The sequence below is a fragment of the Leopardus geoffroyi genome, chromosome C1 (assembly GCF_018350155.1).
Source record: "Leopardus geoffroyi isolate Oge1 chromosome C1, O.geoffroyi_Oge1_pat1.0, whole genome shotgun sequence".
In the NCBI taxonomy this organism is placed as follows: domain Eukaryota; kingdom Metazoa; phylum Chordata; class Mammalia; order Carnivora; family Felidae; genus Leopardus; species Leopardus geoffroyi.
Window position 1 is genome coordinate 61,321,304 of NC_059328.1, and position 72,089 is coordinate 61,393,392.

General features: G+C 35.3%; 1 long non-coding RNA gene across 1 annotated transcript; it reads right to left on the bottom strand.

Moving 5' to 3' along the window:
• Positions 1-2,671: 2,671 nt before the first annotated feature.
• Positions 2,672-33,134, bottom strand: LOC123598068. Its single transcript, XR_006712380.1, has 3 exons — positions 32,928-33,134; positions 3,331-3,479; positions 2,672-2,749 (listed from the first exon to the last, which is right to left on the bottom strand). It is a non-coding gene; the product is annotated as an uncharacterized LOC123598068 (long non-coding RNA).
• Positions 33,135-72,089: the final 38,955 nt, after the last annotated feature.

Sequence of the window (72,089 nt, forward strand, 5' to 3'; positions counted from 1 at the left end):
CAGAGTAATTAAATGTCATTTCAAATTTTATATAAAGAGTTGGCTCTGGCCTGCTATCACAAAACCTGGAAGTAATGAATAAGTCACTATTTACCTATGAAAGAGACTTTAGCACAGTCTTTCAAGTTGTTTTCAATACTTTCTATTTCTGAATGTTTCCTTTTAGAATAAAATCAACAAAGGAGATTTTATAAGCAAAAAAAAAAAACAAAAAAAACAAAAAAACAAAAACCCAACCAGGTATTTTTGTTTAATGTAATATACCAAATAATATATTTAGGTTTATGAGCTATATCTCAAATGAATTAAAAAGGATCATTCTAAGGCTTTTTCTGAAAGTCCTGAACGTTTCTGTTAGCTTTGCATATGGCACCTTCTTCAAAGCCTGCAATTCTTTAAAATCTCTACCTTTAGAGTTGAATAATAAAAGCAGGATGATTTATACTTCATTTAAAATTAATCTCTGGCCACTGATATTAAAAATAGTGTGGTCATGACCTCTTCTCCAGTTTGAGGGAGAGGTTTTCTCAAGGCTTCTGATGGGTGTGTCTCTGCTGAGGAGAGGCTGTGGCTCTCCTGAGTGATGAAACCCACCGGAGTCTCCAGGGCCTGCACCTGATGACTGGATATCAGACACAAACTAAGCGACACAAATCAACTGGCACTGTCTGAAATTAAAAAAAAAAAAAAAAAAAAAAAGGCCAAGGTCAAGGCTGTTACCTTTTCAATGTTTCTAACTCATTCTTATGAGCTCTCTTTGATGCTGCACTTCCATGGCCCTGTGCATGCCAGTCTTGTCTGATGGACCCATTAGTTTAATCATCGACTGTCTGGCTTAGAATGTGCAGACCTTACTATCATCAAATACATTTCACAAAGTTTGGCTCGAAAGCCATCTGAGTCGGCATCACCCGAGATCCTTGTTAAAAATACAGATGACTACAGACCTACAGGCTGAAGATGGAGCTCAGAAATCTTTAATTTCATCCAATACTTCTAGTGATATTTTCCAAGCTGAAGTTGGAGAACCAGGGACTTATAATATGAGAAATACTTATTATTCTTGAACTTGGTATCATGTCTTTATCACAAAACAGGGGCCAATACTTTAATTTTTTAATGCTCATTTATTTAGGGGCCAATACTTTAATGAACTCTTGGCTTATGGATGAGTTTCTCTATTTTCCTTTTTAAGATGCAGGAATGGCATAACTATGAAAAGCTTGGTCTTTAAAACGAGGAAAACCTAAGTTCAATCTGCCTCAGTCTCCTCACCTATAGATCAGAAAACCTAGTGGTACCTAATGTGATTGGTTATTGTCTGTCTACTCTAGAATATAAACTCATGAAAGAAGGGTCCTACGGCAAAGTCCTATGGCACTTTGTATTGTCAGCACTTTGGACTGCACATAGTATTGCACATATAATTGTTCAAAATATATCAATTCAGAATTTGTTGCAGAAGCTAATTTGATGAAAATATATAAAAAATTGTAATGGGACCTGCAAAGTAAACTATGCCATTGTTGTTGTTATTTTTATTACTATTATGATTTTAAAATATGAGAATATTCAAAATAAGAGAAAATAGTAATGACAGACATGTGGACTATAGTTTTCTGAGGAAGAAAAATAAAGTAAGGTTAAATTTTCGTCAATAAAGTATACGTCAATTCAGCAAGGTAGAAGGTGATTCTGATTCAGAGAAAAAAAGCCCATCATGTTGAAGAAATCACACAAACTTCACCTTTTCTTAAAGTTATGAGTGCTTAGAGAAAATACTTGAAATTGAGAAATCCTTCTTTTTAAGAATTGCTGAAGTTTAGATTTAGAATTCCACTGAATGAACATGGTACCAATTAGCATTTTGTTAATAATTTAGTATATCCTTAAAGAGGATAAAGGTATTTATAAATTTCCAGATAAGTGAACTTGAACCATAAAAATAGCCATGTACTTGTACTGCTAGGGATTCTCAAAAAGAGCCTAATGGTAGTCTTAAAAAAATGAATGGCTCACCCAAAGTTACCATGAGGCCCACCTAAACTACTGCTACCTGTTACCGGTAATTCACTTATGAACCTCTGATATGTGTCTGTCCAAATAGCACCTAAATTACACAAGCCATTTCTGGCTTCCTTACCTGAAATAGTAATTTGTCTCTTACTCTTTTTTACAGCTTACCTTTCTTTATTTTTTTCTTCATGGCACTGATCACCATTCAGCATACCATTCTTTCCTATTCATGTGTTGTCTGTCTCCTCACCCAACATAATATAACCAGAAGACCTCCATCAGTGGGCCACTTAAACTACAGACTATTGGTCCAAGGTTAGGCAAGGTTGGAGAAAAGGCAAAATTTGGGCCAAGACAGTATTGGACATTGAACAGTCAGTACTGGTCTTGGGCAGTGATAGATTTGGTGATGCTGTATCTAACAGGATGCTAATAGATACAGAGAGCCACATGAAAAAAATCTATTTGAATATCAGAGGCTAAGTTAGCATTTCCTAAAGCATGTTCTATGATATAATTTGGAAAAAAAAAAAACACAGATTAATTAGCAAAATAAAATCAGGAAGTATTTCTCCAAATCATACCCTTTCTTTGAGGTTTGCATTGGGTATTAAGATACCAAAAACTATGAGAAATATTGGAACAAAAACACTTCCTTACTTGAATATCCTGTTTCCCACACTTATTTCACCAAGGACTATTTCTTCTTCCCCCCATCACATGCATTAAATATCTGAAATGAGTGATTAAGGAGAATTAAGAATACAATGTTAGCCGTTTAAGAAAGGAATTAAACCTCCAGAAGAACTCCAGTGAAAACTCCTCTGATCCCCACAAACTCAAGTTAGGGAGATGTGAACTCATCCTGAGATACTCATTTCTCTCATAGAATTCAATAGATACTTTATCTTGCTGGGTCTGACTCTGGGTTCTGGATAGGGATATATAATACCCAATAACACCCTTATATGTATGATTTCTTTATTCCCATGTGATTCAATGAAAGACTAAGGTCACAACATTCAAACTGAACCTAAACGTACAGTGGGGTCCCTGAAGTAATGATGTTTATTTCATTGATATGTAAAACAGATCATTTTGATTCATGTTTAATCTAAAACCTGAGTGAAACCTGGGAAATCAAATAACATTTTTTTTCCCAGTATCTGTCCAAAGGGCATTTTGGAAAATATCAAATTTAAATGACCTTTCTTTTGCTAGGTCCTGCAACTGAGAAAAGGGAATTTTAGTATGCTAGGAGAGACCTGAGCCTGGGCCAGTAAATCTCTGCTGTGTCCCTTCCCAGATCCTTACCATCAACCTTGATGGGTCTTTGAAGTCAGAGTAGAGATGGAAATGGTGCCGTGTTGGAAGCAGCAGCAACATGAGCTCCAGATGTGCTGACAGGTGGCCTCCAGGAAGGCTTCACTATAAGGGCAATTAATATGGATGTGACCTTCATCCTGAAATGAGCCAAAGAGACTTTTTGATATTTTCCACGTGTCAGGTCTGAGACTATTTCACAGCAGTCAGGATCAGATAGAACAAGCCTATTAAGGCTCCCCGGGTTCAAATTTGCAGTGTGTTTAGAGGAAAGAACATTTATCACGGAGGGTCCAAACTATTTTAAGTTTTTTGCCCTCCATAAATGATAAAACTGTATATTAAGAGCCTCTATTCCCACCCTAATTCACACCACACACATACATGCACACACACACACACCTCTACAAATCTACGAATACGCATGCATGTACACACAGATGTACATTTTATACTATCATAACAAATATAATACATAAATGGAATATAAATTCCATTTGGAATTATATAGCACAATCTGCATCATTCTTTACCTTTTAGAGTTCACATAGAATATATTTATCCACTTCTAATGTGAAATATCCTACTCTTATTGCAAATTTTAACTTACTCCTCTAAAACTCTTCCCTTACTTCAGAATGAGTTAAGTGGTATTCTGTCTGGGTTTCCATAGCATCCTAAAACATCTATGTCTCTTGGAACCCTTGTTGTATTACATCGAAATATGAATAAGCATCTTATGAACTGAAGATTTCTCAAAGGGCAAGACCTGGTATTGTATTTCCAGAACCAAACAGTGTCTGACACACACTATATCACCAATACTGCTTGTAGAATTTATCCGTATCTAAGCCTCTGTACACAGTTAAATAGTGACTTATCCAGAGAATTTGGTCTAATGACTAAGACAGGCATATGAAAATATAATGGGTCAATGCACTAACTATAATTCTGTGTGTATGAGAGACCTTTCTGAAACCCATATTTGACTGATATTTTTGGCAATCACCTGATTAAGTATGCTTAAAAACAATAAACATAGTTTATAATTGTGGTGCTAAATTCTTTTCAGAGTTTTATTTCATGGTAGAAAGTCCATAATTTTTTTAATCTAATAATTTAATTTTAGTTTGAATTAGGTATTCTTTGGTCGAACATTGAGGACAATAGGAAAAAAAATGATTCCTCCCATTGTTTTGAACATAATATCTCAATCAAGGATGCTTGCTATCACTAAATAAATATGATATTTACAAATGGTTTATATTTGGCTTGCAACCATCTTTAGCATTATATGTTCCTCTTGAAACACCTACTCTCTCTGGCTCTTTCAATGGGAATAATCACAAGCAAAGAAGGGCATTCCTTTTGAGAAGTGAGATCATGGGATCATGGCAGCTGTCACAAGGATTATGAATTTCTAACAAAGTACTTTTATTTCCCATTATTGTCACACTTTAAACACCTATTTGTCTCTAGCCCCCACAGGGATTGGTTGAACTGTCACAAGGTTAAAAATGTGTACATACAGAGCTGAGGCTATTTTTAACGACATACGCTATTTTAGGCTTGTCTGATATTTTCTGAAAGCATACTGTCTAATACTCCCTCTGGAGTTTCTCACCATCATCTGAACTACTTATTCTCAGAGAAACTTATAATGGGTAAACTTTACCAACTTCATATCTACTTCATCTTCCAAATCATTAATAAATACAGCACAGAAACCATCTAATCGACTGTTGTTAAAGAGTCTGAGGCTGATTCTATTTTCCAAAGTTATTTCAATTGCCCTTCCTGCCAGTGTTCACTATTTCTCTAAGTGCAGTCTCATTTTAAGTCCCATTGTTCATCACTAGTTATAAGAAAATGACGCCTCCACTTGCCCAAGGATAGAGCACTCCATTGAGGGAACAATCTCACCCTTTCATGATCACCGTGAAAACCGCTTTCATCAACTACTCAATGTCACACATCACAAAACTAACTAAATGCTTCCATTCTCCTTTCTAGGCACCAAACAATCTATTCAAAGCAGCAATTTATTTATGACAGCAGGAAATTGGTTCCCCCTACTATCTTTCCAATGTGTTGCTGAAGTGGGTATTCTTCAAAAATTAAGTTCATCCCTTATTATTCTCAATGTGAAATGATTTACACTCTATTGTTCTTTATAGCTTTGCCTTTCAACCACAGTGAGAATTAACCACATTTTATGAGTTTCTCCTCTCCTTTTTGAGAGAAACACAGACACACACACACACACACACACACACACACTAGCAAAGGGCAAGCTTCAACATAGATACATCTTAGATAACCCAGAACAATGCCACTTTTCCTAAGATGGTAACTACAAGGTTAAAAATTAAACCACTGGATGATTTCTTTAAAGACACTTTGGTCATTTCCTTTGTTTATTAGAACAATGTGTTTACAAAGAATAAGGCATAAGGTCAAAAGATCTAAGTTTGCCTGCTCTTTTTCAATAAGTATGTGACTTTTGGAAAGTCCAGCTAACTCTTAAATTTCATTTCTCCTTCTGTAATATGGATGATGGTGACTGACCTGTTTACCTTACCAGGCCATTATAAGACTCAAATCAGCTAATATATGAAGGAACTTTATAAATGCAGAGCAGAATACAAAAGTGATGCAATATTACCAGTCTTCCCCCAAAATTAATAACATTGAAGAAGATTAAAAATTAAGGCAATATCATGATTTTTTAAACAAGCATGTGAGAACATATTTTTAAAAAATTTCCCAAATGTTAAAAGATAATTTTAAAAACCAAGCCTAGCACACTTAAGCTGAAGTAGTGTTCAAGAGGTGTGATTATAGCAAAGCTGTACTTCTCTTTAATGGAAATAAACATCAAGCAATAAAAAATGAGACAGGCACAGGCAAGTAATTTTCCCACAAAATAGAATCAAACTATTCTTCCTAACAAGACAATGTATAAGGGTGGTCCTCCACTAGAAGGGGTAAGAGAACCAAAGAATAAACTAGAAATTTGAATGGGAGTCCTTAAAAATGTAATCGAGAATTGATGTATCTTTATGTCTTTGGCTTCAAAGCAGCTAGAGAAATAGAGGACTCAGGTACAAGTAATATCAATAAACTTTGCTTAAAGAGAAACAGTCCAATGCCTTACCTGAGCAGTTTAATTGTTTCAAGGAGAATTGCTGGGAACTGGGTTACTAGGAGCTGACCATGGTTGAGAGGAAGAATTGACACATTTAAGAAAAAAAAAACCACCTGGGTGGCTCAGTCAGTTAAGCATCTAATGTCAGCTCAGGTCATGATCTCATGGTTTGTGGGTTCTAGCCCCATGTAAGGCTCTGTGCTGACAGCCCACAGCCTGAAGCCTGCTTTGGATTCTGTGTCTCCGTCTCTCTCTGCCCTTCCCCCACTTGTTCTCTGTCTCCCCAAAATAAATAAATGTTTAAATTTTTTTTTAATTTTTTTTTTAACGTTTTTATTTTATTTTTGGGACAGAGAGAGACAGAGCATGAACGGGGGAGGGGCAGAGAGAGAGGGAGACACAGAATCGGAAACAGGCTCCAGGCGCTGAGCCATCAGCCCAGAGCCCGACGCAGGGCTCGAACTCACGGACCGCGAGATCGTGACCTGGCTGAAGTCGGACGCTTAACCGACTACGCCACCCAGGTGCCCCAAAAATTTTTTTTTTAAAAAAAAGAAAAACAAAGCCTAGTGAAGGACATTTTGGATAGTCAGTCCATGGTGATTATTCTGTTAATCTCTTGTGCATTTCTTTCCCTCTCTCTAATTTGATAAGACTATACGTAATAAAAAAGAACTTAGAACTAGTTAATCCCCCACTAGTAAACCAGGTTGGCAGCTTTACACAGAACCTTGAAGTGGGACTCTGTTACTTGATCTGTAAAATGGGAGAGTCAAAATGGGGATTGGGAGTCTTCCAAATTTTGACTATATTTTCTAAAAATCCTTTTTCCCTGAAGTGTTCTTCATGTATGTGCTGCTAAAGCTATTTTTTTTATTGGTTTGCTTGTTTCCAGGATAGGAATTGAGACTTATATTGGTAACTAGTGACTAATATTGGTTACACTCCACTCTGTGTCCTACATGGCTCCACATTGCTACTTCTCCCACCCCACTCCCATCTGTTTTCAAGCATCCATTTCTGTCTTTTTAAAATTTTTTTTTTAACATTTATTTATTTTTGAGACAGAGAGAGACAGCATGAACGGGGGAGGGTCAGAGAGAGAGGGAGACACAGAATCCGAAACAGGCTCCAGGCTCTGAGTGGTCAGCACAGAGCCCAATGCGGGGCTTGAACTCACGGACCGCGAGATCATGACCCGAGCTGAAGTCGGACGCTTAACCGACTGAGCCACCCAGGTGCCCCCCATTTCTGTCTTAAGAGGCTTCTTTGATGTTTTAAAGTTCTGAAAGTTTCACCAGTCTAGAAATCTTGGCAGACAGGAGTGACTTTAGATTTTGGAAAGCTAAGAAAGCTCTGTCCAATAATTGTCTCCATGAAAATCAGTGTAGAGATAGTTAAATGCTCATGGGCAACAGCCAGAACTGAGTGGAAGGAAGGAGGACATCTTCCAATGACCTCCTAAGCAGACAACATCTTGACTCCCAGACCAGGTATTTCAGAAATTCTTGGTTCAGAATGAAAACACATTGGCACCAATGTCCCAGAGAAATGAGTCCAACCATGGTACTAGTCGTTAACTTTGGCTCTAAGAGAAGATATGATAGCTGTAAGGAACAGATTCTCAACCTTCCACCATGTTATCTGTCTATCAGTTAATTAAGTAGGTAAATTTATGAGAGTATTATGAAAGGTAAATTTATGAGAGTCCCTTTAGTGTGTTCTAGGTCTACACTGTATGCAAATAAACTAACCAGTTCATATATTTATATTTATTATTCTTATATACAGTATATTTGTTCATCATTGATACAGTTCAGCAAAGCCTATACTGTTGTTTTTGGTCTGTTTGTTGTTGACAGTGATTGTAGTTTGAGGTACTCAGTTTAATGATGAATTAGCATTCTTCAGTTGGGTTCAATGGTTTATTCCCAACCATGTTCAACACTCTCGACTTTAATAAAAGAAGAAAAAGGGGAAACAAACAAACAAAAACTTGGCACTCAGCAAAGTGGTAAAAGCTTGAATGACAAATATGTTACACCTCTCACACAAAAGTCACTTTTGAGTTTAGAATCTGAAATGCTCTCCTGAGATAACCTCATCCTAAGAAGACAGGGAGAAGGAACAGGCAAACATACTGGCATGAAATATGGCCAAAATGAAAAGTAAAGAAGACACCGGCGCTCACCAGTGTGTGCCTAATATGCATTGAGTGCTTCAAATACAATAGGTGTTTCCTTCATTCTTCAAACCCTGAAGGCAAAGAAAGGGGCAAGCGTGGCTTAATAACCTTTCCAAAGTCATGCAACTAAAAAGAAATAAAGTCAAAGATTTGATACAAGATTGATCTGAGCACAGGTTTCATGTCCAGGATTTTTTCAGGTACATGAAGGATAGAAAAAGCAGTGATAGCCCACATTACAGAGCATGTACCACTTTCCAGGCACTGATCTAAGAACTTTGCATATGTTACCTCATTTATTCTACAACAAATTTTTTTTTAAATAGATATATTAAAATCCGTTATTTAAATAAAGAATGAACATAGAGTTTAATTAACTTGCTCAGTGTTGCCCACCTTGTCAGGGGCAAAAACCCAGGTGTGAACAGTGTAATTTTGACCTTAAAGCCAATGTTTAGTCACTATTCTTAGTATACAACAGCTGAACTCTAAAACATTGTCCAATCTTTTATGGACCAGAACTCCATACTCCTAGTACTCAGTGCATTCATTCAAAGGCTATTAAGTGCTGACTATATGATACACTCTATTAGAAACTGGGGATCCAAAGAAAAGTAAACCAATGACTCCTGCCTCTGCTACCTTGTAACAGTAATAGCAGCAAAAACCAAACCCGGTCACAGAAGGCCGTCTATACTTATATGATCACCAATGATAAAAACCACAAATCCTAGCCTGGGTAGAAATAGGAAAGAAATAGAATATTAAAACCAAGATGAAAATGATGGGAGGATCTGTTTCAGATATGTGTTGGGTCATGTTATATGTCTAATTAATTAAAGTAAACCCTCAACAAACTTCCTGTACCAGGCCTCTTTTAGATGCTCAGGGAGCTGCTAGTAAAGGAAAAAGAAAAAATTCCCTATCTTAATGGAGCTCACATTTGCTACAGCCCGTTTTCTTTACTGTATTACCTTTATCACATCACCTTTATCAGTAGAAGCACTATTAGTCTAATTAAAATGTAAATGGAAGACATTTGCTATTGATTTTGTATATTTCAAGATATATACGGAAAGATAGGAGAATATCTGATTTTATAAATAACTATTATTCAGATCCATTGATTAAAAAATATTTAACATTAAATAACTCTGATCATTATATCTCCTGGTTAGTTTGAATATCATTTTCCTCTAGTAGATAGTGAAATAATGCCTACTTCTACTTTTAAGCCCCTTTGTTGAGCTGTTGATTTCAATCCTGGCAGTGTTTATGCATATGGAACTACATGTCAATCAAGCTCTCTTTCTCACTACCTGGGACTCCACCTCCCCCACCCCATGCCACAGCTCTTTTTCATCAGCTAATATGAAGTATAAAATGGGATACTGCACCTCTACCTTAAGTCCACACTATCTTATACTTTATCCTAAAATATTCCTTTTGTCTTGGCATCTTTGATATATATATGTATGTGTGTGTGTATGTGTGTGTGTGTGTGTGTATACGCGTATATATATATATACACGTATATACGTGTATATATATATATACGCATATATATATAACCAAATGTATTGTGCCTTTGACTTTATGGCAAATAGACAAATTAAACATGAAGAAATAAAGGCACTGCCCAATCTGGCTTAAGTGCAGAAGTCCATTTAATTCTACTGCTCTTCCCAAGTAGTTCCCAGGGTCCACACTGAATGGATATAATTTTGCAGCTACTAATTTTCTTAGGGATTCTAAAGAAGTCATGAGAAAATATGTATGTGGCCAAAAAAGAGCTTTTTAATGCATTTTGCAATTTATGCAAATCTATACCTACTATAGCTTGCCATTTAGGAAATTACCTTAAACCATTTTCCATTCACCCACCATTAACCTAGCTTGACGGATGTCCACTAACTTCCCTACAGTTAAGGCACTATAAAATCTCCATTTATCCCACCAGCTAGATTTTATTTTGCTCAAAAGACTCCTGCCATCCCCAATGGTTGTTAGCCACCATGCAGAGCCTTCCCACTTTTGTTTTAGTGAAAACCTTTCAAACCAGTACTCAGAAGCATTTACCTCAAAACCCCCTTCACCATGTCTTGCTGAAAACAAAGCTCAAAGATATTTTCTTTTTACTTTAAAAAAAAAATTAATACAATTTTACCTAAAGGGCTGTTCAGTTTGGGAAAAGACTGATACAAATCATTTCTGATGTGCAGGCATCCCTGAGTAATGCATATGCTGTTACCTGTTGGCATTTTTCTCTACCTGCTTGAGTGTACCTGTCAACTTTGAAAGAGGCATTAGCTGATTTTCAATGCAAGCTCATCTGCAAGCAGAGGCTTAGAAAGAAACTCTCAAACAGAGCTTTTACATAATGCCTTGTTCCTACGGAAACCATTTTTGTTTTGTTTGAGCAAGAACTGACCCGTTTCTATCATATGAAAGAGTGTATGTGCATGTGTGTTGTATTTTGCATTTTGATCCTCAGACTGTAATTATAAAGCCTGATCCACTCATGTTGAAAGGACATGATCTTGTATATTTTCTCTGTTTATTCTTTATACAGGGGGAGGGTTTCAATTTGAACTGAAGAAATCAGACACAACCTTTGATATTAGAAGCATTTTAATTGTTTATTAATACAAATCACCATGAATTTATTGAGGTCAGACAAATAAATACAATAATGTCACTGTGTTAATTTATTGATAAAGTTATCTTAATGAGAAGGTACTTATTCTAGGCTTCATAGAAAGAAGAAGCGTACTTTTTATAAATTGTTCACAAGATGTATTTCTCTGTGTTTAGGAAAAGATGTTGACATTCATACGGAAAAGATGTTGACATTCATACGACTTCAAGTCCATTTAGTCAAAGTTATTATTTATCTTCTATATATTGTGTAATGCAAGGATCACTGTGCAAATCAGACTGTTTTGATCCTAAAACTTCATTTTTCTTTCTACCCTCGGGGGAAAAAAAAACCCTGTTCAATTTTCAATGACTTTCAATAGCAATGCTAGTTATTCCAGATTGTTCATATCCCTGAATAAGGGAATCGGCCTCAAATGGGAAAGTTCTTTTTCTATCTGTAATAGAATATGTTTTTAAAAATTGGTGGCTCCAATGTCAACGTATCATGGGAAATAATACATATAATCAGTAATTTCTTTGTTTCTGAGATGTATTCCAAAATGCAGAGTATATCTCAGGGGCAAATCTGGATTTATTTTTCTCCTTGATTACAAAACCCATGGAATTAGGAATCAGAAAATCATAAAGTAACTGTGTATTATAGTCACGACATTCCTTCTTTACTGTCCCACTTCCTACAGATAAGCATGAAATAATTACCTCCTTTTTCCTTATAAATAACACCTTACAGCCTGAGAAGCACGGTTCATACTATTCATGCTCAGGACTGTATCTCCTGCAGTTGATGCTGTGGGTACATGAGGAGAGGGAGGTTCGTTCATCATTCAACTTTGATGCCTTTATAGTATGGCCATCACTCACCAGAGCATTGCATAAATAATGAAAGCATTGTGTTCTCTGAAGGGACAAGAGAACACAACATGAGTAAAGTTCCCACTATGGATTTGGTTTTTCCAAGACTCTTCTGTCTCTGTTGTTATTTTTTAATCATCACTCCCACCAGGCATTGTTTGCCTATTGCAACAGTAACTAAATGAGTTGAGAATTCTGTCAGGTTTTTATCCACAGCGGTTACTGCAGACATTACTAACTCATTAAAAAAAGAAATTCAGAAGAAACAAAGAACTTTTACTCTCCTTTTCAGATATCACTATTTAACAATAACTATTCCTGGTTCCAAAGGTATAGATGCAAACTACGGCTCCACAGTAGGCCAACTTGTTGTTTTTGTTTAAAATAACATTGATAAATGCTTAAGAAAATGTTGCCTTATATGGGGCACCTGGGAGGTTCAGTCAGTTAAGTGTCCTACTTCGGCTCAGGTTATGATCTTGTGGTTCATGGGTTCAAGCCCCGAATCAGGCTCTGTGCTGACAGCTCAGAGCCCAGAGCCTGCTTCAGATTCTGTGTCTCCCTCTCTTTCTGTCCTTTCCCTGCTCCCACTCTGTCTCTCTTTCTCTCTCTTTCTCTCAAAAATAAACATTAAAAAATTATAAATAAAAAAAATGTTGCCTGATAAAGTTCATTCTTTGCTTCATTACAGCTATGTACATTATATGCCCTAAAGAGTTTGTTGTTGTTTGTTTGTTTGCTTTTTCCTAAATAGTTTAAATGGCCAGACATTAGCACATCTTTTGATAGATAGTAAGACCTCGGTAAATATAAACTATTACATGTGAAACAATGACACTTTTGAAAACAAATCCTACCCTGAAAGGACATTACCGATGTTCCATCATCAAAGAAAATTAAAACTATGAACTGGAGGCTTAGAATTCTAAATAAGGAGATACAAAATTGATTTAAAAAAAAAAAAGACTTCATCTTTGAAATTTAAATGTATTGGATTCTTAAGGTGAAAATGGTCATAAATGATTAAATGTCCAACTTTGGACATGTTTGTGAAAGCTTAGCCCTTTTGCTCTCAAAGAGTATTTTTAAATCTTTGTTTCCAGAGCCCTGGGTTTCCGTAGTGTTGCCAGGGTGCCTGCTTCCAGGAACCAGGGAACAGGGGTTGGAAAGGTGATGCTTTATCTGTAGGGAGCTAAAGTACAGAAAGGAGAAAAGAAAATGTGGAGAAGAATCTTGAAGTGGAATATGGGGCAGGATTTTTCCAAAGCATATTGTATTATTAGAAGATAATATATCATGATAACACAAAATGAAAGGCAGTTGGTAGGATAAGGTTGAAACAACACTGACTTCAAGACAAAGAGACTGGGTTTGATTACTGTGATTATCATTTAAAAATGTTGCAGTCCTAGGAAAGTTATTAAACCTGTGAGATTGCTTATTCATGAGCAAAATAGTGAATTCCAGTAAGAACCAATGTAATGAGTATACGAACTAACATATGTGAAACTTCCCATACAATGTGTGGACCTTGTAAATCCTGCACTTTCTAAGACAGGCTTGTGAGTATGCTCAGCTGAGGTGAATATAGCAAGATAACAATGTAGGTGCAATTTATGAATGTATAGAGAAAATGAAGACTAGATTTAAGTTATAAGAAAATATCTAAGATAAGATTAATAATAGTCTAGTCCAACAATACAATAGTTCGACATAGGATTTTTCTACTTTATGGTGGTGAGAAAGTGATACCCATTCAGTAGAAACCATACTTTGAATTTTGAATTTTGATCTTTTCCCAGGCCTGTGATATGAGGTATAACACTCCTGTGATCTGAACTGTGTCAGTGAGCTATGGCCCCTGGTCAGCCACGTGATCACAAGGGTAAAGAAGTGACCATCTTCTGTAAACTTACGTAAACTTACAATCACTCTGTACCCAGACAACCATTCTGTTTGCCACTCTCAGTACAGTATTCAACAAATTACATGAGATAGTCAACACTTTATTATCAAATAGGCTTTGTGTTAGATGATTGTGGGCTTAATGTGAGGGTTCTAAACATGTTTAAGGTCACCTAGTCTAAGCTCTGATGTTAAATAGGTTAAGTAAGTATACTGATTGCATTTCAACTTACAATATTTTCAGCTTATGATGGGTTTATCAGGACATAGCCCCATTGTAAGTCATCAGACTAAAATGTTTAAATGAAAGTAATTTCCCTCTTTAATGTGTGAATATCAATGAAAATATATAAAAAAGATATTTTGGTATTGTCATTTGGAAGACAGGGGGTAACAGCATGCTTACTTGCTGCTGTCCTGGGGCATGTGAACGTTTTAACATCTCATGATTTGGGTCAGTAGAAGGTATGTGTAATCCCTCAGATACTGTGATGTTTCTGTAGCATTGAACATTATTAACAATTTCCATAAATTATCTTCTCACGTTTAAAAAAATGTTTATTTATTTATTTTGAGATCAAGAGAGAGAGAGAGAGCACAAGCAGGGGAGGAGGGATAGAGAGAGAGGAGAGAGAGAATCCTAAGCAGGCTCCTTGCTCAGTGTGGAGCTTGGCAGGGGGCTCCATCCCACAATTCTGAGATCATGACCTGAGCTGAAATCAAAAGTCCGACACTTAGCCAACTGAGCCACCCAGGCATCCCTATTTCTCACATTTTAATTCCTTCTCCAATGTTCCCTGCAAAAATTGAAACCCTTTATCATCCCAAATGCTTATTTTCTCTCCTTTCACTTAGTGTCAGGAACATTAATTGAGGAAAAACTAAAAGCCAATGAGCAGATTAATATCACTACAGGACTGTAGTTCCCAACTTCCTTTGGGACCTTGTTATGACCATGAATTCTGTAACATGCCTGTTTTGCTTTCTTCTGCAATTCCAGAATTTCCCCAGTCTGATTAAGACATCTACATCTGACATTCACTTTTAGCAGATGCCCTTAACATTTACTTGAGAGTAAAAAGGAGACTTTTCTGTCACCTGGGATGACAAGAATCTCATGAACTTTTTCTTTCGCCACCCACAAGTATATATCCACATCAAAAAAAATCTTATTTTATTTTTCTTATTTTAGTAGGAAAGTGTTTTCTTTTGTGTTCTGTGCTCTGAATATACCTCTTCAGAGACCTGTCTCCCTATTTCCTTATATTCTTCCTGTCTCTTAATTCTTGAGGACATGAACACTTTTAAAAATAACAGCAATAAAAAACAAGTAACCATTACCAAATTTATTATGATGTGAGATGAGAAAGTCATTGTTACCCATTTTATCACCGTTCATTTACTCTTCATTTCACTGTTATCTGGATGCTTTTCCTCACCCACCACTGAAACTGCTGTGGCTGGGGTTAAAAGTTCCTTAGGGAAATGATACAGATAGCTGGAAAACCCAGGCCTATGTAAAAGAACCTTTGTTTCAGAAATAATAAACAGAAAAGCCTATTTTTTCCTGTTTCTTCATTTGATTAAAAGAAAATTGACTAATGCTTCCAGGAAGATGGAGTAGATATACTTTTCCCTATTTCTTCCTATTAAAAAACACAAACAAAGAAAAAACTAAACTAATAACCTTGAACATAATGTATTAAATAAACACAAAAGGTCTATAAAGATAGAGTGCAGATAGGCTGTGGAGCTTAGCACCCAAGGAATGATATGATGGTGATGTTTGGAGTTTATTTTTGCCTTAGAGATCTTGGACCAGGAGCTGACTAAGCTAGCAACTTGGAAAGACAAACAGCAGCAGAAAAGAAAATCCCCAACAAAAACTATTCTCTGTAGCCAAAGAACTCATTAAGAGGAGACTTAGCAAGTCAGAGGTGCTTTAGACATAATCACTCTAGTCTAGCCAATTACATAGAAGAAACTGTGCTTCCATCCAAGCATTATTAGCAAAGGACAAGAGAAGAGCCTGGACTTCCACTACTGCGAATTTCTAGTAAGGTGACCCAATATCCCTACTAGGCTGGGGTCAGAGAAGGCCAAGTAGAGAGCCAGAATTTTCTTGCCAACCAGTAGCATACTCCTCCCCACTGAGGGGTAATGGACACTTAAGGTATCACTATATTCCAGGTGCCTGGATGACGCGGTCGGTTAAACGTCTATGTTCGGCTCAGGTCTGTGATCTCCTGGTTGGTGGGTTTGAGTCCTGTGTCCAGCTCTGTGCTGACAACTCAGAGCCTAGAACCTGCTTCAGATTCTGTGTCTCCCTCTCTCTCTGCCCCTCCCCTACTCACTCTCTCTCTCTCTTAAAAAATGAATAAACATTTAAAATTTTTCTAAAAGATATCACTGTATTCCAAGGAGAATGACTAAAGTAAAAAATAAAAAACACATATATGTAGACACACACACACACACACACACACATATGGCAACACCCAATGCTGGATGCTGGAGGATGCAGAGAAAATGAATCACTCATAAAATGCTAGTGAGAACATAAAACAGTGCTGCTATTCTGGAAAACAATTTGGCATAAAGAGCTAAACAAGTAACTACTGTATGATCCAAAAATTGCACTCCTAGGATTTATTCCAAAGAAATTATGACCTATGCTCAGACACAAAGCCATACACAAATATTTATAGCAGCTTTATTTGTAATAGCCCCAAAGGTTTCCCTCAAAGTGTGAAATTTTGGAGCAACCATTCCATGGAATACTACATAGCAATAAAAAGCAAAAAAAAAAAAAAAAATACTGATCCAGGCAACCACCTGGGTGGATCTCCAAAGAAGCGCACTCTGTGAGAACTGGTTGAGGTAAAGAAAGCCAATCCCAAAAGATAAATTACTGTATAATTGCACTTAAGTAACTTTCTCGAAGTGACAAAATTATAGAAATGGGAAGCATATAATGACTCCCAGGTGTTAATGCAGGGGTGGGGTAGGAAGGAAGTTGCTGTAACTGAAAAAAAAGGCAGAATGAGAGCTCCATGTACTGAGGAGACATTCTGTGTATGAATTAATGTGCATGTCAAAATCCTGGTTGTGATATATACTATAATTTTGGAAAATCTTTTCCTTGGGGGACAACTGGATAAAGGGTACGTGGAATCTCTCTGTACTATTCCAACTGCAAACAAATTTCTATCTTGAAAGAAAAAGTTTAATTGAATAAAGTAAAAAGAGATAAATAGGAAAATATAATTGAACATTGAATGCAAATACAAGAATAACAAGTTGAATGGTTTGTTGTTTATGACAGATTTAAAGCTTAAATGAAATGGATACATTATTTGAAAGCTAAAATCTACTCAAACCGAAACAAGGAGAAATAGAAATTCTATCAGCCCTAACTCTGCTGAAGAAAATGAATTTATAATTTAAATATTGCTCTAAAGTAAACTCCTGTTCCAGATGACTTTATTGGTGAATTTTCTTTCAAATATAAAGAAGATATGAAATCAGTTTTGCATAAGAAATAGAAAGACAAGACTTCCCAACTCACTTTATGTCAATAAACTCTGATACCAAGCTACACATGAATATTATAAGAAAGAATTGGGGCGCCTGGGTGGCGCAGTCGGTTAAGCGTCCGACTTCAGCCAGGTCACGATCTCGCGGTCCGTGAGTTCGAGCCCCGCGTCGGGCTCTGGGCTGATGGCTCAGAGCCTGGAGCCTGTTTCCGATTCTGTGTGTCCCTCTCTCTCTGCCCCTCCCCCGTTCATGCTCTGTCTCTCTCTGTCCCAAAAATAAATAAACATTGGAAAAAAAAAATTAAAAAAAAAAAAAAAAAAAGAAAGAAAACAACATGTCAGAACAACATATTATATACAAAGACACAAAAATTTTAACAAAATGTTAGCAAAAAAAACCCCAAACGAGCAGTATATAAAAAGGATAGATTAACATGATTAAAGTGGGATTTACCTCATGAATGCAAGTTTAGTTTTGTTTTGCAAAACCAATTAAAGTGGCTAGATTATTAAATAAAGATAATATGACTATTGCAATAAATGCAGAAATCATTTAACAAAAATCTTTTTGTTTCCAAATTTTCAGGAAAGAAACTTTTAGCAAACTAAAAACAAATAAAAACATCATTCAGTGTGGTAGAGTATAATTAAATTTATATATGTGTATATAAGTATATACATGTGTATGTGTGCACACATACACACAGCCACGGCTGCTAACATAATTAATGGAGAAATCCAGAGCAGATTTTTTTTCCATTCTATAATAGGTGAGAGGTCCTATCCAGCATAAAGAGGCAGGAAGAAAAAAAGAATAAACTTTAAAGAGAGAAAGGCATGATTATACATGCAGAAAATCTAAACAAAAAAAAAAAATCTGCACACACACAAACTGCACTGATTACAATAACATTTTTAGCAAGATCAGTGGATAGAAGGTCAACATAAAAATTAATTGTGTTTTTTATACCAGCAAAAATTTGGAGAAAATAAAACAACTTTAAAATATATATCATTTAGGATATATAAAAATATAAAATACCATTGCATAAATTTAACAAATGATGAGAGACACACCTACCCTGAAAACTGACATGAAATGCTAATTTTAGTTACAGCAGTCTTGCATAAATGGAGAGATACACTATACTGATGAGTTGGAAGGCCCCTAATTGTTAAAAATTAAATTCACCCCAACCTGATCCATAGAATTAATGTAGAATTAATGCCTTCCCGACTGAAGTCCTAGCAAGGTGGGTTTTGTTTTTTGTGTTTGTTTTTTGGAATTGACAACTGATTCTAAAATGCATATGGAAATTTTATGGATCTAGAATAGCCAAACAAATATCAAAAGAACAAAGTTGGAGAATTTCTATTGCCAGATAGTCTAACCATATAGCTACAGTATTTAAGACAGTGGGATAGTCACGAGGATATATAACTTGATCATAGATAACTAGAACAATGGGATAGAATAAGGAGTCTAGAAATAACCCATACTTTTACTTTTAATTGATTTTCAAAAGAGGTACTGAAGCAGTTCAGTGGAGGAAGGAAAGTATTTTTAACACGTGCTGCTGGAACAGCCACAAGAAACCTTCGACCCTATTTCATATTTAGACAAAAAATACTTTGACAAGATTCACAGCCCTGGATGTAAAACAGGAGAATATTTTTTTACACAGATGTCATGATTTCTTAACACCCAAAATACTAACAATAAAAGGGAAAAAAATAGTAAATTTGACTTTCGCAAAATTTTAAAATAAACTCTTATTTTTCGAAAGAACCACTAAGAAAATAAAAAGATATGTGACAGATGGGGAAAAAATATTCACTAATATCCTATCCTTGTTTTCAGAATATATAAATATATACATAACTCGATATAAATGTAATATTTAGACTTATACAGACACTTCACAATGCATGTGATGGGCTGAACTATACCCCCTCAAAATTTACATATTGAAGCCCTAACTCCAAAATGTGACTGTATTTGATTATAGCATCTTTTAAAAGGTGATTTATGAAATCATTGAAATGGGCCCGAGTCCAATAAGACAACAGGAAAAAATTGGACACACAGATAACAGGAATGCCCTTACATGGAGGAAAGACCATGAGAGGAAGCAGCAATGTGTAAGCCAAGGAGAGAAGACTCAGAAAAACCAAACATACTAACACCTTCATCCTGGACTTCTAGCTCCCAGAACTGTAAGAAGATAAATTTCTATTGTTTTAGCCACCCAGTCTGTGGTGTTTTGTTATGGCAACTCTAGCAAACTACTGCAATGTAGCTATAAGAGTAACCAGTAGCACTGCAATAAATGTTTGATATTACCAGTCACCAGATAAATGCAATATTAAACCACAATGGGATACTACTTTACATCAACTAGAGTTACTGAAATTAAAAGCCTGACAACAGGGGCACCTGGGTGGCTCAGTTGGTTAAGTGTCCGACTCTTGGTTTCAGCTTAAATCATGATCTCACAGTTTTGTGGGTTTGAGCCCCACACTGGGCTCTGACCTGGCAGTGTGGAGCCTGCTTGGGATTCTCTCTCTCTGTCCTTCCCCCAATTGTGTTGCCTCTGTCTGTCTCAAAATAAGTAAATAAACTTTAAAAAAAAAAAAAAAAAAGAAAAGCCTGACAACACCAAGTATTGGTGAGGTTATAGAGCAATTAGTCCTTCCATGTATTGGTAGTAGGAGAATAAAATAAAATAGTGCAACCAAGGGAAAATTTTGTCAATTTCATACATCAAACATACATGTATCCTATGATCAAGAAGTTCCACTGATGAGGCTCCATCTAAAAGAAATTAAAATATATGTCCACAAAAACATTTATAGGAATATATGATCCAACTTTAATATAATAGACTAAAGCTGATAACAACAGAATTATATATTGATCTATAGAATGAACACACAGAAATTTATGAAGTGTTGTATATTTGGAGAGTATAATACTACTTAACAATAAAATAGAACTACTGATACATGAAACAACATGGATGAATCTCAACATTACGTTTAGTAAGAAAAAGAAGAACAAATATACATTGTACTTGTTAAAAATACGTAGTCAAAATAATTAATTAGGATATAGTACATCCAGATGTAGTCCTAAGTAATAATAATTAATAACAAAGACCAAATTATAGGATTCAGAGTCCCCAAAGATGAGGATCACATTTGAAGAGCAGAAGTGTACCTTTAAATCTTTTCATGGCAACTTTAGGAATTGGCTGAACCAGCTAGCTTCACAAGACTTCTTGGACTCACTTTGGTTCAATGAATCAGGGGAGGTAAATTCAGAACCACACAAACAAACCATATTTGCGAGAGGCAGTCTGCTTGTCTGGCAGCAGAGCAGAAGGGACCTTGGAGTTAGAAGAGCCAACTAGGCTGGAATACTACTCTGGCTCCTTCCCATCCTGTCATCCCTTTCCAAACCCCACCATAAATTTCCTTCCAGTTAATTTCCTGCCATGAAAACCCAATTCATTCAATGATGATTAATAAAGAAGGATCAAACACAAATATAATACCTAAAATAAGAAACAGAAAGGCAAAAAGACTAGGGGTAAACACTGATCGTATTTGACTCTTCAACTCAAGAGTAAAACCAACGTATCAGAGTGATAGAATATAAAATATTATGTGCCCTAATAAGTAAAAATAATGTAGAAATTATATAACAAGTGAAAATGGAGAAGAGAAGAGAAAGTGGGAGATAGAATAAGATAACTGGTTACATTATCTGATAAAACTGAGCATCAAAATATCATTTGCAGCTGAAAAATCAAGTAAAGGAGTTCTACTATGTCCTGAAATAAAGAATGGCCCTTATTTTCAATTGTCTATGTAGTAGTTACTAAAATATTTCACTTAGTAGATACCAAAGAAAACCTTCCAAAAAAGAAATAGTGTGTGTACACACACACACACACACACACAACATATTATCTGAACAAAATGGGATAAAACTAGAAATGAACTATTAAACCATAAAATAAAAAATTTCTACCAACTAGAAATTTAAAACTGTTTCATAAGCATCTCTTCTTTAAAATAGTGAAATCTTGGGGTGTCCGGGTGGCTCAGTTGGTTAAGCGTCCAACTTCGGCTCAGGTCATCATCTCACAGTTCATGAGTTTGAGACCCTGGTAGGGCTCTGTGCTGACAGCTCAGAGCCTAGAACCTGCTTCAGATTTTGTGTCTCCCTCTCTCTCTGCTTCTCCCCCACTTGTGTTCTCTCTCTCTCTCTCTCTCTTTCTCTCAAATAATTAAAAACATTAAAACCAAATAGTGAAACCAAACACAAGAGACAAAATTCTTAGAAAATAATGTAAATAGCTATACTACATACGAACTCTATGGGATGAAAAACAAATCTGGATAGCCCTGCAGCCTGATTTCTCATGTCTGTTTGGGGGATAGCTTAACAGAGAGCTAGCACAGCCAAAATGAGTCCTCTGCAGAGAAGGACCATCACCTCCACTGATGTCATCATTCCTGACTGACAAGGCAGCTCTCAGGGTCCCTTGTATGCATCATCTTGCTCTTGGTTTGCCTTCGTTCCAATGATGTCCCTAAATGCAGCGATCTTTCGATGCATTTCATTTTACTTAGAAGAGGGTGATGAGGGTGGTGTTCCCTAGCCTCTCTTATACTTACCAATAAATATGAATCACAGTGTAGATATATGATTTGTTCTTGTTCATGTGGTGCTTCTGATTCCAGTCTTGTCTGCTAGCAGAGACAGATGCTTCTCTGCAGTTAAATTGGCCATGGAGCAGGCAGAACATTTATGGTGTAGAATAACAAGATTTTAGGGACGTTGTGTGCTCTGTTACTTCCCTACTGATGTTATCTTCCTGATAAGACCTCTGATATATCTGTAGGAGAGCTTGCACACCATGTAGATTTCATATTTATGGAATTAGAGAGTTTAACTGGACCACCCCAGGCCTTGGAAGCTTTTCCACCTAGGGACAACACGAGGCCACAAGTCAGCCTAATAAATAGGTGCCTAGTAACTCAAGAAGGACAGCGTCACCAAACTGCCCATTATCCCAGTATCCTCTAGAGTGGCTACTGAGGCATCACTTGTTGAGATCAAAAGGGAACTAAGCAGCCATGGTAGTCCAATCGTACAGGATGCAGCAAGGTGTTGTAGATAACTATTTTGGGCTCCTGGAGACAATAAGAGAATAAGGCCCCCCAACAAGCAGATGAGCTAAGACATAAGGATAGGCCACAAAAGGAAAATTCCAGATGGTAGCTCTTGTAGTAGCCAGAAAATAGGAAGCCATATTCTTTGAGGAGATACTAAAACACATGCATTATTTCTGAAGGCTGGGAAAGTGATGAAATTACAAAGACAAGGGACAAGCTGAGATGAAATGGCTACTCTCATAGCAATAACATAGACAGGCCAATTCCAAAACTCATACTAGACTTCAGAACATTAAGATGGAAAGAACAGGTACAGGAATTAGGTCTGGGACCTGCTCCTGCACTCTTCTCTCAGGTGAACAATCCAAACATTCTTGAACTTGTTGGATGCTGAAGTACACATGCCTAGTATTTGAGTTCCTTTTTTTTTTTTTCCTTTCTGAAATATACTTGCTAGTTTTTTGCCACCCTGTTCTCTTGCCTGGATAAAGATGCTTTGGGCACTTGAGTGATATGTTAGTTTTCTATTGCTGCATAAGAATAATACATAAGAGCTTAAAACAACGTACATTTTTTAGCTCTAAGTTCTGTAAGCCAGAAGTCCAGGCACAGCCTAGCTAGGGTCTCCCCTCAGTATCTTCCAAGACCAAAATCATGTTGTCTGTAAGTTATGTTCTTATCTGGAGCCCAGGGCCCTTTTTCAAGCTCATTCAGGCTGTTGACAGAATTTGGTTCTTTGCAGGTGTAGAGTTGGAGTCCCTGTTCTCTTATTTACTGTCCAGCACAGACTGCTTTCAGGTCTTACAGGGCCTTATAAATCCCTTTCCACATGGCCCAGCCTCTCTCCACCTTCCAAGTGAGCAAAAAGAACCTCCCTCATTTAGGATTCTACTGATGCTTCAAATGTTTCATGATTCTGACTTTCTCGTTCACCATCAGATAGAAAAAACTCTCTGCTCTTAAAAGCTCAAATGGTTAAGTCAGGCTCACCCAGATAATCTCCCTATTTTTTAAGGTCAACTAACTTAGCATCTTAATTATATTTTCAAAATCCCTCCAGAGAGTTACATAGATTAATATTTGACTGAATGACTGACAGAGGAACTGGAACCCCAGCGTTTGGAGGTCATCTTAGAATTCTGTCTACCACATACATAAACAAGTTGATTAGACACAGTTATATTTTGCAATCAAGCAGTGAAAGGAATGCATGGCCAAGAAGGGTGTGTACCTTTCCCAGATTTTACAATTGAAATAATAACTCAGACCAGGAAAAAAAAAAGAATTGGTCTTCTCAGAGAACAAGTTCAGCTAGTTCAGGCAGTTGTGTTCCCCAATGTCATTTCATTTTTTAAAAACATTTATTTTTGAGAGAGAGCTAGGGAGAGAGAGACAGACGAGGGGGGGGCGGTGAGGAGAGAGAACAAGTGGGGGAGGGGCAAAGAGAGAGAGGGAGACACAGAATCTGAAGCAGATTCCAGGCTCTGAGCTGTCAGCACAGAGTCCCATGCGGGGCTTGAACTCACAAACTGTGAGATCATGACCTAAACCGAAGTGGGATGCTTAACCTTCTGAGACACCCAGGTGCCCCCCTCAATGTCATTTCTAAATTGAATGTCCCTGAGTGGCTAATGGAAGCCAGTGATGCTCGGAGCCTTACCAGCGACCACAGAGGCTTAGATAAGAAAGCAGCCCTGTTCTTCTCTTTTATCTGACATTCTAACAGTGAATAAATGTGCTGCCACTACTTGCATTTAGACCTGTAGCTTAGATCTTTTTTTATATATCTCTTGAAAGTAAAACAAAATCAATTTACCTTCATTACAAGGTATCAATACATTAGACAGACACTAGTACAAATGAGAACCTGCTGCTGGATATACAATCCCCATGAAGATGACTTTGTAATAATGGCCACTGCTGGGAAAACTGCCTACATTGCACTGAATGCCATCTAAACACAACTGACTAAGGGTGAATGGACTTTGATGGAGGGTATAATCTGAGATTCCACCACCCAAGTGGTTACCATGGGAGCTGTCTGAACTATAACCCAAGAACATTAAAGGTGAACTGTAAACAACTACTCAGGAGGTCCAACACCTGATTAGTAACTTTGGGTATTGGAGACAGCACATTTTACTCCCAGGAATTTTGTAACAACCTCTATATCAAGTTAACAGACATATAGTCAAATTTAAGTGGAAGTCCTTATAGCAAGAAGCTTTAAGGGGAGCATAGACAATAACAAATGAAGTTCTCTGCTGGAATGCTTTACCTTACTTCACACTACTACATTCAGAGCTAATTACAACTCTGTCCCAAATCATTTCTCACCCAGATTATTGCAATAACTTCCTAAATTGTCTCCCTACTTTGCCTTTGCTTGATCACTCTCTGTTCTCCATTCAGCAACCATTGTGATCTTTTTAAAATGTAAGTAAAAGATCATCTCACTTTCCTGCTCACTGTTCAAAATGCTCCCTGACTTCCCATCTCTCTCAGAGTAAAATGCAAGATTCCCACACATAGCTCTTACCACCTGGTACCTAATTAAGGGTCTGACCTTATTTCCTGCTATTCCTCCCTTGCTCATTCTGCTTCAGTCATGTAGCACTTCTTGTTTTAAAGAGAATATGCCTCCTAAGTTCCAAGTTGAAAGCTTCGTGCTGTTTCCCCCTCCTTGAGTTCTCTTATGCCTTATACCTCAAACCTTATTTCTTACTCCTTCACCTTACTCGCTCAAATACATCCTTTACTGTGATGCATATTGACCTATTTGAGATACCAGCAATATTTCCCATTCAGAAATCTACCCTCAAAAAACAAAATAAATCAATTAAATTAAATTAGAAGAATCTCTCCTCATACCTTGCCTTATTTTCTTCTTAGCTTTTAAGAGTACTCATATATATGTTACTTTCCAGTGTTGGGTCTATCACCTCTTTTGGGATGCAAGTCTTCCAAAGGCATAGAGTTTTGCCATGCTAAATTACCACTCCCCAGAGCATTGGCTGACACAGTCAGTATTTGATAACTACTTGCTGAATAAATTGAGTAAATAAACAAAAGGTAACATGTCAAATCACAGAGGAATCTAATGGTATTCTAGTCCAAGAAATGATATTGTTATAGCATCATAGCCATGTCAGAAAGGTAATATTGGATCCATGCTTTATAACTTATATACTTTCTGTAGATAGACTCAAAGATATAAATATGGGGCGGTGGGGGGAAGAAAGAGGCGCTTTGAGTGGCTCAGTTGGTTGAGCATCTGGCTCTTGATTTTGGTTTAGGTCATGATCTCAGTTTGTGAGTTCCAGCCCCACATTGGGCTCTGCGCTGACAGTGCGGAGCCTGCTTGGGATTCTCTCTCCTTCTCTCTCTTCTCCTCACCCACTCGTATTCTCTTTCTCTCTCTCAAAAAAAAAAAAAAATAAGTAAACTTAATGAAAAAATTTAAAAAATAAATATGGAGCAAAAACCATACAAACTAGAAAATTTAGGAATATTATTTCCATAACCTCAAAGGAAGAAGCTTTTTAAACTATGATACAAATTCCAAGAGCCACAAAGGAAAAGATTGATAAATTACACCACAAAATCTAAGCTCTAACCATAGGGCAAATGCTGTGATAAATAAAATTAAAAGGCAAATAATGCAATGCAAAAAATATTTGCAATCAAAAGAGTAGAAAAAAATGAGTAATGTCCCTCAGATATGTATCTATAGCTGGATATGAAAATGACCAAACCAGTAGAAATTATAGGCAAAGTATGTGAATAAACAATTCATTGTAGAGGAGACACAAATAGCTTTTAAATGTGAAAACATGCTCAGTAAGTGAACCACAAAATCTAAATATATAGGGGTTTTAGTAAAGATCTGACAGTTTGATAACAACTTTATTGCCCAGAGTGTGAAGAAATAGTAAATATTGGTAAGAATATATATTACTACAATCCCTATGGAGGAAAGTTTACCAAGATCTATCAAAATTATAAATCCATGCGCCCTTTGTATAAGCAATTTCATTCTAAGAATATATACTTTAGACATTCTAGTATCATTAAATCATTGTCTTGATAGAAAAATATTGATAGCTTTTTAAATGGACATTAACAGAAAATGGAGTTAAATAAGTTGCGCAAAAGCAAATGAAGAGTAAGAAAAGCCTATATATAATATGCAAAAATTTCCAAGTAGAGAACCTAGTTGTACCATAGAGGTTATAGTATACAATTATTCATGTTTAAGAAAGCAGAGGGAAAAAAAAAGACACATGTGTATTTTCTTGTATATGATTTACAAACTTTGGAAGAATATTCAGGATATCAAAAATAAGAGCTGCCTGTATGAACAGGTGGTAAAACAGTTTGATGAGGTTTCACTACAAAACTCAATTATCTTTTACTATATAACTCAATATTTGAACTGTCTAAATCCTAAATATTCAACTGTGTGAATGTTACTATGTAAAAGCATTAATCAATATTGTAAAAAAACAAAACAAAACAAAACAAAAAAACCTCTCTACAAAGTATAGGCCAGTTGTTCTAATCATACTAAACCATGTGCCATTCCCCAACATTGGCTTTCAGGTCTTCATGCTCTTGCATATGTGTCCAGGTAAGTCCCAGAAGGATATCCCAACAATAATGATACAACCTATTAACCAGCATCCCTATCAAAGCATTACCAATTTCCTACTCACGTAGAAAAAAAAAGCATAAATAGATAAAAACTAATCACAGAAACTAAGACAGAATGAAAGCAAAATACCAGAACTGTGTCAGAATGTTTACCACCCCTAATAAAAATGTAACTAGACAGAAAGGTAGACACAGATTTTAGATTATGGCCCAATAGAACCCATTTGTAAGCATTGAAAGTTATTTTAAACATGGTAAAAACTAAAAAATAGTACAACAGAAGAACAAAGAGAGTATAAACCTTCATTCAATAAATGAAACAATGGACTATGACATGTTAAAGGATGTGAAGAATGTTAACATATAGTATGTATTCAATTTCCTTGCTATCTGAAAACATATCATCCTTATCACAGATTCTATGGATAAAATCAATAATTGCCTTCTCAATTATACTACATGAGGGAGATTTTTAAAAATAAGATCTTTGATATTTTACCAAGCTCAATACCATTCTCTAGATTGCTTAATTTTTATTATTTCAAAAAAATAAGGGTCCTATAACACCCTTCATTTGACTTTATAATGTATGTTAAAATGTTTGCGTCATGTGTCATTGGTATCATCAAATAAACATTTATAAGAAAAAGGGAAAACAAATGGCTGGATACATGATGACCAATGTAGCCTTGGATAGCAAATTTTCAAAATAGAACAGCTAAATTCACCAAGTTTATTTAATTGAAAGAAACCTTTTAAAGCTGTCTTCTTGAAAATGTCCCAAAAAACAAAGTTTTAATCAGATGACTCTAAAATAATCTGAAAGCATATGAATAAGTTTTATGTCTACATTACTCAGATATTTTAAAATTAAGGATAAAAGAGACTGACATTTTGTTGCATTGAATTTTAGGAAAATCTTTCATTTGAAAATATTTCCAGACATTTAACAAGTCCAAAATGTGACAGAATTTATCCTTTCTCAATTTAGATGTCTGATTTGACTAATGAGGCAGGGCTTTTCATTTGAAAATGTTTCCATTTTGGATTTATTTTGGCTTAATCCTCCTTAAGACTGAGACAATGACACAGAGCACCCATCCTGATGTAACTTTTTCTTTTCTCCTGTCCTGTACTTGGCATTTTATTTTATCTTTCTCATTTTTGGGCAGCCCTGGTCACTGAGAGTGTTCATCTGTTGTTGAATTGTTATGTAGTTTATTGAAACCTGGTTCCTGATCCTTTTTTTAAAGTTTTTATTTAAATTCCCATTAGTTAACATATAGTGTAATATTAGTTTCAGCTGTAGAATTTAGTGATTCAACACTTACATACAACATACAGCGCTCAATCATAAGTGCCCTCCTTAATGCCCATCACCCATTTAGCCCACCACCCCGCCTGCCCACCTCCCTTCTAGTAACTCTATTTGTTCTCTATAGTTAAGAGTCTGTGTTATGGTTTGCCTCTCTCTCTCTTTCTCTCTCTTTCTCACTTTTTTCTTAATCCCTGATTCTTAATCAGAGATTGAGCTGACTCAATAGAATAACAGGGATTTTTCTTAATCCCTGATTTTTAATCAGGGATTGAGCTGACTCAACAGAATAACAGAATAACAGAAGGTAAATCTTTCCCTTTCCTTCTCCCACACCTGAAGACAACTATTAGAAGAATTTTTATGGGGATAGCCTTGAACAGGAACCAGGAAAAATAAAAACATAGACATCAAATTGTAAGCACCTCGCAATCTCGTATGATATAAATTGGATATCCTCTGGGAAAGCCATCTTTCAGCTTTCCAGTGTATGTTTTTCAACCTTTATGTAAGCAACCAATAAATCATAATGCTAATACAATCTAAAGTCACCATTCTGATAATTTCCTTGAATTGACTGCCACCTGGAGTTACATTATTTCAACCAATGTAAATTTCGCATAATATTATCCCAGATATGACTTGGTGATTAGAAATGACAACTACTTTTAAAAGAAGAGCATAATAGGGTCAAAAGAAGGGAGCAATAGAGAAAAAGTCACAGCAGAACTAAGAGAGTCAACAATGAAGCCTGTATCAGTGATTTCATCATTCATAGAGTGACTTCTACAAAACAAAAGAAGAAGGAAAGGTGCTTAAATGTAAATTTTCAGAAAAAAAGAAATAAATTTGAAGGTGAAATACTCTAATTGAGCATATTCACAAAGGAAATTATAGGGTTTGTGGTAAACTGCTTGTAGCACACAAAGCTAAGTGACCCTAGCCAAAATTCTGCTGCCAGCGCTTTTGCATCTCCCCCAGCATTTTCTCTTTGACAGTGAGCTGATAGGCAGAAACACTTGATTCCCAGTTCATTGACAGACCTTCATTAAAATGGACATGGGAAACAACAGTCTGCAAGACAGATGCCCCCATAATGGAGGGTAATAATAATGGAATGGAATCATTTATACCAACATTCAGAAGAGAAGGTTTACATAGAGAACACACAAAAGATTCATTATCCAGTTACAAAGAGTATTACAAAATCAAGAAATTGCAATCTCAATCATATGTTTGGTGCTAGAATTTTCAATGACTCCATATCTGTAAAAGTGAGTGAAAAAAAGTATATGCACTTTTCCTTTAAAATGCATGTCTAGGAGCGACTGGGTGGCTCAATTGGTTAAACACCCTGACTTCGGCTCAGGTTATGATCTTGTGGATCATGTGTTCGAGCTCCGCATCAGGCTCTGTGCTGACAGCTCAGAGCCTGGAGCCTGCTTCAGATCTTGTGTCTCCCTTTCTCTCTGTCCCTCTCCTGCTCACATTCTCTCTCTCTTAAAATAAATAAACAAGCAAACAAACAAAACAAATGTCTAATTTACTGTTTAAAACATGTCTGTGATTATTAGTTTTTTTTTTTTTTATGAAATGCATACAATTTTAAAAATAAAACTGTGGGCACCTCGGTGGCTCAGTCAGTTAAGCGTCCAACTTCGGCTCAGGTCATGATCTCACGGTCCGTGAGTTCAAACCCCACGTCGGGCTCTGTGCTGACAGCTCAGAACCTGGAGCCTGCTTCTGATTCTGTGCCTCCCTCTCTCTCTGACCCTCCCCCCATTCATGCTCTGTCTCTGTCTCAAAAATAAATAAAAAATAAATAAATAAAATAAAAAATAAAACTGTACTCCTTATATTACCAGAAATATCTAACAGTGGGAACGAAGAAAGGTAGATTTTAGCTTTAAGTCTTCTGGCCTATATTTGTTGCATGTTACTTTACTCATTGGATTTCTTTATGTAGAGTATGCAAAGAGACTGCATGTGGTACTCTGAGATCCTTTCTGGTTTTCCACTTTATAATTGTCCAGTTATCACATAGCCAATTGGGGCAGTACAATCAACAGTTCATTATGGGGTGCCTGGGTGGCTCAGTCAGTTGAGCGTCTGACTTTAGCTCAGGTCAAGATCTTGAGGTTTGTGAGTTTGAGCCCTGCATCAGGCTCTGTGCTGACAGCTCAGAGCATGGAGCCTGCTTCAGATTCTGTGTTTCCCCCTCTCTCTGCCCATCCCCTGCTCATGCTCTGTGTCTCTCTGTCTCACAATAATAAATAAACGTTAAATATATTAAAAAAACAGTTCACAAAAAAACACATTATCTTATGGCAAACTGAGGCATCAATCATATTTTATCACATTAATAAATTCATATTTTATTTCAAACATTGAGTTTTCTCCTCTAAAATACTACTTGGATGGTGTAGTGAAAGATCACTGGACTCAGACTAGGGCTCAAATTGCCATAGAACAGCAACAGCTTTGCATCGTTGTGCAAATTTCATTCTCAATTGACTGATCTACAAAGTTGAAGTACCCTTAAGTTCCTTTTCAATTCTGGCATCCTGTAATGTTCCATGGCAAAACTGCATATAAATCATGTGAGCTATTTTATGAAGAGAATGGTGGTATAAAAAAGAATAAAGGCACATAGGAAAAGGAATGTGTGATGAAGAAAGCAAGTGACTTGTTTGCTAATTGTGATTCACTATTGTCATAACTGTAAAACTCTTAGTGTTTTAAATTCTGCAACCATTGGTTTCCTCAATGGTAAAATATGAAAGTGCTCGAGATCAGAAGTTTTCAACAGCCCAGTTTACGTATTATTTGTACACCTCAGGTTGATAATGAGGAATAAATAACTCCCACATCAATGTTTTACAGCATAGCAAAAGGATGACATGACACATACCACAATAACCCTAGGCCATTGAGTGATTCAAGAATATGTATGGTCTTAAAATTCCTATAACCGTAGGAAATCATTAGAGTCACAGAGTTTTAAAACTAGAAGGCAGTAGATACAATCTAACTTAATTATACATGTTATGTACATATCCTCTGCATATTTCTAATGTATCATCACTTCAGCTTATAATTTGAAAAAAAATCTGGTATATATATTCAGGATATAATCTTTTGGTTTCTGCAGTTGGCCATGACTATATGTTAATCTCATGGATCCCAAAGATGGAGTTTTCTGAAATTCCCTCCTTGGGGTCCCAACTACTACTCTATTACAATTTATATAAATTACTTTCACTTTATGCAGTGACCATGATCACATAAGCAAGGATTAGTAAGGATTCTTGAGCACTTCTTTGTAAGTCCCTTTACGTGATGAAGGGAAAGAGACCTTGAAGTTCTTAGATGAGTCCATAAAAGTGACTCATCCAGGGTAGCAGTTGTGAATTGCTGCCAAGTTTTCTAGACATATTTTGTTCAGTTCTGAAAATATGTATTGGTCATCTTTAATATACCAGAAACTATAGGGTTGGGAAATTAGGAAGTCAAAGCTTTAGATGAAGTAGGGGTGGTAAACAATGAATGGAGACCTACCATGGAGCAAGAACACTGAATTAAAGAGCTCAGACAGATTGGAAGGGTCTTGGAGTTAGTGAAAACTGAGTACTTAAATGCATGTACTAACCCAGGATAGAGCATAGGAGGCAGATGGACAGCAAGGAGGAGATGGTACAGAAACATTAAAAGACTGGCTACATCGTGTCATCTTTCCCATGATCCTGAGCAGTAGGTTAATCCTGACATCATCAATGTACCTGAGTCTCTATAATGTACCCGAGTCTCTATAACCTGCTTATAGTTACCTTGAGAGACAGAGATGAGCTCGATGCTTAAAAATGGAAAGAAGAGTCATACATATAGGGACTTGCCTAGTAAATATGTGGACATTAAGGGACACCACGCATGGGAACCGCAGGATTCCTGTTATAGGGAATTTGGGGACATGACATAGGTTCTTTAAATTTACATGTTCATTTTTAGGAGACAAAAAATCTCAATACTTAACCACAAAGAAGTACGATTTTGATTAAATCCTGTCCCCATCTATAAATTTTGGGTCCAGTTCCTTAACTTTTCTGAACTTTCATATCCCGCATGAAATGGAACAAATCGAGTACCTACATCATTGAGTTGTTGCCAGGATTAAATGAGATGATCCATATAATGCAGTTAGAACTGTGCCTGCAAATCAGTAAAAGCTGAATAAATGCTGGCTATCATTTCATGTAGAGGCCGTGAACCCTTCTCTCCATTCTCCATGCAGCTTTTGTTTGATGAAGGCTCTCTGGGCTTAAGTCACCTTACTCTAGGTCCTTATGAGCAGCAGTCTTCTGAAAAGAATAGTTGACATATTATTTTAGTATTATAGTAGTTGCTTTATAAGGCACTGTTCTTTCAGAAACCGAGGATGTATTATAAATTCATTCTAAACGCATAGCAACCGCAGCTGTGTGGCAACTGCTGAATTAGACTTGCATTGTTCTCAAACACTAAAATCAAATTAAGTGGTTATCCTATTAATAGCACTACTTATTCAGCTCCTTTCCTCTTTAAAGTACTTTATAAACATTAACTAATTAATCCTCACACTCTTATGAGGTGGGTAAATACTTGTTAACTCCCAGTTTGAGGAAACCAAGGTTGAGGTTAAGTGGTTTGCTTGCTCAGGGCACTAGAGTGAGGCAATATTTAAGTCTTAAATTAGGGCATTTTAATTTCTATTAATTTATTTGGGACACTGTATTGGATTTCTAATGATAATTTATTATGTCGGATTATTGTACACTATGTCATATAGCAGATGGGAAAATGTAATTCATTGCTGAGTGAATAAAAATGGGTAAAAATGTACTCCACAACTACTGTTCCCCAGAGCTCACTATGACACCAAGAACTTGGAAGCCATGCATTAACTAGCCAGAAATTGCCAGTCATTTCATTTAACATCGATTTCTTTACCACATGCTTATGCACGCCTGCACATGTGTACATAAACACTTATTTTCCACAATAGCATATAAGTTCTTTAATGTTAGAAACCATATCTCATTAACCCAGATATCTCCAAAACGATATGTTAGCAAGGTATGAAAAGTGTGTAAGAAATCAACCTTTTCAGTAACGTTCTGATTGTTTTTTTCCTCTTCCAGCTTTAAACCTCATCTTGTCTATCCTCCATAGTTCTATCCAATTTATAAATAAGAGAACATAAGCATGGCCATATTGCTCCGTTACTCAAAGTCACAAATGCCTCCGTATTTCTGCCCCTAACTTCAAGCCCTTTACTTTTAAAAGCAATTTTGTAATGTGAAATTCATTGAAACATGTTTATCATAGCACTTAAGATCTTACAACTCCTTAAACTTTGTATGATTGTCCCATGAGGGCAAAGAACGTATATTTCAACCTCAATGTTGTGTCTCAGTGGAGACACAAAGCAAGTGCCCAGTAAATATTTGGTACATGAAAAGATAGTGGTAGAAATAGAGATGCTGTGCAACATCTTTTTCCAAGGCAAGTTTTGCAATGGATTAGTTATGAATTATATTACTTATGAAACTCCTCATGTTTAACATTGATGCCCACCAGAGGAAAACCATTGTTGTTTGTCTGTACTTGGCCTTTCTAATCTCCCTGTCATCTTTTTTCTGTAATCTACATGTCATCAGAATCCCTGTGCCCTCCTGTATTCTCACTTTCAGGAAACTTCGGTGAGAGTGGATATATATTATTAGGTCTTAGAGTTTAGAATGACCAGTTTGTGAATGTAAAGGAATTCTGACAGCAGACATTCCTGACACAGTATCCATAAAATTAACACTTTGTACTACCTCTATGAAGCCTATGCATTCTGGCTTATTTTATTGGCTTTCTTTAATTATAGAAATAATAAAAGTTATTTGTTTGAAACCCTTGATCCCAGTGACGTGGCAGTTTTTCTGCTGCTCTAGAAATGGCTATTTACATGAAAAGCTTGGGAGAAAACTCTTTTAAGCCTTGTAAGGCTATGTTACCCAACCATCATCTCAGTCCCTAACTAATGCCTAGGCTATTGAAGTACATGAAGAACTGAGATCATGGGAAAATTTCAGAGCCATCAGTTTTCAGTCCAGTGGGGAGTACCAAGGCAAGTAAACAGAACTCCAAGAGTTTCTTACAGAGATTTGTTGACTTCAAGATGGCAAGATTGGTATCTCAAACCCTGAATAGAAGTGTGATTATGTGGAATCCTCTCTGATCTACTTTTTGTGTTTATATATGGAATGGTAGAAGAGGACTGCAGGCGTTATGGAGGTAGATAAAGGGAGCCCTCAGGGGAGCAACCTGAGCTCCCCACAGTTTGACATGGCCTGGATACATGAGTTTCACACAGGCCATGCAGACACCATGCAAAGTAGTCAGACTTTAGCCATTTTGTCAATAACCCTACTCCTGAAAATGAAGACCCTGGAGGACATCAGGTGGATCTCCCAGGGTGAGATCTCAGAGACTGAGTTGACATATTTGAGAGACCGATCCAAAAAAGAGACCTTTGAAATTCATTCTAAAGAGCTTTTAGTTGCACCCCACAGGATTTGGATGCCTGCCATTGAGAGGACTGAGGGATGATAGCCAGAGAAGTGGAATCAAATGAGAACAAAAACAGTTTCAATGAAGCAAATCCCAAAGCAGGTAAAATAATGCAGAGGGAGAGGAGAAAGAATAAAGTCATGGCTCACTTCCCATTTTAACTGAAGTGAAGTAAAGAAGTTCCTTCTAATTACTAACTTTCGATGGTCTACCAGGGTACATAGTCTTGGGGCACCTGGGTGGCTCAGTCAGTTAAGCATCCAACTCTTGATTTTAGCTCAGGTCATGATCTCACAGTTCATGAGTTTGAGCCCCACATGAGGCTCTGCACTGACAGCACAGAGCCTGTTTGGGATTCTCTCTCTCTCTCTCTCTCTCTGTCTCTCTCTCTCCCTCTTCCCCTCCACCACTTGTTCTCTCTCTCTCTGTCTGTCTGTCTATCTCCCTCCCTCCCTCCCTCTCTCAAAATAAAGGGAACATTGTCTTAAGTATTTTGCATAGCAAGTTCACCCTTGCTGGAAGCCCTGAAAGTTTTCACTGAGGCCCTTCTTACTAGGTTACTAAATCAAGTCCTTCAAGCTGAAGCCTGGGCAGGGCTGGAAAATGGAACGAGGTAACCACTAATTTGGATAGAAGCCTGACATTTCCAACCAGAGAAAGATAGACAGAACTGAAAATGACTGGAAGACAATGAGATCTGCCTGAGGTATCATTAATGCCCTGGAAAGGCAGGCTTGACACAGCATGGCTAAAAGAAATAACTGGTGAAAAACAAAACCATTTCACATTTATATCTTCATTGAATTCAGACTGTTTAGTAAACTGGTTAATAATTACTCAACAAAAGAGCTAACCATTTTAATATGTAAGTTTTTTAACATTATAATGTAAGAGTAAGCCACCTGTAATGTTGCTTAAGAAAAATAACAATCTAGTTCAGATTCCTGATTACATTGGTATGGCGCTTTTTTTAATAATGATTGTTTCTTTTAGTAATATCTGCTATCTTTCTTAGATGTAGATAGTAGTAAACATTTGATATGAATGAATGAATGAATGAATGAATGAATGAATTGATAGTTATGGAATATAAGATTACAATGAAATATTCATAAGTATCTAGTAAATTATAAGCCACCATTGTTCAGGAATCTATAGAAGAATGTTTGCTTTCATGCTACCCATACTCAATAAGATTGCTTTAAACACCTTTTATAGTATTCCTATTTCTGTACTTTTCTTTCTTTTTGTTTTCTTAGAAAGAGAGAGAAAGAGCACCCAGGAGCAGGGGGAGGGCTACAGGGAGAGAGAGAGAGAGAGAGAGAGAGAGAGAGAGAGAGAGAGAGAACTTTAAGCAGACTCCAAGCCCAGTATGGAGCCTGATGCAGCACTTGATCTCAAGACCCTGAAATCATACCTTAGCCTAAATCAAGAGTCAAATACTCAACTGACTGAGCCACCCAGGTATCTCAACTTATTTGCATACTTCCAATTTTCTGTCCTAAGGATTTCAGGGACACAAGAAATAAAAGTTAATATTTTGTAACAAAGTTCTTGAAGCCAGTGATCTGAAAAACTAGTCTGTTACTGGTTCCTTTATTATATAATGCAGATAAAATTATGCTTTATCTAATACCTCTGACCTCATGATAACTCTATAATCAGTTCTATACCCCTTCTTTCTGTTAAGTCAAACATCTGTCTACAGTATCTATATGATACTTTTGTTTGGGTATTATACATTTTGCAATTACCTTTGCATTTATTAGATACTTTAATCCATAACATTTTCCATAGTAAAAACAGAGAAAACCAGACAATAAAGCTAGCCCCCCAGGGAGCATTGTAAATTCTTTTAAGACCACTCTGCTGACCTTATAGTGTCCAGAATACCAAAGGGAGGCAGAAATTGATGGAAATAGCAGTGATGACTCTTGAATAAATTTAAAAATTATGAGATATGGACAAGAACAAGCTTTTCCAGTAATCAAGCACATGCCTTATTATTTCTTAACCCCAGAGCAATACAAGTTCAATGCATGCAATTTTAGAAATCTAATTGCAGCAAATTCAAGAAGATACATATTTTTCTAAGCAATAAATAGAGTCATTTCTTTTTCCTTCTCTGAAGGATAAAGAGACGGGTGCTAGAAAACAGCTGCAACTCGAAAAAGATAGGCTCAGTATCTCAGAATACATGGTTTGGGTTTTTTCTAAGTGGACTAAATGAATAGCCAGTCCCATTTCTCTGCCCCAAGGAGAAGGATGCGCGTGAAGCGCTCTTTCAGACAGCTGCAAATATGAATGATTAAAGGGGCTCAGACAATGGAAGAATTGAAACCTGCATTTGCAGATGTCACCTTCAAAATAGTGCAGAGTTGACAGCTTTGTTTTTTACCTGCTCCCTCCACCTAAGAACCAGCAAACTGATTTAAAAACTAGGAACCAATATGTTCATTTTATATATATAAAAAAACAAAACACCAGAAAGCCTGGTCTCTGTATTTTTGTTGTTTATCCAGAGGACAAGGCACTACAGTGATATTATTTTCTATAACCACAGAGTTGATTTTATCTTTACCAGTCAGGTGAATGCAAAGATATATAAACAGAGGTGTCAGTAATTTTGAACCTCATGTAATTTCATGGGGCTTTAGTCTGTCTCCAAAATTATTACTTTAAGTGCATTTTCTCTGATCTTCAATTTAATTTTGAACATTTTCCTTTTTGTGTTGTCCCATGAGAACTGATACAGCAATCATCATACATGGATGAGGAGGGAAGGTCTGTTTTTACAAATTTTTTAATTCACATTTATTTTATCAGAAAGAATTATTTTGTGGGGATGAAGAAGATGGTGCAGGAGCAAAGGTTATTTTCACTCCGCTCTTAAGGTACCTGTAAAATTGTCTGGAACTAAGATTTCTGTGAATTCTCAATATTTCTTCTCTTCATGTCATGTCCATCTCTGGCTTCTGTGAAATTCTGTCTCCATTTTGTATCCCAGAGCTGTTTCCCTTATCTCCATTCCCACACTCCATTATGTAGCACTCAACACAGGCAGCTGTATGTAATAGAACTTTAATGGAAGCTAAGATATAATGGTTCCATGGAAACAAATAAACAGAAAGTTGAAAATTAAACACTAAATATCTCAGTTTTTCAAAAAGACCCTGGATTTATTTCCATCAACTTGGGCTCCGGCAGTCTAAAGTGACTCTTGGTTCTCACCTCCTACTTTCTGGTCTTCTTCACTTGTCTTCCAAATTCTTGTTTATTTCTTAGGTAGCACTTTCTTTTTTGCCTTCCTCCAAAATACGCTCTCAACTTCTCACCTTAACTTTCCAAGAAGATTGATGGATATTTTACTAGATTGAGAGCATTTTCTTTTCTTTTGGGAACAATTCAGATCATAGTTGCTAATACAATAATTATCTTCATGCTACACAACAAATAAACTTTCTCTCATGCCATTCTGCCTCACATCTTGCTATGCAGTTTCCTTCTCCAGTTCACATTAACCTCACTTCCATATTGTACTCTTTGTACTCGTCGTATCCTCTATTTGATCCATTTGGCCCCGAATTATTCTCATGGCTTGCATCATTTTGTCATTCAGCTCTCCTCTCAAAGGACCTCTTCTCAGAGAATCATTCTTTGACCGCTCTACTTAAATCACATTCCCAACACACACTCATATTGGCTTTTTATCGCTTAGTGCTATGGTTACAGCATTTATTATTCTGTACATTTTATTGTGCTTGTTTACTTTATTCTAATTTATTTTCTGGAGGTGAGACAGCAAGTAAAATACAGCCAAGGTTCCGTTGTCACCAACCACTGCCACTGCACACCACCATTCTAACACATGCAGCACCAGCATGCCACCATGACGCACTCCCACACATGAAACCCAGTCACTCTGTCACTCCCATGTCAGTCGTTCAGATCCAGACTCCTGTATAGGAGTTTCAGAGTATCCTAACCATAGGTCATGGGACTTCATCTTGGCTGTCAATGCAGTGAATGGACAGAGAGTAACAAGAAGGGATACTGTAATTCAATGGGCAAATAGAACATCGTGCCTAAAATGCAAATGGTAAACATGGTGGCTTGGTTCTCCAGGATTTTCCTCTTGAATTAGAGAACAGAGCAAAATAACTTTACTTTTTTTTGCCTAAGTTTAGTATAAATATCTATATCCATATCTAACTATATATCTATAGATATACATATTTCTCTGAAACAAGAGACTTGGTATGGCCTTCAGCATGGACTTCAGACCAATTCTTTGTATTGCATTTGGTTGCCTCTTGTCTGAGTATAAATTCTGAGAGTAAATCCTTGAACTTTTTAATGAAGTATTGTAGGAAATAAATCAAAATATATATAAAAAATATCCATAACATATTTGGAGTTGACATAGATCAAGTATTTAGAACACATGGTCTATACTTCACTAAAAATATATTTATGACCTCTACCTGATAGCAGTACCATCTTTGGACACAAAGTTAGTTTTCTACATATGAAATTTAAAAGCACAAAATTTCCCATTAAAATATATACATATATATACATATATGTATACATATATATGTATGTATATATATGTATATATACGTATATATATGTATACATATATATACATATACATACATATGTATACATATGTATACGTATATACATACGTATATATACATATGTATACATATATATACATATCTGTATACATATATATATCTGTATACATATATCTGTATACAGATATATATATATATATATACAGATATATATATATATATATATATATATGTATATGTATATACTTACCTCCCCTACAGTATCCATCAGGAGAACGTGGAACAACCTCACTTTCAGGCTTTCAGGACAGTTTTAAAATAAAATTAGATAAAATCTGTTCTAAAACCTAAATTATATATATATATATATTGCACTGATGAAATTTATATTATGATGAATTATATATTCATTATTTATGGTATTATATATGAATAATATATATAACCTGTTATATTATGATGACTTATATAAATATATATATTTATATTATGATGAATTATATATTATATATTATGATGAAATATATATTATATATATAAATCTAATATATATATTGCACTGATGAAATTTATGAATTGTAGCTTTGAAAAAAAAAAGTTCATAAGACTGCTGCAGTTACCTATTACGGAAATGCCATCTGAACACTTGATTTGTATTCAGAGAAGTCAGGGAAGGCAAGGACTATCCAATTACTAGCTCATTTAATCCATCCCCTGAGCAAGAGAGACCATTCCTCACAATGTGTTTCCTAGAAGTTTGTGATCAATGTGTGATATGACCTAATTCTTGCCATTTTTTCCCAGAAATCTCTAAAGTTGCCTCTCATTCTTACGCTTTGCGAAGGTAAAAGAAATGTTTATGCATCCACAAAGGAAAAGATCCTCATTTGAGTCTCCTTGGTTTGTGATTTAATGTCTGTGCCATTTAATGTTTTAGGTTATGTGTATGTGAACAAAGACATCTGGTGCTTCATTATCACATCTAGTAAAACCTACCATTCTCTGCAGTTCAGAATGATGAGGAACTAGTGTAGTTATTAGAAGTCCATTTTTACTTATGCTGTAATAATAGCTAACGTATATTGAGAACTTACTATATGAAATGTACTTTGTGATTCATATTAGTATTCATAACATATTTAATCCTCATAACTAAAAGTTAGTATTTGTCTTTCCATCTTAGAAGCAAGAAAAAAATGAAAACAGAAATAACTTATTCAAGATCATACTACTGGAAAGTGGCAAAGCTAAAATTCAGGTACAGGCCTTACTGATTCCAGAGCTCATGTTAGTAACAGTCTGTTAAATTGATTTATTTTCAATAAAATAATAAACATCTGGCCCCAGTTTGGAGTTGCTTTTCAACTGTGGCCGAATCTACAGGTCTTTCTTTGACATTTTATAATTCATTATGGGATTGCTAAATTTATCATCTGGTATTAAGAAAATCATAAAGGTAATTAAAATATCCCCTCATTTTTGTTTTTCCATCTTTACAAATCATCAATATTTTTCTTGGTGATCCTACTAAGGGTCCCTGCAGCAGAACTTTCTATAGCTTCTAACAAGCAGACTGAAGAGGGTAAAAAGTGACCTTCCATGTATTATTTTAAATCCAACCATTTCATAAATTACCAGTACCTGAACAATCAACCTAGAGGAACTTCTTGAACAATTTTTTAACACATTTTTTTAACGTTTATTTTTGAGACAGAGAGAGACAGAGCATGAATGGGGGAGGGTCAGAGAGAGGGAGACACAGAATCTGAAACAGGCTTCAGGCTCTGAGCTGTCAGCACAGAGCCCGATGCAGGGCTCGAACTCACGGACCGCGAGATCATGACCAGAACCGAAGTCGGCCACTTAACCGACTGAGCCACCCAGGCGCCCCGAACAATTTTTTATACTAGGCAACATGAGCATTTTTGTGCCCCTTTTTCCTTAAGAATTAAGGAAAAGAGCCAAGAGAAGACAGGAAATAAGAGGCACCATTTCACAAATACCATGTGCCAAAACTCCACACCTAACCTTTCTAATGATGACTTTAGGTATTTAAATGCTCCAATAGTAGTGTCTGAATAGATAGATACACTTAGATGCTAAATAGATATATCAAAATCAATATATGCGAAAATTCTCGTGGCTCATCTCCCCTCAAACGTGCTCCATCGATAGCTCTCCTCCACTTTAGCTGATGGCCATTTCATTTTCATAGTTGTTCTGGCCAAAAACTCAGTGATCACTCAAGACTAACTAACTTACATCCAATTCATCTCTAGTTTGTATCTTTAAAATACATAAAGTTGCGGGGCGCCTGGGTGGCGCAGTCGGTTAAGCGTCCGACTTCAGCCAGGTCATGATCTCGCGGTCCGTGAGTTCGAGCCCCGCGTCGGGCTCTGGGCTGATGGCTCAGAGCCTGGAGCCTGTTTCCGATTCTGTGTCTCCCTCTCTCTCTGCCCCTCCCCCGTTCATGCTCTGTCTCTCTCTGTCCCAAAAAAACAAATAAATGTTGAAAAAAAAAATTAAAAAAAAAAAAATACATAAAGTTGCTTCAAAATAACCCAAGGGATGTGGAGGAGGTAGGAGGTTGGTGGGATATACATAAACAAGTTTTGTCTGAGTTAGTAATTGAGGTGAATAGCAAGGATCCATTCACTCTACATTTTACCGTGTTTGAAATATGTTCATAATGCAAGTGTATATAGAAGTGTACACATAATTCTCTCTTTTAGAGAGACAGAGTAGTTACAGGGACATGGAAAGAGAGCGACAAAATTCAATCTAATTTGAGTCATAAATAGTATTTTGGAAGATAATTCCAACAGCCCTCCATGTACACTCCTTAACCTTTAGAATTTGTTGTCAATGAAGCAGTTTTAGTAATATTTATAAAATATAACTTTCTGCTGAAAACCCTGAAGTTGCTTCCCATTTAACTCAAAGTGAAAGTCAAGGTCTTTATCACATTTTTCCTCTTGTCCTTCTCACACATTCCTCTTCTCTTTCCTCACCCTCCTTCAGCCATCTGGTTCTGCTTCTCCTTAATCACACCAGGTTCCTAAGAACCTGTGACTGATGGCTACTTGCACCAGTAAAGCTTTGCCTGTATGTCATGTCTTTCCTTCAGTGAAGACAACCCTGATCACTGTATTATACCCCCACTTCTGGTACCCCCTATACTTTGTTATGCATTTTCTTTGTGCCAAAGCAATGATCACATTGTAAAATACTATATGGAATGATGCACTTATGCATCCCATGTTTATTTTTCTCCTCTCTTCTACAGTATTACCTCCATGAGGACAGATATATATATATATATATATATATATATATATATATATATATATATATATAATCTCTTCCACAGTATTACCTCCATGAGGACAGGGATATATATATATTTCATCATCACTCTACCATAAGTATATTGAAGATGGCTGGCTCATAGATGCACTAGATTATGTGTATCAAATGAAGAACTAAATGAATGATCCATGGAAAAAGTTTTGATGATTTAAAGTGCTATGTAAAATAAAAAATAAAAAGCCATGAAAAAGATGCAAAGATATCATCAGCTCTAAACTTCTAAACAAATCAAATAATCTACCCAATGCTCTTCTAAATTTTATAAGAAGTGATGTTAGAATCACTAGAATCTTTAAACTTTATGATAACCAGCCAAATAGTTTGGAATCAAATGTTTGATAGTATTTTATATTCTGTACACTCATCATAAAATATAATGAAGCTCTCAATCTGAAATATGCTAACTAAACATACATATCTATTTTAGGATAGTTGAAATATTATTTTTTAGTAATTAAAGATTATGAATATTACATATTTATTTTTATCATATATTATTGGCCATGCCTCTGCTTTATTTTATAATTACTTATCAGGAAGTAATTCCTTCCTTCATTTTATCACATTGGTTCCATAGGAGTTTGGATTTGCCTGGTAAGACATATGATTATATAAACCAGGCACCTTTGTTACCTGGGTTTTCTGCTGTTATTTAATGTCAATTGCTGTAAATTTGGAGATACTCATCATATATCTTTTCAGTGTGATTCTTTGAATGCTTAGGCACACAAAAGCAATTTTTACTTTTATATCATAAATATACCCTATGTTTTTCTTTAACATTAGAATTATCTTGTTTTAGTATTAGCAGTATTGAACTATCGATATGAATAACAATTGAGTAATTATCTCTAAACCATGGTCTGAACATCCAAAAATGTGTTTAGGATGGGAAAACTTAGGTTGAACAATGAAATACTAGAAATTGTGTTTCTTCTTATTTTTAATTCATTTTTTATTTCTTTCTTATTAGATATATATTTAATCTAAATAATATAATAGGAAATGTGAGTAACATAAGTAAATGAATTCATGAAACATATAAAATGTAAATACTATTTATGACAAAATGATATAAATAATAGAGACATGCAAAACCTTTAATGGTGTTTTACAACATTATAGTTACCTTGAAGTCCTCTGGTTTAGAACACTTGAGAGTATATAATTGTGTGCCCCATTTATCTATTGTGGAGTCACACACCAATTCAAAACTTAGTGACTTAAAATAATTTATCTCACTCAGTCTGTGAATTGACTGACTGAATGGGGTAGTTCTTATTTGGGGTATCCTGAGATTCCAGTTGGATAAGAGCTGGGAGAGACTAAAATCACTGGAAGCCTACACTGAGCAAGACTCCAAGCTTATCTCTTTCTGCATGTGTCTGGTTCCACCTACTTTTCTTACAACCTCTGTCTCTAGTAGAGTAGCCTGGACTTCTAACATGGTATTTGGATCCCCTAGGAATAGATAGCAAAAATTGCCAGGGCTAGACTTGGAAATGGCACAGCACTCAAAGCCACACCAGATTCAAAGAGTTGGGGCAAAAGATGCCATCTGTCATTCAGTGAGTTACATGTGAGCACAGGGGGAATTGATGGCAGCCCCACCTTTCTAGGCAAGTTTTGTAAATAAGCCAAACAGTTTGTACTTGAAAAATTTATTTTACTTTCATAAATTTCTTTTTGTCGTTTATAACATGGAAATAATAATCATGTATAAGTTCTCAAATTGTTGTTAGAACTAAATGGAATTATGCATATAAAATCCCCAGCATTTTGCCATGCACATAGTCTCTAAATAAATCCCAGCTAACATCACCTTTGTTTCCCATGACCCTGGGATGCACTAAAGAGCAGATATTCTATTTTCATCAATATCTCAGCATAATATAGTATCTGAAAAAATTCAGGCTACTAATAAATATTATTTAACAAATGAACAAATGACTGTTCTACTATATATTTCTGTATTTATAAAGCTATCGGGTCTGCCCATTGTCATCAGGTAGAAATAAAACAAACTGGGTCTAAAATTAAATGGCAGGTATTTTCTTTCCTAAATTAACCAACCTTTAATGGAATTGATTTACTGTTATTGCCTCATTTCATATAGACACAGCCACGGGATGAAAGAATGAAGTAGTATCTTCTCTTTACAGCAAAAAATATCTGAAGCTGGAAAACAAATTTAGCACATGCTGGACTCACTAACATTAACTGAGTTAAAGCCTCTTGTCCTTCTTAGTAGGCTAATTAAAAGAGCAATATATGGACATAAAATTCTTGCAAGCAACTCAAATATGATTTATGTTAATGATTAAATGGAAAAGAAAAACAAAACAACATGAGCAGAAAACAAGAATGCTTTCAAGTTATTTCTTATTAATTTATGAGGTTATTGGCAATACAACACAACCAGTAAGCAACAGCATACTATATAGTCAGACTATTCCTTTTTTAAAAAAATCAGCTTACCAGGACTTCTGAGGAAGATGGTGGAGTAGGAGGACTTTAAGCATAACTTGTCTCATAGAAACAACTATATACCACCCAATTCAGTGTAAATAACCCAGAAAATGACTCAAAGACTGGCGGAACATACTCTCCACAGCTAAATGTAAAGGCAAATCCACATTGAAACAGGTAGGAAGGGCAGAGACATGGTCAGGAACTAAATGGACATAAAGGAGGGAGGGATGCCACAATGCAGAGAGAGGAAAGGGAGCTTTCCTCTTGGAAAAGAAAGGAAGCTTGCCAAGCACCCCAAGCATGGGGAACTTGCACAGGGAGACAAATCCCCATAATATTTGGCTTTGAAAACCAGAGGGGCATAATTTTGTGAGTTCTTACAGTGAGGCTTAACTCTTGGAACTTTAAAAATTAGCAGAATCAGCTCTAGGAGAGCCTAGAGGCAACATGAAACTGAGTCCCTGCCCTTAAAGAGACTGGGCAACAAACACCTCAACAGAGATCAACATAGAAGCAGCGGTTTGAAAAATGTTTAGGGTATAAGAAAGGAAGATTTGTTTATTAATCTCAGAGCTTATGCTGGGGTGGGGGGGCAAGAATTGTTGAGAGACTTATCCAAGAACAAAGAGTTAGTGAGTGCTATTTTCCTCCTGTCCCCCAGCCCAGACACACAGATACCTGCAGGAACCAGCACAGCAACAATACTTGCTACCTAACATGTTAAAAATGTGCCCCGCTGCAGTATTCTCCTGCGAATACACCCACTCCAGCCAGGTCTCCACTCCAGGTTCCCTCCCACAACAGACTGTGCAAACAATGCCCTGCCCTCAGATTCTCCTGCAGACCTGCCCACTTCAATATGCCCTCAGCCTCATCCTATCCAAAGGAGTTCTATAAGCCTGGCAATGTGTAAGCATCCCCAACAGGGAATAGCACCACACCAAAGTGACTTCTGTACCCTGGGAGAGAAGATAACCATACAGACCAGTCAGACTGTGGCCCAAGCAGCGGGCTGGGAGCAGACATCCGGTCTGACTGCAGGCCCCATGAACCAACAAAAGCTTCTCAGGGTACAACACAGGAAAAGAACCCTGCAATTCTGTGATATAGCTTCTATAGCAAACCCAAGGTGGTTCCAGACTGGCCTACTAACCACACAGAGACCAAACACTGTCCACAACAGGCAAAGTAGCCATTTCCAATGACTGAAGGCAAAAGTGGCTATGTCACAACAGTACGGTACATGAAGCACCCCTGAAGTACAAGGTTCTGGGAAACCGGAAACATTGGACTGTATGGCATTTCAGGAACTCTTCTCCACAAGGCCACTAATTTCAAGATCAGGAGATATAGCTGATTTACCCAACAAAGACAAATAGAGAGAGATAGACAAAATGAGAAGACAGAGGAATACGTCCCAAATGAAAGAACAGGACAAAATCACCATAAAAGAGCTAAATGAAACGGATATAAGTAATATGCCTAATAGAAAATTTAAAGTATTGGTCATAAAGACTCATTGGAATTGAGAAAAGAGTGGAAGGCCTCAACAAAGATATATAAAACATAAAAAAAGAACCAAAAAGAGATGAAGAACTCAACAACTAAAATTTAAAATATACTAGATGTAATAAGTAGTAGACTATAGGAAGCAGAAGAAGAGATCAGTGACACAGAGGACAGAGTAATAGAAATCAATTAAGCTGAACAGGAGAGAGGGAAAAAATAATAAAACTAAAAATAGAGAAACCTGTTATACCATCAAGCATAGTAACATCTGCATTATAGGGACCCCAGAAGGAGAAGAGAGAGAAAAAGTGGCAAAAAATTAATCTGATGAAATAACAGCTGAAAACTTCCCAAATGTGAGGAAGGAAACAGAAGGCACAAAGAGCCCCCAGCAAAATTAACCCAAGGAGGTCTGCACCCAGATATATAGTAATTAAAATGGCAAGGAGTAGCAATAAAGAGAGAATGTTAAAAGCAGAAAGACAAGGGGCGCCTGGGTGGCTCAGGTGGTTGAGTGACTGACATCAGCTCAGGTCATGATCTCATGGTTTGTGAGTTTGAGCCCCACGTTGGGCTCTGTGCTGACAGCTCAGAGCCTGGAGCCGGCTTCTGATTCTGGGTCTCCCTCTCTCTCTCTCTCTCTGCCCCTCCCCCACTCATGCTCTGTCTCTGTCTCAGAAATAAATAAACATTAAAAATTTTTTTTAAAAAGCAGAAAGACAAGATAAAATAGTTACGTAAAAGGGAAATTTGTAAGTTTATCAAGTGATTTTTTTCAGCAGAAATCTTGCAGACTAGAAGGGATTGGCAGAGTACATTCAAATTACTAAAATTAAAAAAAAAAGAATTTCCACCAAGAATACTCTGTCCAGCAAGGGTATCATTTATTAAAAAAAAGGGAGATAGAGTTTCCCACACAAACAAAATTAAAGGAATTCATGACAATTAAATCAGCCCAACAAGAAATGCTAAAGGGGACTCTTTGAGTGAAAAGAAAAGAACATAAGTAGGAGTAAGCAAAGTAGGAAACAAAAAACATTAAAATTAAGTATATCTATAAAAATCAGTCAAGGTATTCACAAAATAAAATGATGTAATTATGATACCAAATATTAAAAATGTGGGAGTGGGGAGTAAAGAATGGATTCAAACTTAAGGGACCATTAACTTAATATAGACTGTTCTATGGATAAGATGTTATATACAAACCTAATGGTAACCACAAAAACTAGTAATATATATATATATATATAAATGAAAAATGAATCTAAGTGTATCACTATAAAAAGCCTGCAAACCAGGAGAGAACCATGAGCAAGAGAAGAAAGAAACAGAGAACAACTACAGAAACAACCATAAAATAAATATCAAAATGGCAAGAAGTACATACTTATTAATAATTACTTTGAATGTAAATGGACTAAACACTCCAATCAAAAGACATAGGGTGAAGTTTGGATTAAAAAGTAAGATCCATCTATGTGCTGCCTAAAAGATCTAAAGACACTTGTAGATTGAAGTGAAGGGATGAAAGAGCATTGATCACACAAATGAAAGTGAAAAGAGGGGCACCTAGGTGGCTCAGTAGGTAAGCATCGGACTTCTGTTCAGGTCATGATCTCATGGTTCATGGATTCGAGCCCCACATCAGGTTCTGTCTGTGCTGACAGCTCAGAGCCTGGATCCTACTTCAGATTCTGTCTCCCTCTCTCTCTGCTCATCCCCCACTTGCACTCTGTCTGTCTCTGTCTCTCAAATATAAATAAGCATTAAAAAAAAAAGAAAAGAAAGTGAAAAGAAAGCTCAGGAAGTGATACTTATAATGGGCAAAATATACTTTAAAAGAAAGACTCTAAAAAGAGAAAAAGAAGGACACTATATAATCAAAAAGGGAACAATCCAACAAAAATATATAACAATTGTAAATAATTATGCACCCAGTATGAAAGCACCAAAATACACAAACCAGCCAAAAACAAACATAAAGGAAATAATCAATAGTACTACAATAACAATAGGGTATTTTAGCACCCCACTTACAGTAACTGATACATCATCCAAACAGAAAATCAACATGGAAAGTGTGGCTTTGAATGACATTTTGAAGCAGATGGATGTAACAGATATATTTAGAACATTCCAGCTTAAAACAGCAGAAAATATATTCTTTTCAACACACATGGTATATTATCCTGAAGAGACCACTATTAGGCCACAAAACAACTCTGAACACATACAAAAAAATTAAAGTCGTGCCATTTATCTTTTCTGAACACAACACTATGAAATTAGAAATCATAAGAAAAAACCTGGAAACAATACAATATACAGAGGTTAAAACATGCTATTAAACATTAAATGTGTCAACCAAGAAATCAAAGACTAATTTAAAAAAATACATGAACACCAATGAAAATGAAAATGCAATGGTTCAAAATCTTTGGGATGTAGCAAAAGCAATTCTAAGAGGGAAGTTTATAGCAATATAGGCCTAACTCAAGAAGCAAGAAAAATCTCAGATACAAAACCTATTTTTTAAACCTAAAGAAGTTAGTAGAAGAAGAACACACAAAACCCCAAAACCAGTAGAAAGAAGGAAATAATAAAGATTAGAGCACAAATCAATGAAATAGAAACTAAAAAAGGAGCAGAAGAGATCAATGAAACCAGGAGGTGGTTCTTTGAAAACATCAATAAAATTGATAAACCACTAGCCAGACTCATCAAAAACAGAGAAAGAGAGGGAGAGAGAAATATAGAGATGACTCAAAATCACAAATGAAAGAGGAGAAATAACAACTGACACCACAGAAATACAAAGGATTATAAAAGAATATTATGGAAAATTATATGCCAAAAATTGGTCAACTCAGAAGAAACGGATTCCAAGAAATATATAACCTCCCAAAACTGAACCAGGAAGAAATATAAAATTTGAACAGACTGATTATCAGCACATGAATTGAATCAGTAATCAAAAAACAAAAACAAAACTCCCAACAAATGAAAGTCCAGAACCAGATGGATTCACAGGTGAACTCTACCAAACATTTAAAGAATAGTTGATACCTATTCTTCTCAAACTGTTCTTTAAAAAATAGAAGACTGGGGCGCCTGGGTGGCGCAGTCGGTTAAGCGTCCGACTTCAGCCAGGTCACGATCTCGCGGTCCGTGAGTTCGAGCCCCGCGTCGGGCTCTGGGCTGATGGTTCAGAGCCTGGAGCCTGTTTCCGATTCTGTGTCTCCCTCTCTCTCTGCCCCTCCCCCGTTCATGCTGTGTCTCTCTCTGTCCCAAAAATAAATAAACGTTGAAAAAAAAAAAATTAAAAAAAAAAATAAAAAATAGAAGAGGAAGGAAAACTTCCAATTCATTCTATGAAGCCAGCACTACCCTGATTCCAAAACCAGATAAAGACACCACTAAAAAAGAGAACTACACATCAATATCTCTAATGAATATGGATGCAAAAATTCTCAGAAAAATGTTAGCAAACTGAATACAACAATACATTTAAAAAATCATTTACCACAACCAAGTGGGATTAATTCCTGGGATGTAAAAGTAGTTCCACATTCACAAATCAAGCAACATGATACATCACATCAATAAAAGAAATGATAAAAACAATATGATCACTTCAATAGATGTAGAAAAAGCACTTGACAGAGTACAATATACACTCATGATTAAAAAAAAACACCTCAACAGTGTAGGTTTAGAGGGAATATACCTCAACATAATAAAGGCCATATATGTAAAACCCTCTGCTAACATCATACTCAGTGGAGAGGAACTGAATGTTTTTCCCTTAAGATCAGGAAGAAGACAAGGATGTCCACTCTCACCACTTTTGTTCAACATAGTATTGGAAGTCCTAACCACAATAATCAAACAAGAAAAAGATGTATATATATAAACATATAAATATATATAAATATATAAATAAATATATATATATATATATATATATATATAACCCTAAAGTCACCACTAAAAAACTATTGGAACTGATAAATGAATTTAGTAAGGTTGCAGGATACAAAATCAATTGGCATAAATCCATTGTACTCCTATACACTAATAATGGAGTAACAGAAGAAGAAATTAAGAAAACAATTCCATTTACATTGCACCAAAAAGAATAAAATTACTAGAAATAAACCTAACCAGGAGGTGAAAACCTATACTCTGAAAACTATAAAAAAATGATGAAAGGAACTGAAGACAATGCAAAGAAATGGAAAGATATCCATCATGCTCATGGATCAAAAGAACAAATATTATTAAAATGTCTGTACTACCCAAACAACCTACGGATTTAATGCAATTCATAAAATAACAAACAAACCTAAAATTTGTGTGAACCACAAAAAACCCTGAATAGTCAAAGCAACCTCGAAATGGAACAAAATTAAATATGTCAAAGTCCTATATTTCAAGATATACTACAAAGCTGTAAAAATCAAATTATATTTTGTGGCAGAAAAATAGATCAATGGAATAGAGTAGAGAGCACTAAAATAAACCCATGCTCATGATCAGTTAATCTTGGATAAGGAAGCTAGAATATGCAATGGGAAAAAGAGTATCTTCAACAAATGGTGTTGAGAAAACTGGACAGCTACATGCACAAGAATGAAACTGGACCACTTTTTATACCATATGCAAAAATAAACTGAAAATGGAATAAAAAACCCAAATGTGAGACCTCAAACTACAAAAATCATAGACAAAAGCACAGGCAGTAATTTCTCTGACATTGACCATAGCAATATTTTTCTAGATATATCTCCTGAGGCAAGGAAAACAATGGCAAAAATAAACAATTGGGACTACAACAAAATATACTTCTACACAGAGAAAGACACTGTCAACAAAACCAAAAGACAACCTACTGAATGGAATAAGATATTTGCAAATAACATATCCAATAAAGGTTTAGTATCCAAAGAACTTAGTATACAAAGAACTTAAACAACTCAACACCAAAATAACATCAATACCAAAAAAAAAAAACAACCAAATAATCCAATATAAAAAAATAGGCAGAAGACATGAACAGACATTTCTCTAGAGACGATATACAGATGGCCAACAGACACATGAAAAGATGCTCAACATCACTCATCACCAGGGAAATACAAATCAAAACCAAAATGAGATATCACTTTATACCTGTCAGAAAGGCTAAAATAAAAAAACAGAAGAAACAACAGGGGCCATGGAGGACGTCTAGCAAAAGGAACCCTCGTGCACTATTGATGGGAATGCGAACTGGTGCAACCACTGTAAAAAACATGGAGGTTCCTCAGAAAATTAAAAATAGAACTACTATATGATTCAGTAATTTCACTGCTGGGTATTTATCCAAAGAAAATGAAAACACTAGTTTCAAAAGATATATGCACCCTTATGTTTATTGCAGCACTATTTACAATAGCCAAATTGTGGGAGACGCCCAATGTCCATCAACAGGTAAATAGATAATGAAAATGTAAGATATACATGCAATGAAATATTGCTCAGCCATACCAAGAACAAAATACTGCCATTTGCAACAGGATGGGCAGAAGTAGAGAGTATAATGCTAAGGGAAATAAGTCAGAGAAAGACAAATATGATATGATTTTTTTTCATATGTAGAACTTAAGAAATAAAACGAATGAACAAAGAAAAAAATAAACCAATGAACAGATTCTTAACTATAGAGAAGAAACTGATGGTTATCAGAGAGCAGATGGGTGGGGAGATGAATGAAATAGGTGAAGGGGATTAAGAGTGCACTCATCCTAATAAGCACTGAGCAATGTATAGATGGTTGAATCACTATATTGTACACTTGAATGTACATGTTATGTTAACCATACTGAAATTAATTTCTTTAAAAAAATCAGCTTATAAATAAGAACACATTGAGAGAAGTCTCTAACACTACTTCCCCTGTCCACTGAATATTCTGCCACAAGTAAGTCTCCCTTTCCCAGGGAAAACTGTCTCTTGCTATACTCTAGTTATAAGGATCCAGGATCTACCGGATCTAGATAAAGTAGATAACTACTGTAATCTACTAGTTACGGTAGATCCCAGGAATCTACTCCATTTTTAATCTCAATCTCTTTCCCACAGTGCATTAAATATACTAAAACTTAACACATGGTACATCAAAGTCTATGAGCACAGATTCAGACCTAGTAGACATCTAGAAAAAGTACCATTATAAAGGTGATTTGGGCTTCTTAAAGCTAAAATTAAAGTGGATATTGGAACTATGGCAGCCACCATGTACACTTTTGTGTGTGTATGTGTGTGTTTATGTATCTATTTGTATATGTATATGTATATATGTATATCAATCTTAATATGTCATCTTATCTACAGATAGATATATAGATGTTTTAAATTTCAACAATATCTTTTCTTGCAAACATGGATATTTTCCTTATAATAGATTTTATCTCCTTAAATGGCAAGAGAATATAAAGTACAGAATCAGACACTGTCATTGCTGCATGACTTTGAACAAGGTATGTAAACTTCATATGCTTCTGTTTTCTTAACTGTAAAATGGAGATAATAGTATCTTTATGGAATTGTTGGGGTTACTTATTGAGTTAATACTTTGAAAACTCTCAGAAATAGTTTTCATATATAGTAAATTTACAAAAATAGATCTATAAATAATTATCAGCTAATAAGCTGCAAGAAATCAACTAGCTTTGTCTGTGACTTTGTTTTTAGATACTACTATGACAACGTATTATTTCATGTTCTTTAATTTTTTAGCTGTATTGACATACAAAAATGACATTTTAATATTTTATATGGTATATACATAAAAAAACATATCAGGACAAATACATTTTCTAACGGGTTGTCTTAATGATCAACAATATGAATCTAAGGAAAAAAATTACTCAAAGGCTAGTTTAGCAGACATTATATCAAGAAACTGGAATTGTAATTCATATACCATAACATTTAACTTTTGGTTGAATATGGGAGCATTGTGGGGGCATACAACTGAATCTTTACCTTATTTGTCTATTATTGCCAGTGAATTACGGTAGGCCATTTTCTTCACAGGATGTTGTATATGAGCCTAGTGGTAACCACAAACCAAAAACTTAGATACACAAAAAATAAAGAGAAAGGAATCCAAGCAAAATACTAATGCCATCAAAAAACAAGGAAAGAGCAAAAAAAGAAGGGAACAGAGAAGAATTGCAAAAACCATCAGAAAACAATTAATGAGATGACAATAAGTACACACCCATCAATAATTACTTGAAATGTAAATGGTCTAAATGTTCCAATCAAAACACATGGAGTGGCTGAATGGGCCAACAACAACAACAACAACAAAATCATCTATATACCACTTACAGGAGACTCACATCAAACCTACAGACATATACAGACTGAAAATGAAAGGCTAGAAAAAGATACTCCATAAAAATTGGAAGCAACAAAAAGCTCAGGTAGCCATACTTATATCAGAAAAATAGACTTTAAAACAAAGACTACAACAAGAGAAAAAGAAGGTATTACATGATAAAGTGATTAATTCAACAAAAGGATATAACAATTGTAAATATCTATGCACCCAACAAGAGAACACCTAAATATATAAAGCAAATAATAATAGATATGAAGGGAGAAATGGTGAGTAATACAATAATAGTAGGGAATTTTAACAACCCACTCACAGAAATGAATAAATTATCTAGACAGGAAAGCAATACAGAAACAGTAGCATTGAATTATATATTGGACCACATGGACTTAAGAGATATATGCAGAATATTCCTTCCAAAACAGCAGAATATACATTCTTTTCAAGTGCACATGAAGCATTCTCCAGAATAGACAATATATTGGCCACAAAACAAGTCTCAGTAAGTTTTTAAAAAGTCAAATCATGCCACGCATCCTTTCTGACTGTAACAGTATGGAAATCAATTACAAGAAAAGAAAATGGAAAAACACAAATACATGGAGGCTAAACAACATGCTACTAAACAACCAATGGGTCAATGAAGAAATCAAAGAGGAATAAAAAAAATACCTGGGGACAAATGAAAATGAAACACAAGAATTCAAAATCTTTGGGACACAGAAAAAAACATAAAGAAAAAAACCAAATGGACAGCTTTATTTTTTCCCTCAGAAGTTCAGAAACAAGGTAAAATTGCCATTAAAAAATGCATAATGGTTTTTACCCATTGAATAATGATAATCAGAATTTCCCTTTGTTTTCCATAAAGGAAGAATTTCCCTTTGTTTTCCATAAATTTCCCTTTGTTTTCCCTTTGCTAAAATTTCAGCGGCCTTGAATCTTATGGAATTTCTCAATCTTTGAATGTACATATTATCATAGTCTCACATCATACAGGTGTGGGAAAGGTTGAGTATTTAGAAGTATTATTTAGGAACTCAAACCATTTGACCCACTAACCTATGCAACAATAGTAATCTGAGCATATTGACAATCTGCATAAGAAAATGAAGGGTTTTTTTTTTCAACCCCATTTAATATTTACAGCTCTGAAGGTTATGCTTTTCTACAAGAAAAAGGGTTGTCATGGAAGCCTTCTCATCTCCTATCTGAATAAGCAACACTTCTCATTTATACTTGTCATTAAGGGTCAGGGAATCTTCTCAACACAGACTAACCCACCAGGACACTTAATTAGAACCATAACATGGTTTATGTCAAAATTAATCATACTTTGTGTTTAAAACAATCTCTCCTGAAGTAGATTATGCCTGCTTATTTTCTGATAATTTTAATGGTGCACGTGATGAATACTAGTAACTTTCTTTTCAGGGACAGGTCTAAAGGTAATGCTACTTGGCCAAAGAAGGATTGATCTATACCATTTATCTCATAGGTAAAACATGTCTAAACCTAAACAATGTTGAATAAAGAATTCATTGCTTTGGGCAAGTGTCCAATTTGGAACCATTTTATTCCCTATTAAGAGTAAATTTTACCTATTGAAAGAAGTAGTGTTTAGAAAGAATATGAATAGTTTCATATTATGCATGTGAGTTAAAAAATGTCTCTTTCTCTAGGCAAACTTCATTCCTGATCCCTGCATCATTCTTAGTAGTTATAATAGTTACTGTATGAAAATTAGCATGGTAAATAAAGAATAAACTAACTGAAAACAAACACACACAGATTTTTCCTTTAAAATATTAGGAATCTGGGGCACCTGGGTGGCTCAGTCAGTTAAGCATCCGACTTCAGCTCAGGTTGTGATCTCACGGTTCGTGGGTTCAAGCCCCACATCCAGCTCTGTGATGACAGCTATGAGCCTGGAGCCTGCTTCAGATTCTGTGTCTCTTTCTATCTCTGCCCTACCCCTGCTCATGCTGTGTCTGTCTGTCTGTCTGTCTGTCTCTCTCTCTCTCTCTCTCAAAAATAAATAATAAGCATTAAAAAAGTAAATAAAACATTAGGAATTTTAGTTTTGTTTATGACGGAGTGACTGGTTCTATATTTTTCTTGCAATGTGGCCAAACCCCTTGCCATTTCACTGAATACAGAATGTGATAGAGGCAGAGTTCATAGCAACCATTTTTTAAAAAATACCTTTATTTATTTTTGAGAAGGAGAGAGTGGGAGAGAGAATTCACACATGAGCAGGGGAGGGGAAAAAAGAGGGTGAGAGGGAATCCCAAGCAGGCTCCACGCTGTCAGTGCAAAGCCCAATGCAAAACTCATCTCGTGAACAATGAGAACGTGACCTGAGCAGAAATCAAGAGTCCAATACTTAACGGACTGAGTCACCCAGGTGCCCCAAAGCAACTATTTTTAAGGAGATGACTCATTCCTTTGCTCACATTCATATACATAACTTCATACAATTTCAAGAGAGACTAGAAGATAGTCTGTACCAAGGGGATTATGTGTATGGCTGATATTTACATCTTCTATTGCCAGAAAAAAGGGGGGATATTGGATACTGAGACACAGTTCATATTTCATACCTCATACACATTTGAAGTTTTTCAGCTGCCAGGCATTGATCCTCTTTTCTTCAGCATTACGAATTTCCTGTGGGGGAATCATGCCTCTTCTAAGTTATTTCTTTAAAATTTAATATGGTTTCTATCCCTTGACTCCAGGAGTCATTTTGACTCCAGGGACATTTTACCCAGGTCATATTAATTAGAGTAACTTTGTCTTGCTGTCCTGGGGATTGGTTCTGGGACTGAGGTTAAACCTACCTAGGCACAAATAAATAATCCTTGGTCCTGAACAGGAACTGCATTCTCTTTTCCATTTGATGTGAAAACAAAGCACAATTCTCTCGGAGATACTGGCAGACATTTAAGTACCACATGGAGACTGAAAAGGAAGCCAATACCAAATGAAGCCAAATCAAAGAATGGAGATAGACAGGATCTTAATTACCTTCTAGAAACTCTGTGTCCAGCCTTATTTAAATTAATATTTATCTCTAGAATTTTCAGCTATGTAAGACAATACATTTCCTTCATGACTTAACTGATGGAAAGCAATACAAGGAAGTACATAGGAGGGAATGTATTTAGTTGTTGGCAATGTCTTGTAGATGATGACTTTAAAATATAATAGACTACTAATAAATTTTTACCTTCTGACCACTTATTCTAAATATGCAGTATTTAGGAATTTTTTATGGATTATAAAAAACATTCTCTGCAACATCACTTCTAGTGTACATTATATAAGGTTGAAATATTGAAATGATATTTTTGCCAATGTGCTAAACTGAAATAATCTTTCATTTTTCTCTCATATTAGTGATAATTCCATACTATTGTGCCATATCACACAATTCTTCTAAGACTTTGCTCAAGCAGAAAGCAAAACCTCCTTCAAGAAGTTTTCTCTGGTTTTTACTTTTGCTTAGTTATCTTCTTTGTTTGGTGCTCTGTGTATACTACTATCTTATCACCTAATTATATTAAAATTAGCTTGTTAATTATCTATCTCCATCATTACAATGTGTTCAATACACCTTTATACTCCCAAGGTCAAAAACAATGCCCGGCAGATAGCCAGAGTTCAATATATTTTTTTTATTAAATAGATTTTTTTTTCAGAGAAGTTTTAGCTCCATAGCAAAATTAAGTAGAAAGTACAAAAAAATTCCCATAAAACCCATGCTCTCACACTCACACAGCCTTCTCCACTATCAACTTTCTGAACCACGGTGGTACATTTATTATAATCACTGAACCTGCATTGATACATTATCATCACCCAAAGTCCATGGTTCACATTAGAGTTCATTCTTGGTGTTGTACATTCTATGGGTTTTGACAAATGTATCATGGCATGCATCCACCATTATACTATCATACAGAATAGTTTACCCTAAAAATTTTTTATCAGGTCTAGTCATCCCTTCATCCCTCAAAGCCATGGCAAACACTAATCTTATTACTGTATTCATGGGTTTACCTTTTCCAAAATGTCATATATTTGGAATAAAGCAGTATATAGCCATTTCAGATTGGTTTCTTTCATTTTTCCCCCATGTCTTTTCATGACCTGATATTTCATTTTAGTGCAGAATAATATTCCATTGTCTAGATGAATCAGTTTCTTTTATCCATTCACCTACCGAAAAATATCTTGGTTGCTTTCAAGCTTTGGTAATTATGATAAAGCTACTATGAATCATGTGCAGGTTATTGTGTGGATATAAATTTTCAACTAATTTGGGGGAAATACTAAACATGATTGCTAGATTGTATGGCAAAAGATGTTTCATTTTGTTAGACATGGCCAAGCTGTTTTCCAAAGTGTCTGTGCTACATTGCAGTCTGACCAGCAATACATAAGAGTTGCTGTTTCTTCACATCTTGGCCAGCACTTGGTGTTGGCAGTGTTTTGGATTTTGTCCATTCTAATAGGTGTGTAGGGCTTTGGCTGGATTTTAACATGCATTTCCTGCCACACATCATGTGGAGGATCTTTTCATATGTTTATTTATCTTCTGTATATCTTTGGTGAGGTGTATGTTAAAGTCTTTGGCCTATTGTGGAAGCAGCCTGTTTTTTTATTGTTGAGTATTAAGAGTTCTTCATATAGTCCTTTATCAGATTTCTCTTTTGCAAAGCTTTCCTCCCAATCCATGGCTTATCCTCTCATTCTCTTATAGTATTCATCACAAAACACAAGTTCCGTTTTGTTTTGTTTTAATTTTTATGAAATCCAGCTTATCAGTTATTTCTTTCATGGATCATTTCTTTGGTGTTGTATCTAAAAGTCATTATGATATCTAAGGTCGACTGGATTTTCTCCTATGAAATCTTCTAAGAGTTTTATACTTTTGCATTCTGTATTTAAGTCTATCATCAATTTTGAGTTAATTTTTGTGAAATATATATAAAGGCATGTTTAGATTCCTTTTTTTACATGTGGAAGTCGAGTTTGTCCATCACTGTTTATTGAAAAGACTATCTTTTCACCATTGTATTGTCTTTGCCTCTTTGTCGAAAGTTAGTTGACTATATTTGTATGAATCTTCATTCTGTTTCATTGATTTATACATTCTTTCACCAATACCACACTGTTGACTATTAAAGCTTTATAGTAGTCTTGAGGTTGAGTAGTTCTTTATCCTTCTCTTTCAGTATCATGGTGGCTATTCTGGATCTTTTGCCTCTCCATATAAAAAGACTTCATTACATTTTGTTTAACTGAAATAAAGCATTTTCCAGGTCTTAGGTCACACATTCTAAATAGTCTTCACAATGCCAATGGACTTTCCTTCAAAAAAAGGACAATACTGCAGACTCATAAACAAGGGACTGTGGGAATTAAAACTTTGTGACAACTTTGTCAGTAACAGTAAAACAGGTGCCCTGTTTTCTCTTAGTTAATAGTCACGCACATTATTTTTGAGGTGGTTGGCTTAGCTAGGCTTAGAATCTAATTAATGTCTGGGCAAGGTAAAGGAATTGAGAATGTGGATTGCAGCTTTCATTGCTAATAGAGGTTATTATACTCACACGTTCTGTTTGTTTGAAGATGCCTGTGGTACAAAAACTGGAGTAAAGAGAGTCCTACCCATCCATTTGGAAGACTTGGGTCCAGTCCTGTTATTTCCCATGTAATCAGCTGTTTGATCTTGGACATTTACCTATTCACTTAGCTCACCCAAAAGCTAACAATCTGGAGCGATGCTTTCTTTCATAAATTAAGCCACTTTTCCTTCTACTATTGAGGTATATACTCAATATATTGTATCCCTTGGATATAAGGAAGGTAGTTTTTATTTGATTTTCAGTAGTATTCTTGAATCTTCTATCATCTGAGAGGTTAATGTAGCTTCTTACTCAGTAACAAGCCCTGTTCCTAAACATCTCAAACTCTACCAGTTATATGAGATGTGGCAAGAACTGGCACATTAAAACAGAGCGGTGGCTTTTTGCTTCTACTGTTATTTTGAACATTTAGTTTTTGAAGAAAGTAACATGTATATAATAGATTTTGGCAACATTTTAAACATAGGCTACTCTGCTCTGGAGAATTTAACTCTGAAACTATTATGTATATTGAAAAGAGGTGTTTTTTGAAAGAGTGGTGTTTGTATGCTCCTTATGGGCTCCTCTGTAGTCTTTTTGGACATATGATTTAATAAGTGCATGCATAAAAATTATGGCTTTGGTACCCTTTTCTTTGTCTTCTTTTACTATTCATACCTTTGATAATTTTAAGCCATGGATTGTTTACACTAGGTATGTTATTTGGTGACTTGAACATTGTGAGAAAGGGATTAAAAAGAAAAAGAAAAAAGAGTAAGCAAAGTTAACTGCAGCTCATTTGACATCTGGAATTGCAAGTCATTTACAAGTTAATATAAAAGGATGTATTTTATAATTCATTACTTATGAAAAGACAAGTGTACTTACATGTTTTTACTCAAAACATTAGATGGGAAACATTCCTCTATCATATTACTATGCTTTATCGTCAATGCTTTAAAATATTTCATTTTTTATTTAGAAAACTTTTCTCCATTCCTTTTCACCAAAGGGAAAGGGCAGGATAGCTTGAAAAATAAATAATAGGAAATGATGATTTTAAAATCTTTCAATATTCAGATAATCACTTAGTAAAAGGAAAATAATATATGACAATTATGAGCTCTTTTAAATATCAGGCATTGTGTTAAACACTCTACAGATGAAAATAATTTTTAAAAACCATATCTGGAAATATAAAAGAGTATTTATGACAGGGAAAATATGACCAAAAAAAAAAAAACTTTTTGGAGAAGAGGTTTTGTGTCCTAGGGTCACATTGTAGCAAATATGAATGTACCAGAGAAAGCTATAAATAGACATGAGGCTGGAAACACACACACACACACACACACACACACACACACACAGGGATCAGGGAGTTCAATTTAATTGTAAATGAAACAGAGGTACTCCTACAAGTTTTGGTGGACATACACACATACATACATGCATACGTACAAATTTGTATTTGGAGATGACCATTCTATTGCAATAATCCAAGTGTGTAGTAATATAAGCCTGAAGTAAAGCATAGTCATGAGAATTGAAAGAAGAGAAACCTCTCTCTCTCTCTATATATATATATCTATATATCTATATATATAGATATATAGATATCTATATATTTCTATAGATATAAATGTATAGTTCTCTCAATGTATATAGATATACCTATATATAGATATATATGGATAGATAGATTTTTTTTTATTTCAAAGCAGAGGTGAAATTATTTGGTGATAGAATGGATATGGATGTTAGAGAGATTAAAAGATTAGAGATTCTATTTGCCTGACTGTTATTTGTTGTTAATAAAAAATCATTAAAAAGTAAGTATATTAATGATGCAATACACAATTTCTTTTGAGAAGTTTTAAACTCTCAAATGTTTGTATGTATGTAGACCAGATCAAAGCCAACAGTGGCTAGCAATGTTACAAGAGGATAAATGATTCCTCAGATTTGCTTTCTTGAATTGTGCTACAATCTCAGAATATAACTTTTCCTATCTAAAAACTGAGAGATTATGAAGAAATTTTGACAGGGTTTCATCAAGAATTACATGTAAAGCTAATTTAAGATTACACACCAAATCTTTAAATCATACCCAGATTCTGTTATACTCTAAGGGTGAGGTGGTGGTAGGCAGTAAGTGGTGATCACTGTGCTAGAACCATAGTTAATGAAATGTAAAAGATGTGTACTAACCATGCCAAGTACAGGTCTGAATGGGTGTTTTGATGATCTAGTAAACTTCTAGTTAAAAACTTACAGTAGAGATAAAAAAAGAATACCTTTGAATTTGCTGATTAATTGGTATTTTGAATGTATTGTTCTACACATCTTAGGCACTTGACAAATGTTTATTTTAAAAATAAAATTGAACGCCTCTTTTTTTTCTGAAAATTTCCCTTATCATGTTCATATTCATTTTGGACATAGACTATAGATATTAACAATTGAAAATAAGGATTTCAATTGTAAGCACAAATGAAGGCATCAAAAGACCATTAGATATAAGTGATATAGCTCTGGATTCCAGTGTTGGCTCATTTACTAAAATTATATGACCTTGACAAAATATGTACTAAAATCATTTTCCTCATTTAAAATATTGAGATAACACCACATAAATTCATTTGGTTATTACAAGAATTAAATTGGATAACATGAATAAAAACATCTAGCAAAAAACTGGACCTAAAATAAGCAATATTAAATATCTACTTCCTTTATCCTTTAAGTTAAAACAAAGCATCATAAAAATATGGATCGGGGCACCTGGGTGGCTTAGTCAGCTAAGCGTCTGACTTCAGCTCAGGTCATGATCTCACCATTGGTGAGTTCCAGCCCCAGGTCAGGCTCTGTGTTGACAGCTCAGAACCTGGAGCCTGCTTTGGATTCTGTGTCTCCTTCTCTCTCTCTGCCCCTCCCCCTCTTGCACTATATATGTGTATGTGTGTGTGCGAGTGTGTTTCTCTCTAAAAAATAAATAAACATTAAAAAATATTTTTAAAAACATGGGTCATAATTGTCAATAATGTAGTCACTAATACTGAATATTTACAGTTAGCATAATCAGAATAAACCATCTGTATGATTATTTTTAACACAAACATAGACACAAAGAAAAACAAAATAGTAGCAACAACAATAAAACCACCTCAGTGATTTAATAGCCTCAAAAACAGTTTTCAAGATTCTCTAATAAATCACAAATATCACTGGGAATTTATTATGTAATATATCCAAAAATGTTAATCATAATTATACTTCTTTAACTATTAATTTTGAAATAATATCGAACTTACTGAGAAGTTGTAAAAATAAGTAAAAAGAAAGTCCATGTATCATATACTCAGATCCATCAATTTTTATTTTGCCATATTTCCATCCAAATGTGATACTCTAAAAAGTACACAATAAAGCTTCTGCAACATTTATACTGGGAAGCATAACTTGAAACTAAACATGAAAAGACATTAAACTACCCATCTTTTAAAAGGAATCTGTAGCAATGGCAATTCAACTCTTATCATCTTACTTTCCAATCTTATCAAAAAAGACATTTCCCAGAAAAGAATCCAGTTTTTGTCTTGTCCCTGAAAGGCAAGCATTTAGCATCATACTAGATGCAGCTTATGACTGGGTTCTGGAAGAATTAGTCAGGTATGCAGGCTGTTAATACTCATGAATTTATTATGGCCCATTTACACAAGTTGGAAAACCCAAACTAGGAAACAGAAATAGTGTTAGGGAAAAATCTGTTATAAGATGGCCAACAGATTGATAGGGAAATCCCAGTTCCTGACCAAAGACTCCCCTTCTGGGTTCTTCTTCCTACCCTGCTTGCCACACACGTACAACAAATTACTACTAATGTGGAATACAGAAGTAACAGACTATAAATTGTTCTTTCTGCTTATGCTCAGGACTCAGACCTCTGGAGAGTGATCTCCTCTGAGCCCTCCAGTGTGAAATATACCTCCTCTCCTGCCTTCCAAGATCTCTGAGTGCCACTTGGTTCTTCAGCCAGGTGATCCTGGCCAGGTTCCATTACAATAGTTGTCTATTAAAAAATAGACATATTTATGACTGTTTTCTCATTAGTAATTGTTTAGAGACAAAAATTTCAGTCATTATTTGTTCGAATGACAAGCTGGATATATGAACAATGTACTTGACTCAACTGAACTGCCAAATTCATTAGTAAAACATTTCATCATGGAAGTTGAAACAAACAAACAAAACACAAGGAGTAGTCAAATACACCCCGTCCTTCAAGTGTATCATAGTTTTATCCACTTGAAAGGAGAATATCATGAAAATTATTTCAAAAATATAACTAGATCTTTCCAGGTCAACACTCTTGGGTATTTATTGGGCACTTATTTACCTATCAGGGAACTATAAATTGTACTGACATCAATATTTAATGATAGGAATTATGGATGATAGTAGAGAGTCACTTCCCACCAAAACACTCTGAGATAATATTCAAGGCAGCTTAAACTTTCTGAAATTGCTGAAATAACATCTGCCTACAAACAGCTTATTCTTATCTCCCAGTAAGAACAATGTTCACCCGAATCTTCCTAGCTCCCTGTAACTGTCTATCTCTAATCTCCTAGTAGAAACAATTTTATGTCCTTGGTCTTTCTTCTTTTCTGTACCTGTCTCATTTATTTATCATGGTCTCATAGAGCTAAAGAGTAGAGTAGTATGCAGTTACTGACTAACATTTATAGTAACAATTACATTATGGTCCTGGTAAAACAGAACAAAACAAAACAAAACAAAACAAAAACAAAAGCAAAAACAAGACAAAAACCTACTCAGTGGTATGACAGCTCCTTCTTACTTAATTTTGGGGGTCTAAATCCTGATAATGGTCTGCTGAATAGGACTTTGGGTTTTGTAATACACATTTTTTCTTCTGTTTTGGTTTCCTTAGGCCCTGTTATTACATGCTTGTTCTGTGTCCTTTTCCTGTTACCTTAAGACTGAAATGGCACTGCTTATGCTAAACTGACAAAATCAATCTCTGCATCTTTTCTGAAGCTTACATATAGCTTTAATCTTATTTCAAAGAGATAAAAATTATTCATTTGCCCTAACGAATAAATGATCTTTGAACATAGGGAAGTTGTTACCCACTGTATTTGACAAAAACGAGCATCTTTATAAAGCTAAAATGGCGATTTATACATTTTGGATACAGAACTTTATTGCTTGCAGGTTAGTAAGTATGGGAAGACTGTATCCTTATCTGTTTAATTAATGATGTAGGCTTTTATATTTGGTTTTCATAAGAAATCAGTTGTTGCCTGGTAACCGATTTGCCTGTGGGCTCTCAGAAGAAGCTGGGCTTTCTATGCAAAGCACCCTGTTGTCTTATAAATAGGGCAGTAAAGCTTGCTCAGACATGCCTTAGGCATAGCAGCTCTTTTACTGTATTAGTATCTGATTCTGACTGGGAAGTTCTCTTTGTCAGAGACACATTCAACTGGACAAAGAGGAAGAGGGAGAAAGGCCTCAATTTGCATTTTAGTTTAAAGGTATGAAGGAAAACAAGAGACAGAGAGATAACTGCTCTCATATTCCAAACTGAGGAAATAAATATATCAGAGGAGTATTGACTAACTTAAAATGAACATCAGTTATGATTCCTGGACAATTTAGCTTTAGGACAAGCTAAATCACAGCAGGACAATGGCAAACAGTGACACCAATACAGAGGTAATGAAAAAACTCCAACTTATAAGAATGTTTTCTATAACTTGTGTATCTCTGGTCATAAGAGAAGGTTTGCTAGGTGAGGGTAACTATGTTCCCCATGCTCCTTTTAAATACCCTACTACTGTTTGTATAAAATTATCTTCTATTTATTACATAAAACTGTTTGCTTTTTTTTTTCGTATGACAATACAAACCCCAAGAGGGCAGGGTGTTTTTTTTTTCTTTCTTATCTATGTTCACAACATCTACAACAGAGCCTGACACAAGATTTGTACCCAATAAATGTTTGGTGAATAAAAGTCAAAAGTACTTTTAGTAGTACTTTTAGTAGAACAGAGACAATGTTAACATTCTTTTTTTTAATTGAACATAGATGTTTTTCAATATAGTTTTATTAAGTGAAGTTAGCATAGGTAAATAAATGGATGGATGAAATGAATGAATGAAAGAATACATGAATGAGTGAATAGAAAAAAAAGAACAAAACTCTTAACTTCTTACATCAAATTAAAAAGATTCTGCATAGCAAAGGAAACCATCGACAACATGAAAGACAACCTATGCAAAGGTTTGAAATATTTGCAAGCCATACATCTGAAAAGGGGTTAATATCCAAAACATATAAAGAACTCACAATTCAAAAGCAAAAATAAATAAATAACCCAATTTAAGAAAAAATGGGCAGATTACCCGAATGAACATTTCTCTAAAGAAGATATTTGAAAGTCTAACAGGTAAATGAAAGGAAGCTCAACATCACTGTGGATGATTCCTGACTTAAGATGATCTGACTTAGGATTTTTCAACTTTACAATGGTGTAAAAGCAATAGTCAGTAGACACCATACTTCCAATTTCCAGTTTTGATCTTTTCCCAGGCTAGCGATAATATAAAATGATGCTTTCTTCTCATGCTGGGCAGTGTCAGCTGCAACTCTGAGTCAGCCACAAGATCACGAGGGTTAACAGCCAATTCACTTACTACCATTCTGTACCCATTCAGCAATTCTGTTTTTCATTTTCAATACAGTATTCAACAAATAGTTTTTGTGTTAGTTTGCCCAACTGTAGGCAAGTGTAAGTGTTCTGAGCACATTTTAGGTAGGCTAGGCTCAGCTATGATTTTCAGTAGGTTAGGTGCATGAAATATATTTTCAGCTTGTGATATTTTCAATTTACAATGCATTTATCAGGTGATAACACCATGTAAGTGGAGGAAGATCTGTAGTCATAAGAGAAATGCAGATTAAAACCACAATGAGACATGACCTCATGCCTGTCAGAATGACCATCATCAAAAAGATATATAACGAATGCTGTCATGGGTGTAGAGAAAAAGGAAACTTCTGCATTTGGTGGGATTGCAAATGTGTACAGCAGCTATGAAAACAGTATGAAGGATTCTCAAAAAAGAAAAAAATAAAATAGAACTAACATTTGATCCAGCAATTCCACTTCTGAGAATATATCCAAAGGAAACAAAAATACTAACTCAAAAGAATATTTGTACCCTAATGTTCATAGCAGCATTATTTACAATAGGCAAGACATGGCAACAACCTAAGTTTCCATCAACGACGAATGGATAAATAAGTTGTGATATATATGTACAATGTGATATTAGTTAGCCATTAAAATTGGGGAAATTGTCCATTTGCAACAACATGGATGGATATTGAAGGCATTAAGCTAAGTGAAATAAAACAAAGAAAGATAAATACTGTATGATCTCACTTAAATTAGAATCTAAAAAACAAAAAACGAAAGAATCTCACAGAGAAAGATCAAACCTCGATTACCAGAGACAGGGAGTGGGGGTGGGGGCGGTCAGAAGAAGGTGGTCAAAGGGTACAAACTTCCAGTTTTAAGATAAATAAGATAAATAGTGCTATAGTATACAACGTGATGACTATAACTAACATCATAGGATACATAAGGAAAGTTGTTCATTGAATAAATCTTAATTGTTCTCATCAAAGGGGAAAATTTTTTCTCTCTTTTTCTTTTATCATGTCTCTATGAGAAGATGGATATTAGCTGAACCTATTGTGGTAATCATTTCACAATACACATAAATCAAACCATCATGCTATATACTTTGAACTTTCACAGTGATGTATATCAATTATTTCTCAATAAAACTAAAAAAAAAAAAAAAAACACCATCTAGTGGTGACTGAATATTCTATCTATGAATATTGTACTCCATGCTATTGAAGCTCAAATGGTACTGAACCATGTACTTGGGAAAGCTACTTTGACACAATGTCTAAAAGACCAAGGACATATAGTAGGATAAATATTGTCATATACATTCCAAGCATCAACTGTGAAATATATACTCATTCACTAAAATCTGTCTCAAAGAATTTTTTAGCATCTTAAATTTAGCTACAATTTATTGAGTGTCTACTATATTCTAGGCACTGATCTCAAACTATTTTTAATAATTAACATATATAAAGTTAGGCATTAGACTTACCCTCTCAAGCTGAAAAAACTAAGACAAAAAGAGGCCAAGATTTGTAAAACCTGCATATAAATTAAATGAAATATGCTGTATAAGTAAATTGAAAAATATTCTACATTTATTAAAATTATAACAAAAATCCAAACAAAAATCTTGAGTCAATTTAATACTTAAAGCTTATCTACATGGAAATAAAATATTGACTGAAATGTCTAATCTTCCTTACATAGTACCCTGGAATGTTTAGTCAAGAAGACAGAAAAAATCCTGTAAGATTTACACACTAGGTGAGCATGTTTGTTTTTTTGTTGTTAGTGTTCTTATTTTGCCAAAATTAGTAAAGATTCCAGAAAATATGTTACACTGATGTTCAAGTAGACAGAAGCAAACAAAAATTGTTTGGTAAAAACTGTGACAAAAAATAGAGTGTTTATTAAAATATTAATTTCAGAGTAGTGACATTTTTTGTATACCTACCAATATTTCAATGTTATCATTGATTTTTTTAAATTACAGCTTAGAGTACCACAAGTAGCTATCAAAACCAAAAAGGGCAGCGGAGGAAGCTTTATAAAAATAAATGAAAATCAGATTTTAATGTTTTCCATGCTGGCAATAATGATTCATATTATCATCATTATCATTATTATTTTGGCTTCTAAGTAAGTAATACATTTTTTTTTCATAAAGCAAGAATTATTTCTTGAAGTGTATTTGTTTTCTAAGATATACAATGGCTCTTTGTTAAAACAATGGAGTTGAAAGAAGTAAAAAGTGAAACCCATTAAATAGAGAATATTTCTCTGTCTTTGGAAATAACCAGTTGTATCCTATACACTAATGTAACCTGTATGAAGTAGCAAATAAAATACAAAATGAATTGCTCATCTTTCTATATATTTATAGTAGTTCTCTCCTAAAATAGCCATTTTGAGGCATCTGTCATATTGGAAACATATCAACTTGCTAAGAACTTTGGAGAGGATAGTTAGAAAATGATGGCAAAGCAATGGTTTTGAAAATATAATGTCACAGTTGGAGCCAAGTGGAACAGAGCAACCCAACACATCTAATGTAGTATAACTAAAACTATTTTATATCAGTTTATTTCTTGAAATTCATACTATTAACTTTGAAGCAAAGCCCATAAAGCCTAAACTCAGTACCCGTTAAAAATTCACTTTCTTATTTCTATTGAGTGCTTCTTTGGAAATAGGAATCTTTCTTATTACTTGAATTTTAAAATTTGTCACTCAAGGGTGTATCCCCATCAATAAGGAATTAATATTCATCTTCCAGATAAAGACTAAACGTCTTCAAGTAGCTTTCATTAAGTCTTCAGTGACATATATTTATACAGATAAAAGTCACTACAGTAGTAGCAATGTATCATAGTGTTTTAACAGCAAGCAGACTCTAGAATCAGACTGTCTGGGTTCCAGCACTTGCTATCTTTGTGACCTTGGTGTATCTCTTTGCTTTAGCAGATTCATAAAATTGAGTGCGCCTATCTTATAAAATTGTTATAAGAATTAAGGAAGATCAAAGATGTTAGATATCACTACTAGCGAATTCTGGTAGATAGTTTAATTTCCACAAGGGTAAAAACCATACATATTTTTGCTTACTACTGACTCCTAATACCTATTAAAATTTCCAGAAAACATTAAATATTTAACAAATGTTTGTTGATTAAATGGGTAGATGTACGAATAAAACGACAAACAATTGGATAGATAAAAGACGAAATGTGATGATCACCTCACAAGCTATTACATTTTGAAAATGCAAAATTGAATAGTCAACCAATATGTTTCTTCCCAGTAAATTGTTCTGTTTTTGAGCTAAGACGACAAATATTCTATATGGTTCCTGAGCATGATTCTTTCACTGCTGCAAGGTAGAGGCAATTTTCTCCAAAAGGAATTTTCAATGTTTCCTTACATTATTAAGCATTTAGAATAGTATGTGAAAGTGATGGAAATGGTTTTGGGTTCAATAACAAAACAATTTATGAAAGGCCCTTTCTTATATTTCATGTTGTGACACTTCAAATGTACACATTCATATCTTCCAGGTGACCTACTGTTCTTATTGGGTGGACACAGTTATACTTTTCTTGAGAGGTAGAGATTCTGTCTATAATCTAGTGACTGACACCAAAATCTAAAGTCTTTAAAGCTTTCTTATTTTGATTTGAAAGGAGGAAAGTTGAAATGAAAATAGTTAAATGAACATTTATTGAGGACCTACTATATTTCGGTTTTGTACAAATATTTTGCTCCTATACATTATCTAATTTAATCATAAAAACAATTTTATTTTATGGTTGAGGAGTGTGTGTGTATATATATATATATTTATATATAATATATTATATAAAATATATTATATATTTTTAAATATATATATATATATATATATATATATATATATATATGAGAGAGAGAGAGGGGGAAAGCAAGCAGGGGAGAAGCAGAGAAGGAGAGAGAGAATCCCAATTATGCTCCCCACTGCCAGTGCAGAGCCTGATGCAGGGCTCAATCCCGTGAACCATGAGATCATAACCTAAGCCAAAATCAAGAGTCTGATGCTCGAATGACTGAGCCACTCAGGCACCCCAAACATGTTTTTCAAAAGAGGAATCTGTTTCAATTAACTTTAGGGAACAATGCACCTTGGAGTTTTATAGAAGTTGTATTAAGCTATGTTATTATTCATACCCAGTACTAAGATCACATACTAAGCATGTGAAACAAATACCAAATAAATATTGGTCAAGACGAGAAATAAAATGGTTATTCTATATTCAACTTGTAATGGTAGGCAGGAGGAGTGTTAGTAAGAAAGATTAATATTAGCATATAAAAGTGTTTTTGGTATTACTATAGTAAATAACTTCATGTAATTTCTCCAACCAAGATTTTACAAAGGTCTAGGGCCTTGTAATTTCCTAGCATATAGACACCAATTAACAAATAAACAAGTGGGGTGCCTGGTGGCTTAGCTGGTTAAGCAACCAACTCTTGGTTTTGTCTCAGGCTCAGGTCATGATCTCATGGTTCATGAGTTCAAGCCCCATGTCAGGCTCCACACTGATAGCAGAGCCTGCTGGGAACTCTCTCTCTCTCTCTCTCTCTCTCTTCTCCCCTGCTCACATGCATTCTTTCTCTCTCTCTGTCACTCTCTCACTCTCAAAATAAATAACAATTAAAAAAAAACAATAACCAAGAAAATAACATGAGTTAGTTTTCTTAGACTCTAAGCAAAGTGTAGGTGCACATTTGGTTCAATAACAAAACACTCAAACTTGTGTGTGATTATAACTGAGCCAGAATTGTGAGTCTATTTGTAACAGAAGAAAATCAGATGTGAGCAGCAATTGCACATGAAATCATTGTTTTTTGTTTTTGTTTTGTTTTGTTTTGTTTTGTTTTGTTTTGTTTTGTTTTGTTTTACAGAGGCTTAAACCACTTAGGTCAATGGAAAAACAAAATTCTAGTACCTTGCCCCAATTTTTCTAACTTTAAAAAATCTTTCA